This window comes from Coffea arabica, chromosome 1c (assembly GCF_036785885.1).
Source record: "Coffea arabica cultivar ET-39 chromosome 1c, Coffea Arabica ET-39 HiFi, whole genome shotgun sequence".
NCBI lineage: Eukaryota > Viridiplantae > Streptophyta > Magnoliopsida > Gentianales > Rubiaceae > Coffea > Coffea arabica.
Window position 1 is genome coordinate 45,377,339 of NC_092310.1, and position 55,357 is coordinate 45,432,695.

Genomic DNA, 55,357 nt, shown 5'->3' on the forward strand with positions numbered 1-55,357 from the left:
TAAGCCAATATGACACACAACTCAGAAAACAGCAAGTAAAATGGGTCACAAATTTTGAAAGATGGAGAAAATTTTCCATGAATCTTGTGAAAATGACAAGACAATATATGGTTTATTTATTAGAAGGAGAAACGTGGAAGTGGTCCTCTTAACATCAGTGCTCTTTTATATGCTTATTTCCTGTTTGAATTTATTCGCTCTGATTGACCCAAGTACTATCCCAGTTGTTGCATTAAACAACTTACTTGGCTACGAAATTTTACACACACAAATTGTGAATTTTTCTTTTTCATTTCCAACTTTTTTCCGGATTTATGAAAAGCATCTCTTCTTTTTTTTCCCCCTCACAAGCATTATCCCTTTCTGATAATCTTTTTTTTTTGTGGTGTTAACTTGTGCAAATGAACTAAAATAATCCTTAATAAATATGTTTAAAGTTCTTTTTTTTTTTTTTTTGGATAAAGATGTCACCTCTTGTACGAAATGCCAAGATTTGGAAAATTATGAGTTTCAGTCCAAATTATAAAGGAGATAACAATTTACTGACAACCAAGCGCGGCCTAGTTGATAAAACGTTTCACCTATAACTTACATATCACAGGTTTAAGCCATAAAAGGGATAAGTGAGGAATAACTCTTGATCCTCTTTAAAGAAAAAAAAAAAAGGTAACAATTTACGTTCTTAATCCTTATATGGTTAACCAGCAAAGTATTTTTCATATACTAATTTAGTACACAATAGGCAATGAAGGGCCAATATCATCACATATCCTGGATTACAGCAAAATTGAATTTTGTGGCCTATTGAGAAAAGTAAAATATCATTTTGCATTTTATAACCTAGTAATCTCCACATTTCTCGACTTAAAGCCATCGTCCAAGAATTATATTAATAGCACAATAAAATTTCATCAATCTCGTGAAACATAACATTTTCCACCTGCTTTAATTTGATGGAAACATAAGGGACTTAAAACTACAATAAAGCTAAGGAAGTTTATCAATTATGCATTTTTAGAATAGATGTCGTTTTCTACTATAAATAGTACTATGCTAAATATTCTGCAAAGAATTAAATGAATAAGGAATAAGTTATTTTACACCGCCAGTGTAAGGACTCCTATTTACTAACAGATACGAATGCTTCACCGATAATTTTTATTCAAAAGGGTCAAAAAATAATTACTTCTTTCATTAATATATTGGGAAAAAAACCCTTTATACAAGGGGGAAAAAAACAGAAATTAAATATATTGGGAAAAAAATATCTTTCCAAATCCATTGGACCCCAGTAGTTTGCAAACGCAAGCCATGAGGCACACGCGATAACAAGGGGCATCAAAACGAAGTTGAAGCTGCAGATCTTGTTGACAGATACGTGCAGAATTACGCTGTCCACAAACTACAAATTGCCAGTTGGCTCCCTCATGTCCCTATTGTTTTTTTCCGGGCAATTATTGTATAACCTAATCTATCCTACACTAAAGGGGAGAGGAAGGAGGTTCAGAAATAATTCGAAAGGGATTGAACCATCATCGGATTAGACGAGTGTACCTGCCTAAATTTTTTGAAACAAACCACTTTTTTAGCCTTATTGGCTAGGTGGTGGCCACCAACCCAAAGGATGGTGGTTTCCTCGTATCCCTATTGTAGTGGTGACTATATTGATGATCTTAAGGTCAATAGTAAATCTTATTAAATTAATAAAAATTGTCAAAACAAATATCTAAAGGAAAGAAACATTTCCTAGGGTTTTCAAAAGATTCAAATCTTTCTGATTGACTCCTTTCAAAGAGTTGACAATACAGAACCTTTGTTCTATTCCTTTTTTTTTTTTTCCTTCTTTAATTTTCTTGATGGACAAGTGAAGGAATACCGGAATTTGCATCTAATTAAAATTAGTTGGCCTGTTTGCCTTTATCATGTACTCTTTGCAAATCAGATGTAGTAATAATCTCCACCTCTTTCAGGTGGTTTTTTTTTTTATTAAAATAAAAAGGAATAAAGTATTAAAAAAGAAGAATTTGAATACAAAGTTGAGAACCCATCACTAAAATCACCAATTAAGTCTTGAGTCTTAATATTAATAATATACTTGTGATTTTTTTTTAATATCCCATTCTTGATAATAACTGATTGTATCTGTTAAGTGTTTCTACTGAGTTTTTTTTTTCTTTTTCTGGCCATCACTAAAATACAGAATTTAGGTAAAAACTTTAAGTGAAAACTTTAAGGTAAGATTAATTTCATATGCAGTTTTCTGGTACTGTTTTTATCAACAAAAGGGTATTAGCTTATGCCAAATTCTCACAACTACTGTAAAATCAACCCCTTCCAAAAAAAATTAATAATAAATCCCACCTTTTCCCTGTTAGAAAAAAAAAGTCACGAGTTGATAGGAGTGTAAAGAATTCGTTGTAGCTTAAATTCTCACCAATAATGTCATTCCTTCCAAAAAAAAAAATACCATTAATAAGTCTTGAAAATTGATATATAGGAGTATAAAAAAATCATCAGTTTTAGAGCTAAAGATTTTCTCAAGAATTTGGCATCCATTTCGTGTGGTGTTGTCCAACTTCCTACCTAGCTTGCTATTTTAAACCTCTCGTGCTTCAGGAAAACGACTTAATTGATGAAGACATTAGATTTTTATAAACGACCTTTTACAATAAATATGCAGTCATGTCTTAGACTTGATGACCAAATTTTTGACAGTGAAATTTTCTCACCTGTTCATCAAAGCATTTAAACATCTTTGTACGCAGTCTACTGAGATTTCAAGTGCAGAAAAGTCATATTAACACTACTGAAAGCAACTTCTTGGCTGTGGTTTGTTAGAATTAGTTAGTGTTGTGGTGATATATATATATATGAAAGTTGTGGAAGATGAAGGGACATATAAGCAAGTTTCACATGCATTTGTCTATTGTTGACTATTGAAAAATGGTGGAAAATTTTAGGTAGGAAACTCTAAAACTTCGCATTCATTTGTCTTATGTTTACTATGTAATAGTTTATGTGTAATAGTCAAAAGATGGGTACTTGTATTATCAAAAAAAAAAAAAAAAAAAGATGGGTACTTGTGTCCTCAAAACCCGAAATGGCCTCGTTTTGATTGTTATTTTTAGGAATTTTTGCAAGAAACAGTATTATAAGAATTTGACATATTTAAGATAAAAAAATGATTGAAAAACATATTCATGAAAAATGTAAAAAATGTTCTGCAAAAAATCACAATCCAAACAATCTATTAATTAATATTTGCTTCCATTAAATAATTGTTGCATCCCAGTACAATTCCAAGTTTCTAATGTGGTAAAGAGGGGGGACACACAATGATACGTTCAGCTCAATAGGAGAAAAATTTTTCACAATTTTTTTTAACTTTTGACATTTGAAAATCGTATGTGGTAGAAAAGTCTCGGGTTAATTCCACTTTGTCCCCCCAAACTTTGGACGATTACCCACTTTAGTTCCTAAACTTCAAAATGGGACACTTAAGTTTCTAAACTTATAAATACCTCCCACTTAAGTCCCTAAACTTATAAAATGGGACACTTAAATCTCTAAACCCTTATAAAATGGGACACTTCGACCACCAATGGCTTTCAGGATTTGTTAACAATTTTCCTTAAGTGGGAGGTATTTATAAGTTTAGGAACTTAAGTGTCCCATTTTGAAGTTTAGGAACTGAAGTGGGTAATCGTCTAAAGTTTGGGGGAACAAAGTGGTATTAACCCAAAAGTCTCATCCCAACAACTTGCATGATTTTAATCTTTTTTGACTAGTTCATTCTGGTCCAGTTTTTTCTTTTTCATTTTTCTTGTCTTTTTCTCCCTTTGGATTCAGCGGTATATTCATAAATAGTATCAAACCTTCAGTAACATAAAAAAAAGGACAAATCTGGTGCACAGAATTGAAAGTTCTTGGATTGAACCAATAGCAAGAAACAAAATTGCAGAATCACTAAATAACAAAAGTTCTTTGTATTCTGTGCCCTTAAAATACCAAAAAAGGATGGTTTCCACATCATATTTTTGTAAATTTGTTGAAATTTTTTTGGTAAAAAAATAGTTTAATACAAGTGATAAAAATTAATTTTAATATTTTATGAAACTACCATGAACCTGCTTTTTTTTTTAAGTATCTCATTATGAGCACAAAAATGCAAAATCACTAAATAATAAACGTTCTTTCTGTTCTGTGCCCTTAAAATACAAAAAAAAAAAAAATGATGGATTCCCTGATATATTTTCAAAAATTTATAAAAATATTTGTCAAAAAAATTGCACAATTCATGTGATGAAAAATAATTTTAATATTTTATGAAACTACCATGAACCTCCTCTTTTTTTTTTTTTTCCAAGTATTTCATTGTGAACACAAAATACAAACGAATCAATTGTAAATACCAAGCAAAAGAAAAAACTCAAAAGCCACATTTCACCTGCCAACTTCCCACAAAATGTGTCAGAGTCGAATCCTTCTCTTCCAAAATTGGTCCCACACAGCACACCCTCAGCTGTCACACACACATACACACACTCACACACTGGACTATTTCGCACGTTGCCTAAAAATTAAAAACAATAAAAAAAAATTCATTCATTCAAATTCCACTTACACAAACAAACCCCATTGGTTTTTGTGTGGGCATTGGCTAGCTGTCCCTCTCTAAAGTGGGCCCATCCTACGTAGTCGTCCGACACGTGTCTATTTCCCTGCTTTGACAGCTCATAACCGATTCACAGATTCCTCTTTCCTATTTTACCCCGCCTCGTCTCATCAGCTTTGGTCCTCGCGCTTTTTGAGACACGATTCTCCGCGTAAATCGTAACCTTCTTCTCTCTCTGAGTTTTCACCCACGTCAGCAGTAACGTGAGGGACCACGTCATCTGATGCCTCGTTAGGAAGGAATGGGCCCCACTTTTGTCCTCTCTATAAGCTTAATTTATTTGTTGGTTGTTAATTAGGTTATTAATTAAGGCCAAGATTTGGGTTGATCCGATCATTAAAAACACAATGGTCCACATTTTGCCACACCATTTGATAAAGTGGTGTGGTACAATTTGGATTATTGAATCTTTAAAAATTGGGTCTAATCACATCATTTGATGAAATGATGTGACATAATCTGGACCATTAATTCTTTGAAGATAGGATATATTCAAGTGCGAACTATTAATTAATGGGTTTTTCTAATGGATAGTATTCGTTAACACACCTAAATTTTATCTAACCTACTATGTATATATATATATATAAATACTAAAAATTACTTTGCTTCTTTACATTTACATACTTTTTCCTAATTAATTTCTTGTGTTTATATATTTTTCCTAATTAATTGATCTTTTTAAAAATTCGATGGTTGAATTACATCTTAATGGGTGCTTGCATCTGTTAGATAGACCCATCACCATTGAGGATTAGGCTTTAGGTTGTAGGATTTAGAATTATGGTTAAAAAACTTGTATAGTGTCCACATTCTCATCTTTTACAAAGGTCTAATAAAACTATACACAATTTGACTTCTGTTTGTGAGTTGACGTAGGTAAAGGTTGTGTGGCAAATCTGAAAACTTGATTAATTTATTTAAAGTGGAAGGACCCATTTATGGTACTTTAAACTTCTAATAAGATTTATAATTAAGGAAGACTCAGACAAACACTCCTTCATCTTAAATTTACATAGAATACAAATTTTTATTAGGAGTAGGAGTAGGAGTAATCTTTTCTACGCTATGAGTATATACATTGAAGGATATAGATGTATGTCACAATATTTAATTTAATTTTGAACACCAAACTTTATATATATGATATGTATTTAGACCTGTTAATGTATATCAACGTGTATAAAAGATTTACCCTTTTCAATAAAATGACACAAGTTTAAAGGTGGGAAAATCTCAATTTGTTTAGGCATGCTTATCCAAAACATGTTTTTAAAGAATTCCAATCATAATTTTTAATTCTTTTTTTTTTCACAAAAAACATTTTATTCACAAAGGTGCTACAGTAAAATATTTTTATAATAGCCTAGCAAAATAATCATCCAATAGCTCGCCAATTCTCCCAAAAAAAAAAAAAAATCATCCAATGAAGCTTGACTTATGATAAGGGGGTGAGAGTTGGCTATAAATTTTTGTCTACCATTTTCAATTACTTTCTATATGTAGTTGATTTTGGAAAAACAAAGACTTGAATTAATTAATACTACTAAAATGATAAGTTTTATGTTGCAAAATGATTACAAAAATTTCAATAATATCAAAATGCTACATCCAATTGCATCTTTTAATCTAGTGCATTGTCATTAAACTTGATAGACTTAAAATGAAAACTTAATCTAGATAGTGAAATTGAAAGAGTCTAATTAATGTAGATAATAGGCTAATCCATGTGTAAAGATCATGCTTACACTCCACGACATTTGAGTGATATCTTAATTAAGTTTAATAATTAATAATAAAGATTGTGAATACTTTTGAATCTTGCAAACTAACTCAAGTTGGTTTTCTTTTTCCTTTGTTTTTTATTCCTTTCTTTTCAATATTAGTAACACAACAAGAAACTAACTCCTTGACATTTGAGTGATATCTACTACTCCAATAAGAAACAATAATCTTTTTGTGAGAGATTTGGTCAAATTTTAGACGAAGCCTTCATTTGAAATATTGGACAAGTTTTAGCAAAAAATGATGCAGTCTTTAAAGTTGAGCTTTTGACTAGTTAATAATGGAGAATGCAGAAACTTGAAATGATCTTTGCATTAAGATGTGAGTAATAACAAGTCTTATTGTGCTTCAACTAACTTTGAAATATTAAAATCTAACTCAAATTGGTTTTCTTTTTCTTTTCTAATTCCTTCCTTTTAATTATTAGTAACTAACACATTTTCTGAGCTTATACTAAACAATCTTTTCCTTGGAGATTTGGTCAAATTACAAGAACTTTTAAATGTTGGACAATTTCCTAGCAAAATTCATGCAGTAGGATTGGACCATTGAGTAATCAAGCTCAAAATTGGAGAGACTGAAGAACTTTGAAATGATGATATTTATTTGCAGTGACATCTTTCCAAAACAGCTATCACAATAAATTTTAGCAGTCCACAAAACCCAACTTTCTCTCTAGTTGCCAATTGTTGAAAAACTACGCTAGAAGAAGCTTTTATATTGAAATGTTCAATGGATAGTTGACTCTTGTTCCAAAGAAAATAAACCAATATGACAGCATTTGACTTTGTGTTATTAGTCCAACTTTCTCTTGGACAAATGTTTCTTTAAGGATAGAAAAAATAGAAAGGCAATTTTAAAAGAGTACTTTTCAATTGATGCCTAGATGTCAAAAGTATGCCCTACTCGTCTTTGAATGGAAGAATTCCAATTCATCAAAAGTTCTCTAGAAATTTTAACATGTTGGTTTATAAATAATACCCAGACAGGACTTCATCAAATAACATATAGTCAACGTAACGAGAATACACTACTTTTCCCTTTTTTTTCCTTTTGCTCTTTAATCAAAAACAAGAATACATTTATTAAGAAATATTGAAAAGGTCAGCCAACAGAATAGTCTTTTGCCTAAAGTAAAAGGTTGTTGAATTACATAGAAATTTCTACGTTGACTTAAAAATAAAGACGGTGAGTAGTAGGCGAAGAAATTATTTTTTAGGTTGACAAAAAAGTTTTATACGCAATATCAAGTCAATGATAGCACAGACTCAATCTTTACTTAATTTGCCAAAATTGCCACTTCTTGTCTTAAAACTTCTCTTTTTATATGGCATTTAGAAAGATAAATTGTTTATTATCTCCTTAATACTTACATCTAAGAATAACTACAAGTTGGATTTTTTTTTTTAAACCATTTGAATAATTCTACTACTTTTATTTTCCCCTTATTTTGAGGAGGCATATTAATTTGCTTTTCCTATGGACACAATAGACCACCTCATTGTTATTCTTTCCTGGGCTAAGAAATGAACAAAGTAGAAATTTTTTTTTTAGTATTTTAAATAATGACAAAGATTTATTGGCACAATATGGTAACTAAACTTCTTATATCGCTCTTGAAAACTTCTATCTTTTTTTTTTTTTTTTTCCAATTAATCGATATACAGGCATCTGGCATTCCAAAGGCCGTCAAAGTAGATTTGGGCCGATGGAGTCCACTATACAACTCGTCTATGCTAATTCATCTATTTGGGCGGGCTCATCCCCATGGTCCATACAACAATCAAAAAGCTAAGGCCTGCAATTTAAAGAAATCCGTAAACAGCGTCATGCTGAAGAGGCCTGACCTCCGTAGTCGTATACTTCTGCAAGTGAAAGACCGATTCGGTCGATTAGGAAAATCCGTCAGGCGACAATAGAGTGCTGATTCCATCCTTAAACCTTCTCCTTTTACTTTGATTTGGAATCTCTCTTGGACCACAGAAGAATTGTATATTTTTGTTGTGTGAAGATAATAGTTATAATTGAAATCACGTTCAGAATGGATTTAATCTTTAAGCACTATTTGAAAAGTCTGATATTGGTGCTTAAAATTTTAAATGATGCCATTTTTGCATTGAAAAGCGGGAAAGCTTCCCTAAATGTTCTCTTTTTTGTTTCCTTTTAATAAGCTTCCCAAACCCAAAATGCCATTTTGCTATACTACTTGCATTGTTTTGAAACTCGGGTTGGATTGGTCGGTTGGCTCAGTTTGATTATTCGGACCGTGAACCAGCCATTACTACGATTTGTTTCATATTTTGGATTGATAGGATTTAAGAACCGATGTGAACTATTCGAATCAGAATGAACTGTTGAATCGGCAGCTTCTTTTTTTACTACTAAACTGAAAAAAAATAAAAAAAATAAAAGAATAGGTTCACCTTGACCCTAAAGACTAATTACTAAGTGTCACATCCATTCATTTTCTTTTCACCTTTTGCCTCTTATCTAGTTTCCGTCTCTACTTTCTAATTCTTGACTTCCTCTATGCTCCAAGTTTTTTTTTTTATAACTAAGTTGCAATCTTTAATTCCAAAAGACATGGCTTAAAGTTTAAATTCACAATGTCTAATTCCCAAATACATGAATTTTATTTAATTTCAGAATATTGTGCTACTTTTGGGTAGGATTTAAGATTATTTTTTGGTAGATACAATTAACATAAAATTTATTTGTTTGAACTTATAATTTAAAATAAAAAAATTTATTTGTGAAAGTCCAAGTTCTTATATATTAAACTTTTTATCAGATAAAGCCTTAAATTGATCCATTGAATGTCTTATTCTATGCACATATATTTATATAATTTATTTTTTTAAAAATTCATTAAACCGGGATTTGGGAACTATGACCTAAACACCTCCTTGGTTACGATTTTAATGATATGGAGTCAAATGGTATATTACTAAACCTACACAAGGAATAATTGCTCTGATATGACGAGACAATGTTCTATTTCTACTAAGAGCAAATTCTCGGAGCTATACCCATAACGTAAGTTGCATTAACCACAATGCTCGCGCACGGTGATCCTTGCCCTTGGAGGTAACTAGTCAAGTAAAGATCATGATCTTCCGTCACCTGACCCAAATAGGCATAGACATAGGCATTTTGCATTTTGAAATGGAATAGTATTAAGAACCAAAATTGGATGAATTTATAAGAAACTGAGGTGAAACCAGGCCTGTAAGGGACATGACATTTATGGCATTATTGCATGCATCTACTATGAAACAGCGTTATGGTGTCTTCTAATTACTATATGACATGTTTTATATGAGTTACTGCTTGTTTGCCCCGTGAACAATATGGATTATACTCAAAAATGGTTTTGCGTGCTCCTTCTCATCTTTACTGTGGTGTTAGACTTTAGTGCAGTTACACTTGGAAATGGCAAGATAGAAAAGAGAGGTCGGGTAGTGATGCTAGTGGACATAGAGGTGGTGAAGGGTTTGTTGGAAGAGATTGACGAGGTGGTGTAGGTGGAGGTAGTGGAGGAGTTGTGGGTGGCTTAAATAAAGGTGGAGGGTTAGAAGCAGGTGTTGGTGTTGGAGGAGGGTTTGGTGGAAGGGGAGGTGGTGGTAGCAAAGAAGGGTTAAGTCATGGCAGTGGATTTGGAGCCGGTGGAGGACTTGGTGGCAGTGGAGGAGGAGGAGGTGGTGGCCTTAGAGGTGGCTTGGGTCATGGAAATGGACTTGGAGCTGGTGGACATGTAGGGGAAACTGGTGGAGGTGAAGGGAGAAGAAGTGATGATGGAGGAGGAGAAGGCGTTAGTGGTGGCTTTGGGCGTGGACAAGGATTTGGAGTAGGAGGGATTAGGAGATGGCATTGGAGGAGGAAGAGGTGGAGGTGGTGGCAGAAGTCTTGTAGGAGGTTTTGGGTATGGTGGTGGATTTGGTGCAGGAGTAGGAGGTGGATTTGGAGGTGGTATAGGTGGCAGTTTAGATGGTGGAATTGGTGTGGGAATTGGAGTTGGAATTGGAGTTGGTGTAGGAATTGGCACTGGTTCTGGCAAGGGTGTTGGTGTTGGAGGTGGTATAGGCGGAGGCAGCGGAATTGGTGTGGGAATTAGAGTTGGAGTAGGAGTTGATGCTGGCAAGGGTATTGGCGTTGGTAGTGGAGGAGAAGTAGGAGGCGGTATAGGCAGTGGAGGAGGTGGTGGTGGCCATGGAGGTGGAATTGGTGCTGGCAAGGGTGTTGGTGTTGGTAGTGGTTTTGGTAGCGGCGGAGGAGGTGGCGAACGGTAAAATTCTGTTGCTCCATGTAAACAGATACATAAAACAATCGACACCTCATCTAAGCAGATACATAAACAATTTGAATGTTGCTTTTGCGTTCTTATTTTGGTGTTACTCACATATGTTGCAAAAAGACTTCTATAAATTGATTACGTACTGGTGATTACTTTGTATTACCTCTACGTTTAAGCCAATGCAATCCCATTTCTTCTGCACCAAAAAAAAAAAAAAATCCTTGCCATATCTACCTTCATCCGGTTCAATTCCTTGTTGTGCAAAACAAAATCGTTAGTTGAAAGTTAGAATGGTATGCATATTCTTTGTCAATGAAACAATAGAATATGCAGAATTGAAATGCAATTAGAGAGTCAAATGTGTCATCAACTACCAATTTCTAGTATTCGGACTCACCTCAAATTGGAATGTTCTTTCTTCAATGTATGTTATGACATCCATCCTAACAGCCTCTGCTCTTTTACCTATCCAACAATGACAACAGCTTCCTTGAAAGAAACTTTTGTTTGGTGTTATCAACTAATTTGACATCTATATTAGCTTTACATCCTCAATATTGAAAGGTACATGTACAAGGGCTTCTTCACCCACTAAACTGGTAGCAAGGTGTAAAATCTCCCAGTCATCCAACTACGATTGCCAGTAGAATTAAACATACGCTTGATTGTGCAGCACTTCCTCATCAGAAATGGATGTCACAGATTGATCATCAAATCGTAGCCACTTTCCATTGAGAAGGCGGGCATCTGCAGTATAGTGGCCCTTCGAAGGGTCCATACCATGATGAGTTATAGTTGCCACAAGTTCATATCTTCTACCCTGTACCAAAAACATATAAACCACAATCTAATTAAAGAAATACCCATAGGAATTATATATAAACATGTCTGTATGACCCATCGCAATTACTTATATTACTAAATTTCAGCAACTCTTTCGGCAGATTTTTACATCAACTTTATTCTGAGGTCTGAATCATTTCTTCATGATTTTAAAAGAAACCGAGTTGCAATAACGACTGAACTGTATCGTTTATTTCCGTAGTTCTGTTAAAGAGGTCATTCAAGGGTCTGCAAAATGGAAACCTCAATTTAGCAACCAATGCGTGCCTCCCCAGGTCCTAGAGATTCGACGAGAGCAGTATAGGGTACAGCTGCATGAATGTAATTAATTATTTGGATACAAGTGGGGATGTGAGTACAGAGTAATTTGTCTAGTTCAACATTTTTTCTAAAAATGTTTACCATCCAAATAAAGTATCCAACCATTGGAGAAAGACACGCATATGAAAGGTAATACGAATAGCTTTATGCTTCACAATACAACAATGTTAAGCTAAAAGATGTCCTATTCAGGTTTATGGCGGAGATATTTGTGCTATATGCCATTCCTGATACTCATTCCTCGTCTCAAGTGCCGAAATTGGCACTCGCTGCAGTCTATAACTAAGCAGCAACATAAGATATGACAGGGAATGGATCAAGCTAGACTAAGCCCAAAACAGCAAAAAGCTTTTCTCATTCACTGGAGGTTCATTATGTAAGAGACTCTTTAACTCCACAGAAATGGGTAAAAGCTCTATGTTACAGGGAATCATAGAGCACTTCCATGTCATGAGGCAATGAAAAGCACCTTTTCAAGATGCCTTTATATATATAAGGGGGTAAAAGAGTTACATGACGTCAAACAAAAAGGCAAGAAAATCTTTTCAAGAATAATACAGGATATCCACAGAAATGTGAATAAGAACCGCCAAAAAGCCACGAGATGTAACTTGAAAAAAAATTCAGCAAAAGCCACAGTGGTAATAATGCTTCACTACAAAATAATGGAGCAAATAGAAAGTGTACCTTAGAAGTAGAGACAAGCAATTCACGCCCAAGAACAAGCTCCAATGGGAAGTGTATAGGCTTATGCAATTTTGTACTTTTCCGGCCCTCGTAGCTGAATCGCATCAAGTGCAATACCATTATCTTTGAGAGCCCCAGAATTTTAACTGATTTGTTAGCATTAACCACCTCGGCCTGAGACTAATCATGTATCCTCATACAATTAGTACATACTTAAGGATAGTTATCTCCATTCTTTTAGTTGTTTTTTATTTTTAAAAAAATTATAACTACCACTAGAAACCGACTTCTAACAAATGGAAGACATGAAAGACCAGGCAGAAACTATAAGAAGAACAAGCTCTTATATTTTAAAGAAAAAGAGAGGAAAAACTCTTAACTTCATTATTAAACCTAACCAGGCACACCATGGTGTCAAAATACTAGAATCAGTAAAATAAACAGATAAGACAACAGAATGCATCACAATAGATGAGACAAGCATCTGATACAAACAATTTGCTTGCGGCCATAGTGGAAAAGGGGCATCTGTCTAAAGCCAGGGATACAAGGAACAACAACGTTCACATGCAGTACCATACAGATGGGTAGGGGGCACGTATGGACTGTGTTGTTGGTGCAACTGTGCAAGCCAGTATCCGGCACATCTAAGCCCAGAAATGAAGCATCATGTCTATAAATTCCTTTGATATCTGTTCTTCAACCAGCTTTGCTGCCTTCCACTAGACTTTTGGTTCACTTTGTAGTTTTGGTACCACGATATAAGATCAGTATGTGCTGCAACCCATCCATCAATGTGGATGCCAGCAATGACATTGACCTGATCCACTCGCATCAGCCCAGAATCAATGTCAATCAACCCTATCTACCCAAGTTCTTTCTCCATGGTCACCAAGCTCCTCGATCCCCCCCCCCAAAAAAACCTCACTTTTGTGTTCTCTTAATATTTTCCTGCTATTTGTTTTCTTGTAATATGAATCTCTTCCTCTATTCCTCTTTATCCTTTTGTTATCTTTCAGGATGACTCTCTCTTCATTCTACTTGCATTATATTCTCTATCTTGGTTTACTTCTACTCCACAATTTCCCTTCAATTAGTTGTCAATCATCAACTTATCCTGCTCTTCCTTTCATTCTCTCCATTTCTTACTTTCTCAAAGCCTTTCATATTCTTAGCGCCCAGTTGACACAAGTTCATTTCTCTTATTATAACTTATTGGAAAAAGCTCCCAGATTGATTAACTGGGCTTTATTAGCAATTACCTGCTTAAGCCTGTTTTATTTACATCCAGTTACAATTCTCTCAGAAGGAGCCCCGTGACCCTGTATTGCTAGAAATGGATGTGCATCCCGCATCAAGTTGCATCATCTAACAGGCCTGTTTTCATTTGCCGGTGTTACTAAACTTTAAAGTTGCTACTAGTCCTTGTATTTCTAACTGAATGCAGTAAAAGCCTATTAGAACTACAATTTCAAAACAATCACCAATTTCAGACTAGCTTAAACTAAACAACTGACACAAGAACTCCTTGTTTCCTTTTCATTTAGGGTTTTCACCCCACAAACGTTATTCTGGATAGGGATGCAAACAGCGCATAAGAAGAAATATAGCTTCCAGGTTTTAAGTATGAAACAAAATGAGTACTAAAGCCAAATAACTTTCAGTGGACAGAAGTTTCAAACTATTCCTTCATTCTACTAAAACCATGCATATCATGTTTATCATTACACATGGCCAAAGAGACACACCATGATTTAGCATCCCAATCCTATTACTCTGAAGTCCAAATTGTCTAATGTTGATGATGATGCAACCACATTAATATCTTTTTTTTATCCACGGCAAAAGGAAATAAAGCTAAAACCGTAGAAGGTCTAGACCCAATAAATTTCAAGAATTTACCTTTCCAACTGCAGAGGTTCGATAACCTTCAAGGGTCTCTAGAGCAGAAAACAATTTTAGTGCATCTTGTATGGTACAGACAGGATCTGGACAGATATTAAGGTGGAGTAAAAGAAATGGTTGAATAGTAGCTGATGCCTTACTACCTACAAAACCGAGGAGACAAGAATATTATACACGCCAATCTGATAAGCATAAATGTGAAATCCACACAAATAAAAATGCACCAGTGAATATTATGCTGAAGTTAGAAAAGGCATCAACAATTTAAACATTTTTAAGTTAAAAAGTTGGAAATTCAGCGATAATGAGGAATGTACCACAGGGCTTATCATAAAAATTTGTATGAAAAAGACACCCATCATACAAATTCATAAACCGTTTTTCATTTTTTTAGAACATCTTAAGGCGCAAAAAAGGATCCCAACTAACTTATTCTCTTTTAAAACACCCAATCACATAAAAAAGCTTGAAATTCAAATTTACATAGATGGGCATTATCCAAAAAATCTTTACAGACAGTAGGATTCAATCAAGTACGATGGTGAATCCAAAAACACAAAGCAAGAATACTCTAGTTCAGGTACATATTACATAAAGTAGGCTTGGCAAACAAAGATGTCCATTAAACAACATCAGCCACACCCTTTTCAAGCACAGAGGGCTAGATACAAAGTAAATCATGCAGGATTAAGTTCGGGAAATCTGTCTTGCTCAGGCAGGTGGAAGAACTAAGGTTATTTGCGAGTTACTGACTGTTTTAGAACTTTGAATAATATCCTTGAATGGTAAGAAAGAAGAAAAGAATCCAATTGAGATAAGGACTCACCTACAACTGAGATGCAAAATTTTGAAAATGAAGTCCACTGCTACCTGTCTATTTCCAGTGGATATTCTTTTAAACTCGAACGGAAAAAATTAAAGCAAAAATGTTTAAACTCCAAATGCAAAGAGCGCTGAACATGTTTGGATTGTAAATTATTTGAGATAATTTTGTGAAAAAGTACTGTAGCACTTTTTTGATATGATGTATGTAAGATAAAAAGGTGATTGGAAAATGTATTGATGATGCAAGCAAATCAGTGTGTGTAAATAAGGTGTAAATAAAGTAAAATAGAATATTTTTAAAAAAATTTTGACCCCTAAAGTTACTAAGATTATGGTCCAATTTCATTTACTAATCTGATTTTTTTTATACAAAAATCGATCAAAGTTATAGTTCTATTTTCAACTACAGCAAGAAATGAGCAGATATAATATTCAGATTTAAAGTTGTTTTTTAAGGGTAAAAGCAGACAAATCTGACAATGATTACAGAGAGGAGATAATGGGAAATATCTACCAGAAACAGGTTTTTGTCATCAACGATCACAAATTGCTAACCCCAATCTGCCCATGAAGGGATAAAATAAAGAACTTCTCAGTCCCTCATTAGGGATTGGGAACAACATATTTTGTTGCACACAAACATAAAATAATAGTACTAACCATAATAATAAATAATCACTCCAAAAGACCTAGACAATTACATAGATAACATAAAACGCAAAGACCACTTAGCTGGTTGAGGACCATTACCATAATCCCTTTAGTTTTCACTATAACAAAAAAGTATAGTGTGGGCATACCATTCTCAACTTCCATTATCCCTCTTCAGCTGAGCACATCCCACAAACCTGTTTTCTCAGTCCACGAAATTTCCGGACTAAAACTTGCTATAACCATAAGATTTCTGAGCATGTAAAAGCTGGCTTGTCTAGATCAGTATTCCTATTCTTACTTTAACATTGACACGCTCTAATTAAGGATGGCAATCAGATCCTTTGAGCAGTGGAAGAATTCTTCACTCTAATCAAGAAGCCAATGATAATCAAATCCTTTTCAGCAGAAAAGAACTTTTCGCAAAATGATCTCAGAAGAGTATCTATGAGTAGAAAAGAAAGTCACAAGGAATAGGAAACAATAAAGTATCAAGGGAAGTATATTTTTGCATCATGAAGGCTGAAAGAAAAGAAGTCAATCCCCTTGTGATAGTATGAACATAACCAACCTCTTGCCTTCACAACACTTTGAAGTTGACCTCCAAAAATAGCGCTTAATTTTGATGGAACAAAGCTCTGTGTTCTTGTAATTGCAGTTTTGTTCTTTCGACCAACTGTCTCCCAGTGATCATCATCATTATCCTCCTCAACAGATGATACCAAAGAAGTGTTTAAACCATCTCCATTTGAAACTAGTCCATCAAGTTTTAGTAATTCATCATGCATCTGATGCATGACAAAACTAAGAAACTCTTGAGCATCTTCTTGCCTGACAATCCGGAAAGGACAAAACATCAGATTTTATATACACTGAGAACAGGATTGCCATAAAAATCATGTACCCGTGCAAGTGGCAAAATGGATAAATGGTTGATAAATGGTTTTTCTTTAATGGATAGTGGATAAAATTAATCCAATCCAATTATAACCATTTAGTAAATGGATATAAATGGATAGGGTCTAAATTGATAATGGAAAACCATAATCCATCCATTAAACCAGTTAGTAGAGTAGACTAGTACTGTAGTTTTTTTTTTTTGGGTGTGCATACAGATTCTTGTTGTCTGTATTCCGTAGTCCATATTTTGTTGTTCTTGCAAGTTTTTTGGTTCCTGGATGATGTTTCACAATTTTAGTTCATTCCCACACCTCTTTACTGCTTATCCTATTCTTATTAATTAAATTAGGAATTCATCCAAATTGATTACAATGATTGGTTAGAATGTAATCCAATAAATCTAATACAAAATAATGTGATAAGAAAGTTTTGATTCATAGTGCTTAAAGATTATCTCAAGCCGCTACCCAAAAAAAAAGAATGATTTTTTTCCATTTCCATAATCTGTAAAAGATTGGCAATAAAAATTTCATTCTATAGTCAGGATAGGAATTGGAACAAACTATCTTACTAGAAAATTTGAGTGAAAATGAAAAAGATTAAAAAAGAAGAAAAAGGGAAGCAACTGGTTAAGGTTCAAATCCCAAGAATCAATTTTGTGTTTAAATCCCTTTCTTCCTTCCTACTTCTTAAGTTTCACCCTTTTCCTACTAAAAAAAAAAAAAAGCAACTTGAGTTCAAACATTTGATAATGATGAATTTAGTACTTGGAATAGATTTAGGCCCTATTTGGGGTTGCGGTGCTTTTGGTAAACATACACTTTTAGGTGCTAAAAGTACTATCAAGACGTTTGGTGAACATCATCCCATAAAATTAGGAGTGGTGCTTTTGGTGTTAAAAGCACTTTTAGCAAAAGTTTAAATTTGGTGCTTTTAGAGTAGCTTTTGTGATTTAAAAAATAAACATTAAATTTAATCATTTTATCCTATATTATGAACTAAATAAAGAGATAAATACATTTAAAATTTTTAAATTACATATTACCCAATACAATAAGTACTTATTAAACTATGTCTCCAAATAATATATTTAAAAGCACTTGAGCACTTAATAAGTACTTTTATTAAAAATTCTATTGGGAAAGCAATTTTTAATGCAACTCCAAACAGGTCCTTAGTAGAAGACAAAGAACATTTGATTATTAACCAACTAAAGGGAAAAATCTACAATATATATATATATATATATATATATATATATATATATATATATATATATATATATGCAAAGGGAAAAATCTACAATACTGAAGGAAGTACAAGACAATAACAAAAAAGATTCTTCTCAAATTTAAATAACTCGTAGAGGCCAGTTATCAACATTTTGACTATTTGTTTCTAGCTCCACTTCTTTCTTGTGAATTATACAAGTGTTCGGTGATGATGTTCTGTAGTTTTGTGGACCCACAACGATGACGTTATTTGGAAGGAAGAAGTTGTGAGTCATGGGTTTGCGTGCAATCCGTTTGTAGAGTTGGCGGTGGGTGTGACACGAGTTTTCTGTCCGTCTTCCTATTGCATTCTATTTTCTAAATTGAATTATATGGATCAAGTGAATAATCCATGCAAATCCATCTATTTAATTGGTCTAAAATGGTTATCCATTTAAAGTGATCATCCTTTTTTCAGTCATCCAAATCCATTTAAACTTGGTTTATATGGATGGATAAATGGATTTGAATCCATTTTGCCACCTCTAATCCGCACCACAGTGATGTCCTCAAGCATAATTCACATGTGATTCATGACTATAATCATTATCTTTCTCAGGTCTCATTTCCTAATTGTGTTCTCGTTATTCACATCTTTTCCTTCAAATACAAATACAGCTAAGTCTTAGCTAAGGCAAAACCCATTCACAATTAGCATTCACAAACAAATTCCTGCCAGAAAAAGGAAAAGAGCTGCAGTTACAACAACTAAAGCTCAAGCCTGTTAATGCTAAAGAAATTACAGAACAATGAGCCAAAATAGAAAATTCGCACAGAGTGTCGATTCATAGTGACACTACAAATGTTTGTATTTGCCCAGAAAAGTAACTTGTTAGCACTTTTGAAAATTTTCCATATCTAAACAAAAACTGCCATTATTTCTTTCAAAAGTAAGAAACCAAAAAATTAATACATCAAAACATCAATGTTACATGTATGCTAGAGTACAAAGAAAAAAACTATAAAAATATCTCATGTTCATATAATAAAATCTTGAAACCCATGTATAATATGTGTATTCCTCTAAAAAACTTCAATAGTTTTCCTGGTCATAATGTTATAGCTAGTTTTTCACCAAAAAAAAAAAAGAAAGCTGTTTCTAAAATGTCAAAGCTAATTGACCAATTTATTGATGGCAAGTCACAAACTAAAATGAATAAGCATCATGTATAACACATAATGATCAAAGGTTCAGTCTTTTTACAGACGAACTAGGATTACAAGGTTGATATCCTTTAGCTGTTACTAATAGACTGAACTCAGACTATTAGTGAAATATTTCCCTTCACATTGTGACTAAGTAAAAGAACTGACATGATTCTAGCAACCAGAGCAAGACAGAAGAGCCAAAAAGGAGGATCTTCTGGAAAAAAGATAAAACCAAGATCATAAAAACGAGCATTTTAAACAGGAAGAGACCAAATAGAATATGTCCACAAGCCTTGGTCGGCCTGAAAGACAATTAGGAATGTCTGGAGTGAACGCTTTTAAGATGGACTCAAACATGAGAGGGCGAAAAGGCTGACCAGCTTCCAAACCCCCCAACTCTCTTCTTGTGCTTGAATTAAGAGGTATGTCAAAGTCAGAGATAAACTCAACAAATGCACGTAATGCCGGGTAACCAATCTAAGATGGATGGAAAACAAGATGGTGGAAATAAAAGTATTACGCTCAGCGTGTTAAATTCGCTATTCACGATCTTACAGATTATCGCAAAACAAAATCACATTGAGTTTGCATTGTTACCTCAGGTATATCACGACATCTTAGCTCCTGCAATAGTTGAACAAATGGAGAACATGACAGAAGTGCCTGGAGAGTTGCATTCAAGAAGCATAGATTCCCCAGATTGATTAATCCTCGAGGTAGCAATTGCCTAGCAGCTACAGCAGGTCCATTTGAAACCCCGTTAACATTACCCTTGGAACCCGGTTGATCATCCCCTCCTGATACTGAAGAGGTAGACAACTGAGTTGCATTCCCCTGGACATGCTGCTTCAAATTTGAATGGTTAGACAAATTTGATATACTTTCAGAACTAAAAGCTTCCTCTCCTTGACTCGGTTTCGAGTATCCATCACTAATGTATTGGTCAGAATTTACTTTGGAGGTGTTTCCATTTGCTTCCACATTTATGGGACCTAACCTTGTAGGATTTTCCACAATGCAAAGAGGCTTTTCATCATTTTGTTTAGAAACTAACTTCACTGAGGGTAATTCCTTAGAGTAATCAGGCTCTGTCAGCTAAGTGTTAAAAATGCCAACAGATCGTAAAGTTGCAGCATCCAAAGAACCAAATGTAATTTCTATAGTATTTTTTGCAGGCTGTTTTTGCAAGGATTTGATCTCCTCTTCAGTGAATGATCCAAAATTAAACACCTGATCATACAAACAAGAAATATGGATAAGCAAACAAAGGGAAACTGCAGAATATAATACACTTAATCTTCCTTACATTGTTGGTGAAATCTGCAATTAAAACGGCAGGATACTCAGGCAAACTAAGGCATTCCTAAGCTACCCATGGCTCCGGTACAGAAGCAAAAGCATGATGTTCAATCATGTATTTTGATAAACAAATATCTAGCCATCGTGTATAGCCTGTATCAAGGAACTCAAAATAAACACGCAAATTGTTCAAAACTAACAAGCTCATTCCCTTCAAAGCTTCAACATCAATACCATTGCAAAAGGCTGAAGCAAGTAAGATTTCTAATAACAACCCAGGGTTGCTATAATAGAGTGTCAATGGACAGCAGGGTGGAAAATGCTCTCTCAAAATTCAGTTCATTAGTTTCCATTACTTCTTCAATGAAAAGGACAGCGTCATTTGCTGATACTAAAAAACAAACTGAAACTAACCACCAAATATACACTTTGTTACTACGTAAATGCTGACTTCCAGAAAACCTACACTATTGTAGAGATTTAGCATTTCAACTATTGAGCAACTAAGCTAGAGCTCTTTCCAAGAAATGGCACATAGAAAAGAAAATCACATAAGAATTCCATAGAAAAACTTGACACTTCAAGTAGCTTTACTTTTGATGGTACTAAACAACTCAGACAAATCTTACTCTGTTTCCTTAAGAAAGTACTACTGCATTAAGCAGGAACCTTAAAATTAAATAATTGTGATTCCAATTTACCATAAAAAAAGTGATACTGTAGTTGATTCCAATCACAAATTCTCCAACTCATAGGAAACTATCAATCAACACAACAATGTTTGTAATTAACCAAAGCGAGTTGCAATAGCCATCAATGGATAATTTTATTATGCCAAAAGTTTCAAGATTTCTTTTTTGCTTACAAGTTTCAAGATTTGGTTTTTGCTTACAACCCATCACTTTCAGCATTTTCATTTTGTCATACAGTCTACAACAAAATAATTACATCTTCCAAACAGCAGCAGATCATCCAAATAAAAAAACACATGTAAAACAAGCATCTCCCAATATCACGATGGCTTAAGACTCGTCACTTCTTGCAGGTTCTTCAATTTTCCTCCCATTATTTTTCAACGTACAAACCAAAATTTTCCCAATCCATATTGAGCATTATAATTAGCACAAAGTAAAAAGGCTAGCAACTTTAATACCTTCCCTTAATTATTGATAAATCGCTCGAACCACAATTCTAGCAAAAACTAAACTCCAACGAAATAATTCCTCATTATTTAACTCCATTCAAATAATCCCCTAAAAAAAATCAAAACTTTCAACTGAAAATGCCAAAATTGAGGTAAACAAATAGCCAACAGTGCCAAAATTTCTTAATTGCTCAACCATTTCTCCCATTTTCTACTATATCCACGTCAACATAAACTAGAAATCAAGCTTTACCCACACAACCAACAACATAAAAGCAAAATAAATAAAAAAAATAAAAGAGAGAAAAGATCAATGAACTTGGCGATCAGTCATATTGGCAATGTGAGCAGGTCAAGAAGCTCAGACAAAAGTCACAGCTTGACCCATTAAGCTTGAATCGGAGCTGTTTCGGAGAAGACAGTAAGACGAAGTCTAGGGTTTGTTCTCGGACAAGAAGACAGTGCCAGACGTCATCGTTTCTAGGAGACATGAAAAGCTTATAATTAGCGAGAAAGGGCTCACATACGTATAAATGTACATGAATACAGAGAGAGATAGAGAGAGAGAGAGAGCTGGTGTGTGAGTGTGTGTTTCTGAGAGAGAGAGAGAGAGAGAGAGAGAGAGTTTTAGGGTTGTGGGTTTCTGCAAAAATTGAGAAAAGAGGGTCGGAAAGGAATGGGAAAATGTTAAAGGGTAGATAGAGAGAGATGGTGTGTTTACTGTAGTTGGTGATACACTTTTTTTTTTTTTTTAGGTGGAACGCACAAAGTTAAGGAGGGTGAAAGAAAAATGGATTTGAGGCTTTTTTTCACATCAATTGTATGCATCAATTGTTACCATTTGAAAAGAAATGAATGGTGAAGATTTTCGGAAAATTTCAAAAGTGTGGAATTATGAATGTAATTGTTGATGAATATGTGAGTTGAGAAATTAGGAAATTCATAATAAGCTGTCGCATCATACACGAGACAAGTTCGTCTCTTTGATCATATTAATTTTTGTGCTTTGTTATTATTGCTTATAGATTAAATTATTTGATGTGTTTATTTGAATGTTTGCACTTGTTATGCTAATAGTAGTTTTTTTTTTATATATTTTCTAGTGTAACTAAAGGACCTTTGAAGCATTGGATACGCAAAAAAGGAGGTGAATGATGGAGGAAAAAGTGTAGCAATCTTGTCTTTGTTAATAGGGCTCATTTTAAATTTTCTATTCATGTAAGCAGACAAAAATACTTGACTTTTCATTTAGGTACAACTTGATAAAGAGGTGTTGAAAATATGGGGAAGAGTGGAAGTAATTGTGTGTAAATATATGGTTGTAAAATGAAGGTGGTACAATCATGATAATGAGAGTAGAAATGACAAATTTCAATTATAGAAAGGGATCTTTAGAAACTTTATTCACATTTTGTGCTATTTAATAGGAAGCACAATTATTTTATGTAAAGTAGTAGAAATCCAAAACTCATTTGTCTCTATGAATTCTATTCCACTTTCCATTTTCATTGTTAATTGTTTCAAAGAATAATGTTTAAGTTATGCCAAATATCTAATTACTCTTTGAATGATCTGCACATTTGAGATTGGCTTCATTCATTCCCAAGCCTAATTAATGGACTACTAGGAGGGATTCACCGTGTAATGCACAGTAGATAAATGCCCAATTATACTCATTTAGTTTACAAATTATTATAAATGTGAATGACAAACAAAATATTCAAAGTTGTGTTCTTAAAAAGTATATAATTAGTTTAAAATTATTAAAAATATAAAGTTCAGAAGATGAAAATTATAATACAATACCTTTAAAAGATACAATAGAGCATGAGAAAGACATGATAAGGACATATACTATTGACCATTGACCCAACATACAAATTATATTTTGGTATCCTCAATATTTACAAATGAAATCTCATACTTAAAAGCAACTATATTAACATATTTGCATTACTCGATATAATTCCAAACTCATTCTTCAAATATTCTTATCTTTTGAGTTTTGAGGAAAGCAACCTCAAAACTTCTATACACTTTTGCTGCCAGAGCAATTTTACAACATTATGGGATAAGGCCAATCAAAAGGAAAAAAAAAATCCTGCAAGAAGCACCAAAGATATATATCATAAAGGAACCTTTTTATTTATTTATTTATTTTGGTACATTGGAAGAGATCATAACCTCTTAAATAGAAACAAAATAATGATATGCAACTCCTAACACATCCATTTCTAACAAATCTCGCATCTCTCGAGAACTTATAACCTGGATGGATCAAATGCTACATTTGGCCATCCAATGTACACATTGATTGCGCTCCCCCCAAATATGGCTCAGCTAGCGGTCCCAACTTCTTTGCTTCAACTCTCAAATGTGAATATAACCACAATTTACAAAAATCACAAAAAAACATACAACCACAATTTATCCCCTCTGTCCACTCCGACTAAAGGTACTATAACTACAATTTTCTTCTTCTACAAGAAACATAAATTAATAAAGCTAATACAAAACAGTAGCAATTAAAAAGCTGTAAATATAGCAAGTAGGACAAATATGCTAGGGACCAGCATCGCTTTCTTGGACTCGGGATCTGTTGAAACTAAAACAAATATAGCAAAGGCCATCCTCATTTCATCAGATTCTATAACAACCAATTTAACAAATTTCACATTTTCTTTTCTGCTTTGCTCCAAATGTTTACTTTGCAACCCCACAAACACAAAATCATTTTTTTTCTATTTTTTTCACTTGAGGAAAAAGGCTTAGAGAAAACAGCAGATTGAAAAATAACAGATAGAAACATTAAGTAAACAAATAAACAGAGTAAAGAAAATACAGGGAAAAAAGTAGTTAAGCAAAGCAAACAAAAGCAAGAATTACAAGAGATGAGGGAAAACCACGAAAGAGAATGAAAGCAAAGTTTCAATTTTTGGACTTGCAATATCACAAAAGATAAACAGATTAGATAGCCCAAAAATATCTTTGAGAGGAAAAAATCATAAAAGAACTTTCTCAAATTTGTTAAATGCATTTTGGAAAAAAAATTAAGATTCCAATATGGCAAAAATCCCAAAAAAATTAGGCACAAGATGGAAACAGAATGCTCAATTTGTATTTTTTAAAATGATAACCAAATAGAATACACGTTATTAAAGGGAAAAATTTTATAGAACCTGATGCTGGAAGAAATTTTCAATTTTTTGCACCTACAACATATGTATACAAATTAATACACAAAAATTAGACTACTAAACCCCACAAAAAAACCAAAAGGCTAGAGAAGTACTGAGAAAGAAGAAGAAATTACAATGCAAAAAAATCATGCGTCGCACACAACATCCGTTCACAGCCATTTTACATGACTCAATTAGGTTGAAAATCCATGTTTTTCTTTTAATCTGCTTATTTTTCTTGTCATCTTCTACTTTTGATCAGGAGAAAGATTTGAAAAAACCAACAATAAAAAAAAGCATAGCAAACTTTACCATAATAGCTATATTATTAACCTTTCACATCATCGTTTTGCTATTTTAACTTCGTTATCTTTTGTTCTAACCCCTAAGTAACTTTTTATTATTGATTTTTTTTCTTCAACAACTGTGATAGCAAAAGCTAACCAAACTTCTCAATCAAGTGTTAGAACATGCTTGAACATAATCACAAGCATGGAAGTGGAAGATAAAGACAACTAAATCACTTAGCTTTCCCCTTAATGCTTTGCTAATTCTCTCTCTTTAGTTAGAAAATTACACAAAGAACTTGCATGCATAACCAATAATAAAACAAAATGTTTCCATAGTTTACGATCAATGCCAAAGTAATGCAATAGTTTCATTAGAAATGATTTGACCTTTTTGTATTTGACAAAAATTTAAAGACTATGATTCTTTGTGAGCCTTAGCCCATGTTATTCTTAAGCACATTTATTTTGTTATCGCTATGTCACCTTAAGCTGAATCACAATTTTCATTCTCAAGGTGAATTGTGAAAAATCTTTTGTCAATTAAAAGAAAGTCACCACCAGAAAAATAACAATACCTAACCATCTAAAATGCAAATGAGTGAAACTCTTTTATTACTAGAAGTACTAAAAGCATATTTAAGAAAATAATAGAAGACAAAACGCTTAAATCCAAACAACACTTCTGCCTTATAGAAAGGGAAAATTCCACCATTCATTTCACAAGCACAAAATGAGATTTATCATTAATTTTTTGAAGTCAAGCATATCCCATGAAATTATCATCAAAGTCAAGCCCCTCTAGGCTATAAACAATTCCAATCAACAACTTACATATTGAAAGGTAAACCTATTAAGGACAAAAAATCTCACTTCTAGTTTTTAAAAAGGAGTTAAAGATTAAAAAAATAAAGCAAGATTTGCCCCAGTGGAATAAACCACTGATTATTAGCAAGCATCATATGCAAAGCATTATTTATTGTCTTCATTCAAATGAATTCATTGAAATTAACAGATATGCAACTTGGTAAACTAAAATCGAACACCCAAGTATTAGCAAATACATGAATGTCAATGGTTTTAATAATCTATGCACAAGTTGAGACTTGAAAATTTAGAAGAGTAGAGTCCTATTTCATATCACTTAGACCATATTTAACATAATACCAAAAGCATATAATTAAATACAAATTCCTGATAATACATTGTTGCAATGGACAAACAAAACACATACATGTTGTAAAAGGCCCCCAATTTCTTGATAACTATTAAAGAACAAAAAGTATGACAGAAAGTACCTTAACTAACTGCCGAATGTTAGATAACAAATCATAATGTTTCGCAGCTTAGTATAGAGAACCTGACAATGCATACTGAATTAGGTAAATTGGAAAAAAGAGCAAAAACTATTTCTTGATAACTATTAAAGAACAAAAAGTATGATGGAAAGTACCTTAACTAACTGCCGAATGTTAGATAACAAATCATAATGTTCCGAAGCTTAGTATAGAGAACCTGACAATGCATATTGAATTAGGTAAATTAGAAAAAAAAGATAAAAAAAAGGTAAAATCATCTATTGAATGTATGTGATAAATGAGGTGGAAAGAAAAAGCCACCTTAAAATGCAATAATACATATTAGTGTATAACACAAATATTTGTTAGGGACATTCAACAAAATAAAGATCAGTTAAAAAAAGGATTAAACTTGGTTGTCCAGACTCCTCGAGCCCATGGTCAAAAGCGAGAAATTCAGGAGAGAACTTTAGCAAAAATATTTCTTTGGAGGAAAATCACATATACCGGGCAACCAAACCATGGAAAATAAAGGCCTAAACAAAAGAACAGGAGAAATACACCCACTTTATCACCTCATGTGCACTGATGTTAGAGGTGGAAAAAAGGAAGCCTACCATAACCTCTGTGCAGATGAATTAGTAAGCGTTACTGGCCAAATGATGATACAGAGAATACTATAAAATAGAGGAAACTACCTTCAGAAATTTTAGAGGCTTTATCACATAACAATCTCCACTTTTTTTTTTTTAAAACTACAATAGAAGAAGAGATAACATAAGCATATATAGCTCTCCTTTTTTATTAGCAAGTGAAGACCATGAGAAGAGGAAGAGGAAATTCATAGATAGAGGAACAAAGCCTTTCGGTTGAAAGTCAAGAAAGTGGGTTAGAGTGGACAATTTTTTTTCCCAATTTTAGCTACTATATAACAAATTAATGGTTTTAGCATTCTATCAAACATTTGATAAATAAAATATGATTGTATCATTACAGTACTTTAGAACAAAAAAGGGGGAAAAAACAAGAAGAAAAAAAAAGCAACCCTACGTGCAAAAAAACACAAAAGGGACAGACCCATGAAATACACAAATGAGTCCCAACATCTAGTGAGGATTTATAAATTTTCAATATAAAAGGCTCAAGAAAACATGTTAGAAAACTAAACTTTCCAAGACACAACTAAGAGGATAAACACTTCATGATAACCAAAATTGAAACTTACATCTAATAGGTCATAAAAACAAATAAATAAATGAAAAAAAAATCCAAAGCAATCTCTTTTGTAGAGAAAAAAAATAAAGAAAAGCAGAGTATAAACTGTAATCACATATAAGCGAATAGAAGAAGGCTTGCTCAAAATATTCACCAATATTATGCAAAACAGGCTGAGAATAATGTTGATCCATACTACCACATTATTAGTTTTTTAAGAGAAGCAAAGAAAATTCCAAATTTTGGACCTGCAACATCACAAAAATATACAAATTATATAATCAAACATGGGCAAAAAACTTTTTAAATCCACCAGAAAGAACTTACTCAAATTTGTTAAATGCATAAAAGATGGAAATAAGGCAAGAGTAAGGGGAGGATACAGCAAAAATAAGTCTTTTTTTTTTATAGAAAATAACCATATAGAACTTACCTTTAAAAAAAGGGGAAAAACTTAGAAAAAAGCATGAGAATGGCAGAGGTAATCTGCAAATTTCGTAACTGCGACATCAAAACATCACAAAAAGAGAAAAAAAGGAAATTAAAAATGAAAGGGAAAAAAACACAAAAACCTAGAGAAGCTTTGGAAAAAGAAGGAAAAAGAGATTTTGAACTGAAGCAAAAAAACCCAACCAGATCTTTGGTTTTGTTGTTGTCGATAAGAGAAAACGAAGGATAAGAGAGGAAAAAGGATTTCAAAAGAGGGGAAAAACTTACAAAATAGCATGACGACGATGGAGAAAATCTCCAAATTTCATACTTGCAACATCACAATATCACAAAAGAAAAAAAAAATTAGACATCTAAACTCGCAAAAAAGGGGAAAAGAAAAACATTAGAGAAGCTCTGGAAAGAGGGAGGAAGAGATTTTGAAGTAAAAAATACCCACCATATCTTTGGTTTTTGCTATTGTCGATCGGAAAATGGAAGGATAAGAGAGGGAAAATGACATCCTTAGTGATAAAGAACAGGAACAACAAGAGATGAAGAGGGCTTTCTAGGTGAGAGAGACGGACATTGAAAGAAGGAGAGGAGGAAAGGTATTCTTCTGAGTTTTGATGTCTCTCTTTCTCGAGCCCAGCGCCTCACCAAATTCGAAAGCAACAAATTAATGGTAGAAGATAAATAAGTCACGTGCACACCACCAGAGAATCTAGGCAAATCTTTTCCCTCTTTGTCTATTTAGTTGATGTTATAATAATAATAAAAACAACTAAACAACCACCAGAGAATAATCGTTATTCTCCAGTGAATAACGATTGGCCACATCAGCGACACAACCACTCCAAGCAAACAAAGAAACAAAACAATCGGCAAACATCCAATTCACACGAGGGAATTCACACGGATGGACGACCATCAATTGGCCAATGGCAACGCGCCACATCAGCAATTGGAACTCAATTGGAAACAACAACATTCGCGCATAGACTAGATATGTTAATAAGAGTGTAAATCAAGAGGTTTGGGTCTTCGTTTGGTCGTCATTCGCCACCATAGCATGATGCATATATATTCGGTGAGAATTATAGTTTTGGTCCCAAATATTTGTGAGTATTTATAATCTCTAAAATTTAGATAAAAATAAATATAGGTCCAAATATTTCAATTTCTAAGTACATTTAGTCCTAATAATTGATTTTTCATTGATTACTACTAGAATTAGGTTCATATGATGACAACAAATTTTTTGCAAAAATTTTAAAAATATTGCTAGTCATCATCTGTAATAGAAAGTGACTAGTTACCCACATGTCCATCATGTGATTACTTAGTGTTTAACCCAAAATATTTTTTTGCCAATCAATTTTTTTTATGTCTATGTTAAAGAGTAATTACTCACGTGATTGGCATGCGAGTAATTAGTCCTCTTTTACTACAAATTATAGCTAATTATATACTTTCATGTATTTTAATTTTTGTCTAAAATTTGTTTTATGATAACAAAATCAATTAATGTACTTAAAAATTAAAACATTTAAGACTATATTTGCTTCTATCTAAACATTAAGGACTAGAAGTACTTATCCTTCAAATATTTGAGATCAAAATTGCAATTCTCTTTATAGATGTTTCAAAAAAAAAAAAGAATATGCATATATATAAGCAAGGTTTTTAATCAATTGATTAATTATACTATATGGCCAGCTAATTCACAAACAAGGGGCATATTCAATTGACAAAGAAATGATACATTTAAGTGATAGTAACTGAGACCCGAAATCTAAAATTTGACATGTGAATTTGTTAAATTGTTAAGTACTAAAATCCGAATATTTGAATGCATTTTGCATTAAGTTATGGTTTTGCTTAGATAATTCAGATCCACTTAATTAATTAAAATATTCTATTTTTTGTTATCAAATATGTTTAAACATATTAAAATTTGAATCCAACAAATTTAAGTGCTGAATTGGCTTACCAAACAAGGCCTAAATGATTTTTCTCTCTCTTAACAATCAATTTTTTTATTTTCTCTATCCTAACAATTTTTATCAATTTTATTGAATTAGTTTATTTTAATCATATAAAGTAACTAAAACCATATAGTTTTAACCATATAAAAATCCTTTACAGAATTGAGTAATGAATATTTAGTAAATTTAATTGTTTAGCCATTTTTACCGAAAAAAATTACTAATTTTCCAAGATAATGTCTCTCTAGAAGAAATAAATCATGCAAATTTGGCAGGACAGTTTACCATTTTAACTTAAATAATTTTGTTTGATGTAGACGAAAATATAAAAAGGCCATTGTGACTATTTTATTGAATAATTGTTTGCGGTAATGCACAAGTTTAAATCTAGTCACTCTAGAATAGAGGTGTCAAACTAGGTGATTTGGGCGAGTTCGGATTGGATAAAATGGGTAATGGGTATAAGTGAGTCAACTCATTTATATCCATTTAACTAGATGGATATAAATTGGTAAGTTAAAAAATGAATTGGATAACCCAATTACCCATTTATAACCTATTTATTTTAACTGTTTGTAAATTCATTTAAATTCATTTTTGCAAACTAAGTTATCAATTTATACCATTCTTTGCACCCATCATTAGCTTTAAATATTTATCAATTTTTTCCCATCCGTACTGCATGTCGCAAATTTACATATTATTTAATAATTAAACAATATGAATATAAAAATTTGAACTAAGCACTATAAAATTTAACATAAAAACTTAATCCAAAAATTTTGAACCTCTAGCATTTTTTCATGTGTAAATTTAAAATTTCATTTTGGAAAAGTAAGAAAAGAGGCAAAAACTTGTCATAAATTGGTAATGCTGAAAAATGAGCAAGTTAACAAATTAAGAGAAAATAAAATGATAAGATAAAACCAGCAAATAATAATAATAATAATGAAACAAAAGTAGTTAACATCATGACAAAATAAAAAATTTGAAAAAAAAATGGGTGGGGGAAGACAATTCGAAATGGGTTAATTGGGTTTGATGGGTTACCCAATAATATCCATTTAATAAATGGGTGTTATTAGGTAACTCATTTATACCCATATACAAAAATTTAAGATACCCATACCTCTCTATTCATAGGCGGATATGGGTAAATTTAGTTAAATGGATTTGTTTGACAGCTATACTCTAGAAGATGAGTTAATGTAATACTTAATTCCATACCGCATGGCAACTATTTATGCTTTGGTTTCCACATTGTTAAATAAAATCCTCCTTCTTCCATATAACTCTCTATTTAGTAGACTTAATTCATCATTATTGTATGAAAATGATCTCTTTTTTAATTTAGAATCCAAATGTTTTCATTTTCCATTATCTAAGAGCCCATTCAAATATATGGATTGTAAATTTTTGGTTAGTAAACTCTTTTAATTTCAAGTAATCCACTCAAAAGTAAAAAGATCATATTCTTTTCCATCCATCGTGGAATCTTAACAATTATTTATAGTGTATATCTATTAACCGTGTATAGAAATTAATTGGGAAGAATGCCCAACCCCTTCCTTTGTGGATTACTTTTCAATATGCTAATAGTATATACATTATCAACTATGAATAAATGACAATTAATCTTAGTTTAAATTTAAAATCTAAATTTTATACGTATCATACATTCAACTCTGATAGTCTATATTATCAATTCATATACATCTTTCCCTTCTTTTTCCCATTTTCTCCTCTTCCTCCCACTCTTCTCAGAGCTTAGTCATTTCTTTCCCCTACTCTACTTGTCATATACCATGGTGACCAGAAATTATGATCTTATTTAAGTTATGTTAAAATTATACTAGTTTCTAATTCATATAATTGATTTGACAATGGTTCCCAAGATCAATCCTTGTTAACGAAATATGAATATCCCTCAACATTTCCCGATTAATTTTAGTTTACTCAATTGACACCATTAAACCGATTCGTGGAATATTTTAGGGCTCAAGTTAAATATTTCTTTTCATTTTGTTAGTTTAATTAGAAATACGTGAACTTCAGGGGCAATCTTTTATTTTAACCCGAGGCTGACATATCAAATTTATAGGGGGTTGTTTTGCAATTTTTTCACTCACATCCACTTGGCCACTGAGGAATCCATAGTTTCTTCTTCATGCAACAACTCCTACTTCTCTTAGTCGTCTCATCTTCTTAGCCTCCTCCTCTCAGTTAATCGATTAGGAAAAGATAGTGTATCCTATGTTTTCAGAACCGGACCGGATATCGACTCGGCCGAGGTCAGGGGTCAGGGGTCAATGGGTTCGACCGGGGGTCGATAGGGGTCGAACCGGATGACGTCATAAATAAAAATTATTTAAAAATTAAAATATTATATGTAAAATACCTAATAACATATTAATATTAATAAAGATATATTCATATATATTTGATGTTTCAAATATATTTAACAAGAAAATACAAAGAAATTAGAACAGCCAAATAGCAATTTATATTATTTAATGAGTATTAACAAGTTTAGAATTAAAATTATGGATTTAATTAAAAAATAATACCAAATTTTAAGATAATATTTATAAAGTATGAAATATTTGAGATATATTAGTAATTTTTAATAACCTAGGATCAAAATATAATATTAAAAATATTTTGACCTTCAAACAAAAAAAGAATCTACATACCTGCATGGAGAGGGGGCAACAAGAAGATATGGATGTTGTATGAACACGTGCGAGCGAGTTGTGGCCGGGATGTAGCAGCACTGCAGCAGTAATCAACTGTGCATGCATGTCCCATTACAAAAATGGTTGCGTTTTGGGATTTTGGGCTGGGCACATGGAGCCAAGGAGATGCGGGTCCCTCTCTTTCCTTTCCTTGCGTGAGATTTGAGATGCATGGTGGAACCCGATTCTTATTTTTCCCGGTCAAACCGGGTCAAACCCGGGTTTTGACCTGGTTTGACTGAACTTTTAATTTCCCGGTTTTTAAAGTTAGCTCGGACCGGACAATTGGCCGGTTCCCGGTTTGACCGGTCGGAGGCCGGTCCGGTCCGAGTTTGAAAACAGAGAGTGTATCAATCTAGTGATTCTCAAAGATAGGAAATTCTTCTGGTTATCTTGCAAATTGGCTGAATGACTTGAAGCTAGGCTTCTTTTGGGCTTATGGAGTTTCGCTTTTGGTTTGCTTTGGGAGTTCTTAGACAGTCATTTAGCATCCCTTTGCATTAAAGAAAATTTCCTTTAGCTCTTATTTTGGGCATCTGGAGAGATGAGATGTATAGAAGCAAATGAAAAAAAGAAAAAAAAGAAAGAAACATAACAAGAAGGTGGACAAAGGCTATCATGGAATTAAGGAGGAGCGAGACCTTCTATTTGAGGTGAGGATTTTCGCAGTAATTTGGCATCTTATTTGATATTAGCATGATTTCAATTGTTTATAACATGAGTCTTCATTTAGAATCACAAATTTATGAAGTTAATTTGCAGCATGAAATTTGTGTAGAAGAGTTGGGAGATAAAAATCCCGTAGCTGCAGACTTTTATACAGCTTTTAGTAACTTTCAGCACATATAAATGTTTCGTCCAAGGTCCTTTTTGTATATAAAAGTCAGAACTGATTGCCGTTTGTTGACTCTGAAGTTAGAGTCATGTGGTTTTCTGTACATGCAAAATTTTTATCCTAGTCCTTTTTCCGCAGAATTTAGTGGAACTCTAAATTTAGTCAGAAATCGGCTCTAATAGTGATATATGAATTTTCATCGATTTTTGTATAGGTTTTGACCAGAATTTAAGATTGGTACCCATAACATTTCTATCTTTTTTATTCTAGTTTCCTTTGGTGTAAATATCGTAGCCATATAGGTTATGCAGCTCAAGTTATCGTGAGTTAAAATGTAGTGCCTAACCAGCCTGAGATAGTCTGTACGAAAAGTTGCACTAAATTTAGATGATAGTTTTAAGTGAGTTATGATTTGAATTTTAAGATGATTATTTCATGGGAGTTCTAGTATTATGAACCTAGTTTCTAGAGTTGCAAGAATCATAGTTATACGATTGGTATATCTCAGTGAGTGATCATCTCGAACAATTGGCAGATTTGGAGTTCAATAGTAATATGTCAACGGTGATTCTATAGATTTATGGTCGATTTTGGGAGGTTTATGTTAAGAATATGGGAATATTTGCTCATGAAAGTCTTAGTACGGAGAGTGAGGTTTCTAATAGTAAGATGATCAAAATTGTTTGATTTGTATATCTCTAGATATGAGAAGTTTCGTTGACACTGTCAAATCTGGATGTCAATTATCCATGCGCAATGTTGGAAAATCACCTATATCTTGGAGTAGAAATATCAGAATTTAAGTCTTGTTTTTTGCATATCAAAGTAGATTCATAGGGCATAAATTTCATATAAAAATCTTGGTCTAGCTAGATCCTTATATATATTCAATCCAGTTGACCTTTAAAGATGACTGAAAATCAGTCCTGGAAATTAGCATTCATGAGATTATAATGCTTCGAATTTTGTTGCCAATTTTGAATAGGTTATGATTTGATTATGGACTGACTTCTTTTTAGAACTTTGACTCCAATTTTCATTCCTTTATAGGTTAGACGAGTTACGAATCTCAATTATGGTTGTTTGAAGCTGATTTTTTGCCCCTTCTAGAACTTATGATGCAAATAGTAGTTGACAACGAGGATAATTAAGGGCTAGTTGTGCTTTGAATCATCCAATGGTCCCTTCTCAAGAATTATTGTACTCTGAATCTAGTTTATGAATACTTAAGAATTAAGGATCAAAATCTAGTTTTCAAAAGAAGATTGACATAGGAAAATTTTGGTAATATTAACCTTAAATGAAGAAAAGAATTTCTATTTAGTCTCGAATTGCTCATTTGGCTTCCTAAAAGAAAATTTTTTTAGTTGATAAGAGAACTCACAATCGTTACTTGAGAGTACATACTAGGTAAACCCCACCCCATGCAATAACCTGCCAAACAAGGAAGAATTCTGTCGGTAACTAGTAAAATTCTTGTGGATATAGAAATGGACTGTGATCGATTGAGTCTAATAATAGGGTAATGTATTTGAAGATAAGGTTGAAATAACTCTTTACATATTGGTAGATGATAGCAATGAAGGTGCTAAAAGCGAACGGAAATTGACTGTAGATGATGAAGAACTATACTAAGTTCTTACTATTCTATACTTTACTCGAAGTTATAAAGGACCAAGAGACACATTCATTTCCCAGCCTGCTGTAACAATTGGGGTTCTTGTAGAAGAGAGAAACACCTATCCAAAGAAAGTAGTCTTTGTCCTGAAAAGGGACAAAATTGAACATATGGAAAGCCAAGAATGAAAATTCAAATGATGTGTTAGGATTCAAGCGCAAAATAAACAACTATTGAGATATCAAGTAGACAACAATTTAATGACAAACAAGCCACAAGTATGAAAGATAAACGACACACACTATTTAATGTGATTCGACTCCACCATTGAATCTACGTCCACGGAGAGAAATTCGTTCTTTATTATTAGAGAAAAATTTTATACAAGAATACAACTTGAATCTAATCCCAACCCTTGTATACTATCTTTCATCTTCCAAAAACGCTCTCTCACCATCCACGTATAAGGCTATATGTCGCCTCTTGTATGCTTTTGTATGTCTTTTGTATAGTATGTCAACTCAACTATTTATAGAGAACATTATTTGGCTAAAAAATCAAATAATAATAAGAAGCCAATTCTAATTCCTAGACTTGTAGAGAATAGAAAGTAACTTCTAATTCTAAACAAATTAGAAAATTTTTTGACTACTACTTCAAGTAACTATAATCAATTAGAAAACTAATTGTTTCCACACAAAACAAGAAACCTATTTAAAAGAAATTAAACCAATTTCCTAACATGATAGATGCATAAAGGGAAGAAATTATGAGTTTCATGCAAGATTTAAACCATAAGCAACACGAGATGACCAAATTAGTCAACAATTTACAAGAGCAATACAAGAAGTAGAAATGAGTCAAGGTTTAATCTTAATCTTTGAAATGAATTTTCGGTACCATGGTTTCCATGGAGAATTAGTCACCTTCCAGAAAAAAATGATTTTGAGACTTATACCTAAGAGGACAAGTGGAATTTCTACTAAAAGCATGGAGAGTTCTTAGCAGAATGTTATATTGAAGAAGACAGGAAGATAAAACAACTAAAGGAAAAAAATAGTCTTGTTGTAAGAAAGGAGCAAAATTAGAAAGATTAGGCGTTTTCTATGCTCATCGTCCTCTTCAGTGTGTGCAACATTTTGCTAAGAACTCATTATAAAGTAATTCACACAGTCCTTCCAAAGTCTAGGCTCAAAATTATATATTTTCCTCCAAGACAACTAACTCCTCTTGGCAACTATGGCATTCAAAAATCATTTTCAAAGGCCAGGTCGTGATTCATTTCTATTTCTTGTATTGCTTTGGTCAAAAGAAACTAAAAGATTGTAGTTAGGACAAAACGATACATTGTTATTAATTTACACCTTGAATATATGTATGTGAAAAATTTACGGTGAAAAGTGTTCAAAACTAAAATGTTTAAGGTGCAAAGTGTCTAAACTTAAAGTTTATGGTGTAAAATGGGAAGGTAATACAAGTTCAGAACTGCAAAATAGAGCTAGTCTTACAATAAATTATCATACTCTACAATATAACTTATTATGGTAAATGGATGAGTATATGTATGTAATTTATTAAGATGAATTTTTTTTGCACTATCAGTGTGTATACTTGTAGGTTTAGAAGCATATCACATATGTAAAATTTAGTGTTTAAATTTAAATTAAGATAATGTAACATGTGTCTAGATCCGTTAGTGTATTTACTAACAGTGTAGAAAAAATTAGTCCAATTTATTATGGTAACTCAAGTTATTATTGTATGTATATGTACGTACAAATATATATATACACATATATACATACATCCATATTTGTGAGGGCACACACATATTTCATTTAAATTTATTTATTTATTGGGGTTGAATGGAATCTTGTGTGACTTCGAATTGTTATATTTGGAACTTTTTGTAATACATCGTAAATTGAGTATAGAGGTTTAGGGAAATAATTGATAATGTTAAGGATTATGCCATGTTTTAAAGAAAACAAATAAATGAAAAAAAAAAGAGAAGGACAAAACAAAGTCGTGGACTTATTCTAGCCCAGTCCCAAAAATAAGTTGGAGGTGGCAGAACCAATTCAACTGGTACTAATACACACTACAAGGAAAGATGGTTTTTTGTGACTTGTAATATTGTGGGGATCATAAATACAAAATTTTTTATGACACCACTAAGCATGTCACATAAGAAGGGATAAAACAACGTCGTTTGTCAACCTTTTGTAACCAGCACCCATTCAGGTCATAAAAAATCCAGCTTTATCTATTTTTTTTGTAAATAAAAAAAAAATCTAACAATAGAAATAAAGTTTCAAATTATCACTTACCAAAATTTTCATTTGTAAAAAACTAATGAATTTCAAAATGAAAACAACGGATGATTGGTTTTCAAATGACAAGTAATGAACAATCAATTATTACTTTGCCCCATAACGTCTTTGCCCTTTGGGATACAGTTTTAATTATTACTTTGCCACACAGGATTGCCATTTCAAAAGACCAAAAAATAGAAAAAAAGTATTGAACTCTTTATTTCCGAAGCATTTCTTCTCCACTCTCTCAATTTCTTGTTCTTAGTTTTGCCTTTCCTTTTCCCTCCGCATCAATCTCGATATCAACTTCTTTCAATTTTTCTCTTCTTTCCTCTTAACATTTTCCAATTTTCCTCCATATCAAGCTCTGAGAGTTTTCCAATTTCACTTTTGAGTTCAGCTGAAATCATTGCAGTGGGCGCTTGAGAATTTTGTTTGATCTGAGAATTTTTCAGAATTTGGATAAGGACCGAGATTCTTCAGGTTTTTAAACTCATTTTTTATTAATCTTTTTTTGTTTGTTTTGCTTTTTTTTTTTCCAAGAATTTTAGACTGTTTTTCTTTACTTTTTATCACATTCTAAATTTGTAAAATAGGAATTTGTTATTTCCTCACAATTCATGTTATTTTTGGATTTTTTAGTTCGATGTTCTTGTTTGTTTATTTTCCTAATAAGTTGATGAAATTAGATTTTTTTTCAACAAAACTGATGCTATGAAATTAGGTCTTCGATGCATGTACAAGAAATTAGATTTAGTAGAAATTCGGTCTTGCATCATGTGTATGAAATTAGGCTGCCAATGAAATCATGAGATCGTATTAGTTATTTTTTAATTATTATTTTTTTAATAGTGAGTGCAGGTTTATTTGCATAAACTTGATAAGCTATCTCTATTGACTACTCTACAATTTTATACTTCTGATTTCTGTTGGATGGATATCTTAAAGTCGGATTGATCAATTTGAGTGATTTCTCTAAGTTTAGTTATTAAGAACATTTGAATACTACTTTTTGAACAAGTGTATTTGTGTAATGAATGCTAAACTAATGAGAGCTCAGGGGGCATCTTACTGTCTCCTTTATGGAAGTCTATATTGTGAAGCAATTATGTGCATTTTAGAATTCTTGAGATTTGGCTAATAGTCAAAAGAGATTGACATTTCAAATGATGTTTTGTATGAAATTCATTTGATTTTATAGTCTAATTTCAGGGTCTATATTGTTGTGACGTATGCTTGTTGTCCTTTAGGATAGATTTGCTTTGCTTAGTATGCTTTTGTGACTAATATAAAGGGACTATATGTTTGATGGAACCTGGGTCAAATATGAATGCATCATTGGGGAAATTTGTTTGCTATATATGTGTGTGTTTTTAAGTGTTACTAAATGACTGCTGGGCATTTATTTTGTATCACTTTGTTTAGAATTGAATGTTTCAATTAAGTGAAATTGTTGTTATTAATACTAGGGGCTTTACTTTATTTTGTGAGCTTGCTTTATAAATTCCTTGATTTTCTGTCTTTCCATCAAGAATGCTAAATTCATTCTCTTTCAATTAATTTGTTTACAATAGTTTTGGCAGTTTCTATGGACAAAAGTTAGATCGACATAGGAGATATTCACTCAAAAGAGTATGTCACTGGATTTGAGAAATTTTTGAAATTTGCTAAAAAAAAACGTGACAGATTATAACTCAACTATATGTTGTCCATGCATTAAGTATAAAAATAGATACTTCAAAGGCATAAGTGATGTGAAGTTCCATTGTCATCTTTGGGGATTTCAAAAGATTTATAAGATTTGGGTATATCATGGGAAACATATGTATCTCTACATGAAACTCAAAACCATGAATCTATGTCTCATTTTGACTCGAATAATGAAATGGTTGTGATGCTTGAGGAGGGAATAGGCATGCATATTGATAGAGAATTTTTAAATCAAACCTTAAGAGACGATATCGGACCTAACAATGATACGACAAAGTTTCTTGAATTGTTAGAAGATGCTGAAAAAAAATTGTATCCAGGCTATGAAGAATTTACAAAACTCTCTTTCATCACACATTTGATGCAATTGAAGGTTGAATCTAATTGGACCAACAAGTCATTTACATTACTTAGGTTGCTCGAGAGAGCCCTTCCAAAGCCGTCTAACTTACCAAATTCATATCAGAAGGCTAATAAGTTAACTAAAGACTTGGGTTTCACTTGTAAGACATATGATGCATGCCCTAACAATTGTCTATTGTTCAAGGGAGAAGATGTAATGAAAGAAAGATTTGACATATGCGAAACCTCTAAATATAAGGAAGGTAGTAAAGAGATAGTTGCAAAACGAATGAGACACTTTACATTAAAACCAAGACTTCAAAAACTTTTCATGTCTTTAAAAACTGCTTCATTGATGAAATGGCACATAGAGGGATGTAGGGATGATGGGGTCTATATACATTAGGCTGATTCTCAAGTTTGAAAAAAATTTGATGAACAAAACTATCTTTTGCTGCTGATCCTAAGAATGTTAGACTTGAGCTAACTGCTGATGGCTTCAATCTATATGGTAGAATGAATTTGAGATATAGCATATGGTCCGTGATGCTTATAATCTATAATTTACCCCCTTGGTTATGCATGAATCAACCATTTTTCCTATTATCTGTGCTTATTGAGAGTCCCAAAAGACCTAGAAACAAGATCGATGTTTATTTGCAGCCGTTGATTGAGGAATTAAAAGAATTGTTTGATGTTGGTATACAAACATATGATGCATCTACTGAATTTTTTTTTTTGTTAAAAGCTGCTCTTTTATGGACAATAAGAAATTTTTCAATTTATTCAATGTTGTCGGGTTGGAGTACATGGAGTGAGAAGGCATGTCCTCGTTGTGCAGAGGACACTAAGTCTTGTCATTTGAAGCATTAGAAAAAATATTATTTTATAGGCCATCGCCAATTCTTGCATAAGAGTGATAGAACGCAAAAGGATAAAGTATCTTTTGATGGAAATATGGAATGGGGAGGATCTCCAAAATTGTTACCTGGAGCAGATATTTTGCAGTAGTTAGATGGAGTACTTATTGAGTACAAAAAGGAAGATGTTAAAAGAAGACAAATAGGAAACTTTAATAAAAATAAATACTGCTTCTGGAAGAAAAAAAGTATTTTCTTTGAGCTGCCATATTGGGCAATAATTTGGTACCTCACAACTTTAATGTCAGGCACATCGAAGGTAATTTTTTTGACAATCTGGTCAATACAATTATAGCTCTCGAAAATACTAAGGATAATTTGAACTCTTGAAAAGATTTTAGAGAACTTGAAATTAGAAAACCATTGCATCCCATTGAGCAAGGTTCTATTTCTATCTTGTCACTTGCTTTTTTTTACATTAAGCAAGACAGACAAAGGCATCTTCTGTAAAGCCTTGAAAGATATGAAGTTGCCGAGTAGATGTAGATCACATATCTCAAGACATGTTCATGATCGGAAAATATCTGGTCTTAAAACACATGATTATCACATGCTGATGCAGCAATTCCTTCCTATAGCAATACATAGGCTACTGCCGAAAAATGTGATAAAAGTATTGATTGAACTTTCGAACTTCTTTAGGCAATTATGCTCAAAATTGAACAACAAATCTGAGTTGAAAAAAATTCGAGATATAATTGCAGTTACATTATGCCATATGGAAAAGATATTTCCTCCATCATTTTTTGATATAATAAAACACTTGCCCATCCATTTAGTTGATGAAGCCTTGTTAGCTGGAGCAGTTCAATTCCGATGGATGTATCCCATTGAAAGGTCAGTTCAACTCTAAAGATTTTATGGTATTCATGTTATTTAAATTTCATTATTTGTAATTTTTATATTAATTCATTGTATTGAATATAGGTATCTTTCAACACTTAAAACGATATGTCCATAATCGAGATCGGCCGGAGGGGTCAATTGTTAGAAGATACTTAACAGAAGAGTGCCTCAATTTTTGTTCAAGATACTTGAAAAATATTAAAATTCAAGAGAATGGAGTACCCACAAATGATGATACTAATGCTCACATAGGTTGCCCTTTGTTTGGGGAAAAAGTCTCCCTTGATCAGGTTATTTGGATTCAAGCGCATCGATACATTCTTGGGAACTTAGATGCTGTAGAACCATACCGAACGTAAGTTATTTGGTTTATTTTTCTAATCATTCATCCAGTTGTCTCTTGGTATTCTGATTAGTTATTTTTTTGGTATTGTATATCAGTATCCATAAGTCAACTCTAGCAACAAATTATCCTTATACCAGGCTAAACCAACTTCAGCAGCTTCATAATGATACATTTCATGAATGGTTTAAGAAATACGTAAGTTCAGAGTTTTTTTTGACTTTCTCATTAGTATATAAACCTTTTTACTTGTTAGAATGCGACATTTTTGTGAATTTTTTCTGATTGAAAATTTGTGCCAAACATCTGCTGAATCTGTACCAGATGAAATCAAAATTTTCGCGGCTGGTCCTAATCAATGAGTGAGATCTTACAAAACTTATGTTGTCAATGGCTTTCGATTTAGGACCAAGGCCTATGAGTCAAACAAAATGACACAAAATAGTGGAGTTATGTGTAAAGCAAGTAATATGAGTTGTGCCAGTGTGAAGGATAAGAATTCTCGTCTAGGAGAAGTCACATATTATGGAGTTTTAATTGATATTTTTAGAATTTACTACACAATGAACATGGAGTATGTGTTATTTAAGTGTGATTGGGTTGACAATGTAAGAGGTTGTAAGAAAGATGAATTCAATTTCACTTTGGTGAATTTCGATTATGTGATGTATCAGAACAACTCATTAGCTGATGAGCCATTTATCTTGTCAACTCAAGTTGAACAAGTTTGGTATGTGGCTGATCCGTTAGAATCTAGTTGGAAGGATGTAATGAAAACATCAAAAGCAGGCAATTATGATGTTTACTCAAGAGATCCTAGCATTGAGCAAATATTTTCTCAAGAATTAGATGATCTTCCTTTGGGTGATAATGGAGGTAGTACCTGAATAAGAAAAGAAGTAGAAGCGACTATTGTCGGGGATGAAATTGCACTTGTGGAGAATGTTCAGATTCAAGACTTTGAAAAAAATTCACAAAATTGATTCAGCTTTAGTAATTGCTTAATATAATAGTTCTTGGTGAGACATAGAAGGATATCAATGTTGTGGTAGGTGTAGAGTTTGTAATCTAAAATTCATCAAGAACATTTATTTTTGCTAGTTTATGGGTTACATCATATTTGCAGTCTTTTTTTTTTTTTTTTGTTTTATGCTTGTATATTGAAAATAACAAACAACTCTATATTTAATACTTATGTTAATCTTGCTATATGAAAATCTTATTTTATTCTTGTATCAGTGATTTACCTTCATTTTTGGATTGAACAGGATAAATTAAAGTGCTGAAATTTCTTATACTTGGGGGGTCATCCCGATTCATATCTAATTGCCTAAGAGAGTTTTGTATTGATAAGTTTACCTTTACTCATCAACTTAATATTTATATACTTGTAGAATTCCAACACTAGTGTTGCTTAATGTTGATCTTCAATCTAAGCTGGATGTTGTTGTCCATATGAAGTTCACAAACTATTTCTAATGTTTCTTTTCTGATGTACAATGATAAAAGCATAAGATTTTCTTTTATGCAGGTGTCATTTGTACTAAAGTACTAGTGTGTTTATTACCTAATTAACTTGAATAATTTCAACTTGTAAACTATTCAAAATTCAGTTCCCTGTCATTGCGCACAAAGTTTTTATTTCAATGAAAATCTGAAGATATCAATTCAAATTTATCAATTCAAATCTTGCTAGATGCTTCTTGTGTGATTATTTTCCTTTGTTTCAAGTACAACTAGGATTTAAGAAAGATGTAAAAGAAGAGTGCAAAGGTTTGAATTCAATTATTGTTTTTGATCAATAAGATTTGATCCACTACTCTTGTTCTGGTTAATTTCTTTGAACATACAAAATTTCTTATACCATGTTCAAGATGATATAGCACTGCATATTCTGGTCTATGTCAAATTTGCAATCAATCACGAGGTCTTTTTTGTTTGTCCAGGATTTGGATATGATACTGCTGCAGTTGTCAATATTCTTGCCCATCGAGATGCAACACAATGTTCTCTAATTCAACATGAGTATAGAAGCATGAGTATATGACTATGTTCTTTTCATCAAGCTATCATAGGTGGTAAAAAAAGAGCAAAAAGCATCACTATGGTTGATGTGATATATAATCAGAGAAGTGCACCTTTCTCTAAAGCTTCTATGTCTCAACCTATTCAGCATCATGTGATTAGATCTCAGTCTCAGTCGAAGATGCTTACACCTCAAGTTCTCACTATCTTATTAATACGCAAAAATAACCAAAAAAAAAAAAATCAAACTTGCAGCTGTTAGAAGGTTATCATTTTAATCAAATTTAGGGCCTGTTTGGAATCTGAGTTTTTTAGGAGTTTGTCTAAAACTTTACTGTAGTGCACTATAAAAGTTTTTGAAAAAATTTTGTAGAAGTTTTTGTAAGGTGAAAAACTTTTTTTTTTTTCTCTTTCCCTTTCTTTTTCTTTTTCTTTTTCTTTCTTTCTTTTTTCTTTTCTTTCCTTTCTTTTTCTTCTTCTTTTTCTTCTTCTTCTTCTTCCCCGTTACCTCCGCCACCCCCAGCATCCTGCCAGCAACCGCCACCCCTCTCCTCCCTTTCCCCTTCTCCTTCCCTCTCCCCGCCGCCCCCCTCCCCTCTGCCACCCCCAGCAGCATTGCCCCTCTGCCTCGCCTTCCCCCTCCCCCTGCCACCCCCATCTGCCCCTTCCCCCCTCCCCCACATTGCCCCTTTGCCCCGCCTTCCCCCTCCCCCCGCATTGCCCATCTGCCCCGCCTTCCCCCTCTCCCTGCCACCCCCTCTGTCCCTTTCCCCTCCCCCCGCATTGCCCCTCTGCCCCGCCTTCCCCCTCCCCCTGCCACCCCCTCTGCCCCTTCCCCCTCCCCCCTCTGCCCCGCCACCCCCGCCTCCCCTGTCCCCTTCCCGCTTCTCACCATCCTTCTTTTTTTTTTTCACAGAGAGGTGGGGGAGGAATGGCGCCGGACGTAGAGAGAAAAAAAAAAGACAAGAGAGGATGATGGCAGGGGAGGAAGAGGGGGAGAGGGAAAAAAAGGGGAAAAAAAAGAAAATCAGCATCGACACCGGAAATTGGCGCGGGAACCGGCGACGGAGCCGGCAATGGAGGTGGTGGTGGGGGATGAAGAAGAAGAAAAGGGGAAGGGAATTTTTTTTTTTGTGTTTTAGATATTTTAAGTGTATAGGTTAAAAATTTTGATAAGTTTTTGGGGGTTCCTGTGGCACAAGTTGTTAAAAAATTAGTATAATAAAAACTTGGTAAAAAACAGGGCTTCCAAACAAGCCCTTAGTTATTTAGGAGTACTTGAATAGGATATAGACCTGTCATCCTTTAAAAATAATTCATCTAATATTGTATGTAATCAATTACATATGTACAAGTGCAAAGGAAAGGTATTGAAGCTTAGATTATCTTTAGCTTTCTTTCTTTCTCTCAATTCATCTGTCACTTTTCACATTTTCCCCCTTCAATCTCCTAAGCTCAACCGGAAAGTTCAAAAACTTGTGAATGTGAAATGTATTTGTAAGAGTTGAATTGGTTCCGTCACTTCCAGCTTAGTCTTGGGAACCAAAGCTTAACGTGTCCAATGCTACAATAAGTCCCCCGACTTTATTTTGTCCTTTTTTTTTCATTTATTTGTTTTCTTTAAAGCATATAGCCTAAACCCTAACATTATCAATGATATTCCTAAACTCTAAACTCAGTTACCAAAAGTCCCAAAAATAACAACTCAATTAGTCACAAAAGATTGCATTCAGCACCAATAATTAAATAAATAAAATTCAATGAATTATATGGGTGATCTCACAATATCTATTTGTGTGTATACCCTTAGGAAGCAGGGGAGTGATGGTTGGGAGAGCTTTTGTAACATGGAACTAAGGATGAGGGTGAATTGTCTTGCCTCAAACTTGCCCAGTTTTCATTCATGAGTGAAGCAAGTGACAAACTACCTTTGTCCCTCATTCTTATCATCTTCCTCATCAAAAAATATTTTTCACATATAAATACATCATCTCAACTTCTTAATGCCAAATACAACACTCAATATACAGAGTAAGAGCGTGGGTAAATTACATATAATCCCTCTGTGATTTCATCTATTGCCATATAATTCCCCTAACATTTCGAAATTTTTACTTCACTCTCTTATGATTTTATATAAAGTAAAAACTTGACGGAAAATAACCTATGTAATATTTTTAGCTGAAATACTAACAATGCCTTTACTTAAATGTTAAATTAATCGTTGGTTTAACCACATTATATAAAAGTATAGGGAGATTATGCGGATAAATGCAAAAATTACTGTTACGCCTCCATTTTTCAAAATAAAAAGAGAAAGGAATATTTAAAAATGTGTTTTTAATTTTAAAAAATAAAGAAAAAAGGACCTAAAATAGGACCTATAAAATACGACGATTTGGTCCCAAAAGGATTTTCAAAAAAAAAAATAGAAATTGCCACTTGGTATCGAGTTTATGTGTATTAAGTCATCCAAAATATATTTTAAAATAAAAACATATAAAATCTTTTTAGATGACTCTAGGTATTTGAAAACAAGAGAAAAAAGTTCGGAAGTCACATTTGAAAAAAGAGAATGCAAAGATTTTGATTTAAGATACCCTTTTAACCTAACCAATAACTAGTTGCGAGGTTTAGTCGAAAATTTTTCTAATCTAATATATACAATTTATCACATTTTGCATGCTTTTCTATGGATGCAAACTTAAACCTAAAGGATATCGGAATGATCGAAATGTCTCTTCAAATTTTGATTGGTACCAATCATATTAATTGCGACGTCCAAGAGTGATTTTTTGAAGAGATCACAAAAACTGCAAAGGATGAGACTCAAAAAAGGAAATTATAATATATGGATAAATGTACATGACTTAAAAGAGGGGAATGCAATATAATGGCTATGAGAGACTAAAATTCCTGATTCAATTTTCCTTCTTATAGAGGGGTAATAGCGTGCTAAGATTAAAAAATCATACTTGTGTATTTTCCATATTTGAAGAGTGACTCTCTTAATTTAGTCAACTAAATAGACTAACTTACTTCTAATTTTTTAGAATAAGATATAATTCTAAATGATATGGTTTGAACATGTAGAAGATAAGGGAATAACAGTAAGGAAAAATATCATGCAAATGAAACTAACTTAAAATAGAAAAAAATGCATGAGATGCAATAAATATCACACAATATATGACTCTAGAGCTAAAACGGTCTAAAAGATTTAGCATTGAACTAATCCATTTCTACAGATCCTCATTAGCATTGGACTAGTAAAAAATCAAAAAAAAAATCTACAACTAACATTGGATTAGTGTGGTGATGTCATGCATTTATTATAAATAAATAAAGCATATAAAGTATAATTAAAACAAATTAGCACATAAAACATATGGAGCACATAACACATAAATATAATATCTATATGCAAAAATCCTAATAAAAGCGAATAAAACACATAAGCACACAAACATGCAAGTACATAAAAACTAACTATTACATTGGGGGTCATAATTACAATTTAGAAAGGAATTTTTTTTTGGAAATAATAACCTATCTATTACATTTATCTAACTAATTATAATTTTAGCAAAAATAAAATCTATCTATTACATGGCCTAACTAAATACATTTCTTAAACACCTATCTATTACAATTTGACATTTAAATACCTCTCAAATAATTATTAAAAATTAAATAAAATAAATGAAGACTTGAAATGAATACAATGAGTAATTAAAAGAAAAAAATACTCAAAATATGCGATCACACATTAAAAAAAACACATAGGAGCATATAAAAGAATTTAAAAGAGCAAATTATCCATTTGGCCCTTTAATTTTTAGTTTAAGTAAAATTAAGCCCCTTAACTATTTTTGGTCAACTGTTAGCCCTCAAACTTGTAAAATTGGGCACCCGTGACCTTTTTGGTCAGTTTATCCGATTTTGCAACCAAAAAGTCAATTCACATGAATGGCAGTATGCTTTAAAAAAGGCATTTTTGTCTACATATTCTAAGCAAAAGGGAAACAGCTCCTCCTTCTTCCCTCACTTTTCCTAACCCGTCCAAACAAGTCGAACCTAACTGCATTTTTCTTACCCTGTTTCATCTTCCCTTGAGGATCTTTGTGGAGGGAGAAGAGAAAGAGAGAATTAGCACTGTCGGATTCAATAATAGTTAGGTATCATCGACATTGAAACAACAATGGAGTGGCAAATTAGATCGAAAAATACATACTTTGATCCGGTCCTCGCTTATATGGTATGTAACTTTGTTGGAATCTTTAAATGTGAAATAGCTAGCATATTCAGTGGTTCGATGGGTTTAGGTAAAATTTTGGTGGTGGGGGTTACTGAAAGTAACGTGGTAGTGGTCCTAGATGTGGGGGTATGGTGGTGGGCACCTAATTTTGTTGTTTAGTTGTTCAATAAGTGTAGGAATTTACGAATAATCAGCATTTGATTAAAAGTTAAAACTTTTTTATTATTTAACTTGGATTTGGGTATTACATTAGGGTAACTTTTTCAAAAAGCATGTGAAGCAGAAATTGAAATTTAATTAATTATAGTTGAATTTTGAATAGTATATTTATTTGCACTTCTTGTAAGCCCAACTTGTATTGAAACAAAAAATTCATATTGGTATGTAGCTCCAGAATCTGAAATATTTAGCATAAGGTTACACCACGGGGGAAGAATTGGGAAAATTATGTCAGCTATGAGAATGGAGAAGTGGACTATGTAGATATGTGTGATGTTGAGTGTATGTCAATCCATGAGTTGAATAAAATGGTTGAAAAAGTTCGTCATCGTAATGCAGCCATTTTGTACTATTACATTGAACCAATTGCAAACATGGGGACTGATTTGAGAGAATTATCCATTGATACTCATGTTAGGACATTCTGTGATTGGACATATAAATTCAAGGTGATGGAAGTGTATTGTCACCATCTAACAGTAATAAAAATTGAAGAACTGAAAAATAATCTAATAATAGAGTCACCAAATAAGGGAAAAAAAATGAAATTGTCATAGAGGAATTAGATGAGGAAGAATGCATAACTAGATATGTAGATACTCAGAAAAGTACTAGAAGGGATTGTATGGTTGGGGCAGTTGGGGGTGAAAAAAGAGCAAAAAGCAATCATGCAGCTACTAATGTTGGGATAGCAGAGGGTGAAAATGAAACAGACTATAGTAATGCAACATCTAATTGTGGGGCTAATGAATCAATAGGTATAGAAAACATTAAAAATGAATCAGAATCAGAATCAGAATCAAAGGAAGAAAATGATAGATTTAGTGGTGCCAATGGCTATGGTGGTGAAGAGGAAATGCTGGACATTTTGTTTTCGAATGCTGATGGCAGTGGTGAAACTTTACAGCAACAACAAAGAGGTGACACCACAATTGACCCGATGCAGTGTTCAGAACAGGAGAATGTTTTAGACATGCAAACAGAAATTGACCTGGAAACACAACAGCAATGTAGGAGAAAGAAACAAGTTAGGAGAAGGAGAACTAGACCAGTAAACCAATCTAACCAGGGACTAGAGGATACAGATTCACTCCAACAAAATTACATCCCTGATCACCTAAGTAGTGATAATGGCTTATCAGATGATGAATTCAAATGGAGATACAAGGACTCTGTCCTAGAGAAATTTCTCAAAGATTTCAAATTCGAGATTGGGATAAAGTTTAAGTCAAGAGCACAATTCAAATCTGTTGTGACTGAGTATGAGATTAGGATGGGTAAACCTGTTTGGACCTGTAAAAATGAACTCACCAGGGTGAGAGCCAAGTGTAGAGAGCCATGTAAATGGTTTGTATTTGCTTCAATAGAGAATGCTCGAGAGCACAAAGGACTTGGTAGTAAAGACTATGCATGATGTCTATGAAACGTGCAACCATGCATGAAAAAATAAGAATATTACTGTCAAGTGGCAGTTTAACAAGTATGTAGAGAGGATAAGATTAAACAACAATCTACCAACGAGAGAGTTAAGGCAAACAGTCCACGAAAACTACTAGGCAGAAATATCTAAGTATGTTGCAGCTAAGACGAAGTCACTAGCTATTGAGAAGATTAAGGGGTCAGTTGAGTCACAATACAAGAAAATATGGCAATATCGTGAAAAGATTAAAAGGACTCATCCTGGCAGTACAATGGAGGTTATGTTCACTCCATTTAGAGAATTTGGATGTAATCCAAGGTTCATGAGGATGTACTGCTGCCTTGACCCACTGAAGAAAGGCTTTAAAGATGGATGCAGACCTATTTTGTATTTGAATGGATGTCATATTAAAAGTAGATATCCAGGCCAACTATTGACAGCTATTGCAGTAGACCCTAACAATGGCTATTGGCCAGTTGCATGGGTAGCTGTTGAAAAGGAGGCTACGGAGAAATGGAGATGGTTCTTAACCCTCTTGAGTGGCGACCTGAAAATACAAAATGAGGGACATTACACTTTCATGTCTGACCAACAGAAGGTAAAAGTATAATTAAGCTCCATAACTTTTAGTTTAGGTAAAATTAAGTCCCCTTAACTATCTTGTATAGGCAGCTTTTAGCTCTCAAACTTCTAAACTATTATGACATTTCTTGGATATCTAACTTACACCTATTTTGATATTTTGTGTAGGGATTGGATAGAGCACTTGCAGAGGTATTACCGAATTCTAAACATAGATACTGTGTTCAACACATGTATAGAAATTTCAAGAAAAAACATCCAGAATTAGGTTTGAAGGATAGATTGTGGAGTATAGCAAGTTACACAACAGTTGAACATTTTAACAAATCCATGGATGAGCTTGAAGAATATGACAAAGAAGCACATGCATAGGTGAAAAAAGGACCACATCCTAGACATTGGTGTAAGGCCTTTTTTTCCAAATATACACAGTATGATATGCTGGTTAATAACTTGTGTGAATCATTTAATGGCCATATTTTAGAGGTTAGGGACTAGCCTATTATTTCTATGATGGAGGCCATTAGAGAATACCTAATGGAAAGGATCCAAAAAAGAAGGGCAGCAATGAAAAAATACAATTTAAATGGTGGACCACTCATTAGAGAAATTGTGGAAGAAATGGTCAAACGTGCAGCACAATGAAAAATAATATGGAATTCAAAAGCAGGTTATCAGACAAAAGGGCCACGGGAAGCCCAATTTACTGTTGACCTTGAGAAAAATGAGTACACATGCAATTTGTGTGCCTTGAGTGTCATTCCATGTTCCTATGCAATTGCTGTTGTACATAGAGTTAATAAGGATCCCTACAAAATATTGGCTAACTGCTATCATAGGGAACTATTTTTTACCATCTATGATAATGTGTTACAGCCTATTAATGAAGACATTCAATGGCCACAGTCAAATATGCTGGAGTTGGATCCACCAACAAGTGTTACTCAACCTGGTAGGCTAAAGAAAGCTAGAAAGAGAGATGTTACAGAAGGAAAACATCATGGTAAAAGGTTGCGAAGAAGGGTTGTAATCCATTGTAGAAAGTGTGGAGGGATTGGATATAATGCTGCGACTTGCAAGAATCCTCCTAAGTAATCTAGTGTACAATAACCTTTTTAACAACCAGCACCTACTGAACAATCATGTAATCAGTAGCAGCAGGAAGCTCCAACCAAAAGACAACGTGTGAGTTTGGATTTCATTATAACTTCATTTTCTTTATGACTTTTTTTTGTGATTTGAAATGCTTTCTTTAATATGTAGGTAAGCAACAATCAGGGACAAAGAAATCAGCAAAAAACTTAGCAACAGCCAACACATCAACCTCAATCCCAGCAATCCACCGCAAGGCTACCAGTTCATATGTACAAGAGAAGTACATCAAAAGGGCCATTGACAGATACAGACAAAGGTTTTATTAATATCAACTATGCTTACTTGGGTAAAAATTCACCTTTCAATGTTGGAAACTGGCACGGAAGAGGTGGAGGAAGAGGAAGAGACAGGGGAAGGGGAAGAGGAAAGAGAAGATCTGCTGGATCTTTCACAAGTTCTTGAAATGTTGCACTATCTTTTGTCACCGGGTCTGACAAAAAGAAAGACCTACAAATGTTTTTGTGATGATTTTTTTAACTGTAAATGGATGTAACTAGAATGTCCAGACTATAAATGAGAAGATCTGCTGTTGGAAACTGGTAGGGAAAAGGTGGAGGAAGAGGAAGAGGAAGAGGCAGGGAAAAGGGAAGAGGAAAGGGAAGATCTGCTGGATCTGGAACAAGTTCTTGAAATATTGCACCATCTTTTGTCACCAGCCTTGACAAAAAGGAAGACCTGCAAATATTTTTGTGATGATTTTATTGACTGTGAATGGATGTAACTAGAATGTTTAGACGATAAATGAATTTTTTTGAATAGTTTTTTGTGAGGAATCAAAACATATGCCTGTGCTTGGCATCTAGCAATATGGACAAAGGTCATTGCTTTTTGTGCATTTGTCTGTTTCCTATGAAAGTGATTATTCTATGTATTTACAAGCAAAGATTATTATAATTTCTTTTTGCTAATTATATTCTAATGTTATGCAGTTGTTATCTTATATTTATATGGTTTGGTATAGCAATTTTTGTTGACTAATACAATCAAATATATCCAACAAAGCCCATGACATGGGAATTGGGATAAATAATTCTCATTACATTACTTGTCGAAAATTACAGTTAGCATTGACTGGGTTCAATCACACTTTTACACTAATCCAACATACAACAGAGACTTGTAAAGTTAAAGAATACAATACACTTCTCCTTAACCCTCTGCACCATACATCATACATCCATTTGCTCCATCCATTTTCCTCAAAACTAGCAGTACCGATAGCTATATATCACAGTTACACACTGCCCTTTATGTATCACCTTCAATTTGCATAATCCCATTGCATTTATCCCCAATTTGCAGCATCTCAGGAGAGATTCCACCTCTTTTTTTCTTTGTAAGCATTATTATAATAGCAACCAACCAACTTACTATAAGAACCTTTACAAGGAACTTATTCAACCATTTCTGCCACCGTAGCTGCTCCTTTGTTTCTCTTAATTTTGCTTTCAACTTGGCAGCTTTTGCCTCGAATCTTGCTGCTGCAGTTTCAAATTCCTCTTTTTGCTTTTCTGTTGCATTGATCCTCCTTAGAAGGCCTGGTATCAACTCAATAGAACGACAACATATCTCGTCATCAATATAATTCCAATACCCACAGTCACCAACTTCTTCTGAGCAAACGGCATACCTTCTCCCTGGATTTCTATCAGTCTAAGAAGTAATCATCTTCGTGACTTTACCGCAAGGACAAATAGGAAGCAGAGGATTGTGATATTTGCACATTTTTTTCTTCCCTTCACTTGACTTTACCTTCTTCCCTTTTTCTTGTTTCATGGCAAACTTCTTTCTCTTCCCTTTGCAATTTGTTTGTTGAACAAGTTAGCGGTTGGGTTAGGTTAGAAAATGGGAAGAATGAGGAATTGTTCCCTTTTTGCTTAGAATATGCGGACACAAATGCCCTTCTTCAAAGCATATTGCCATTCGTGTGAATTGGTTTTCCAGTTGCAAAATCGGATAAATTGGTCAAAAGAGTCACGGGTGTCCAATTTTACAAGTTTGAGGGCTAAAAGTTGACCAAAAATAGTTAAGGTGCTTAATTTTACCTAAACTAAAAGTTAAAGGGCCAAATGGATAATTTGCTAAATTTAAAATAATAATAGATGATACCTCCCTTGAAGTAATGACTAAATGAGCTAGAGTTTATCCTATCTATACTCCAAAAATCAATAAAACGGTCAAGACACCAATTTAATTAACAAAACAAATGTTAACATATAGTAATTCACTTTATAAACATAAAAATTCCTAAAATTTACTAATTAAATGAAGCATGATCGACAATTAAAGGAGGTAAACAATTGTTATTAAGAAATCAAAATCATTGAGGATTCAATTGCAAAAATTGAAAGGTTTTTAGGGCTAATTATAATATTTACAAAGATTAGGGACCAAAAGCAAAGAAAAATAAGTTTCAGACCAAAATAAAATTAAATTAAGGACCTAATTAAAAGAAATCCAAAGTTTTAGAGCTAAAACAAAATTATTCAAAAGATCAGGGATTGAATTGCAAATTTCATTTCTGACTTTGCAAGAAAACAATACCGAGCCTTTTATTTTTGTTTTGGGCTAGAAACCTCTTCGGCCCAAGCTAAAAATAGTCCATTGTCACAAAAAACGAACCAGCCCATTTGTTTTATTAGACAAAATAAAAAAACTATGGGCTTGAGCACTGAAGCCCACATACAAAACCATACCAAAACAAATTCTTAGCCCATTGAACCAAATCGTTTATATTAATTTCTTAAATTATCTAATTAAACTAAACCTAATTAAATTATTCAAGCCTCAACTATATTTGGAAAACCTAGAATTAATTTATCAATCAACATGAAAAAACATGTGAAAAGAAAAGAAAATAAAATTAAAATTTTAAAGGGAGCAGTTCATTCATTTTTCACAACTTTTTGGGTCTTAATGTAATTATGCAAAAATTAGGGGGTTAAATTGTAATTTTTTTAATTTCAAACAGGGCCAGGTCGATTCATGACCATCTGAGCTTTCATTTATGCACATGTTAAAAGAAAACATGCACACTTACGGAGGAATCATTCTAGTTAACAAAATAAAATCACATGTTTTGTCATAAGAAGGACACGACCCTATAACCAACCCTACAACCTGTATCTTTAAAGATTCCAAACCCACATCACAAAAATCAGGAAAATGGACTTCGATTTTATAAACTGCAAAATTGCAAGAAGAAGAAAGACATTCTCAATTCATGGTTCTAAATCAATTTCATAGTTCCTGATGTTTTCCTACTTCAACCGATATGCGTCAGATGAGTAAAGGGACCAGTACCAAGCCAACATAATCACAAAATCAGCACAACAAAGGAATGGTCATGATCATCAAACATCGACAGCAGCAAAAAACTTAAAGCTCATGTCTAATCGGCTTGAATCTTCATAAAAATTGTGTTAAATCAACACGAGAAGAAACCATAGCTACCTGAGAATGCTTGTGCATTCAACCGAGCTGAGATACCCCAAGAAAATACGTGTCGATTCCTGAAACGAAGCAAATAGAGCTTCGTCGCAGAGATCTTAGCGTTGATGAACCCGCTATTTTGGGTCTTGATTTGAAAGATCTGGAACGTTTTTTCTAAATTTTTTCAAAACAAAAGTTGTTCTACTGCCTCTAGAGATAGTGCAGAGACAGAGATATCGTTTAAAGAGTTAAAATCAAAATTTGAATTTGACAAGAAACAGGGCAGGTTCGCCAGCTCCGTTACTTTTCTGCAGAAAAATGTTTTGAAGACCCAAATTCGGGCCTCGATTTGAGGGATTTATAGTGATTATCTGGGAAACATTTTAACACGAAAGTTCCTCCTCTCTATCCCTTGAAGGTGCTGAAAAAATAATTACTCCAAAAAGATCAGTAAAGA

At 33.2% G+C, this 55,357-nt stretch overlaps 1 protein-coding gene and 2 long non-coding RNA genes across 4 annotated transcripts; 1 reads left to right on the forward strand and 2 right to left on the reverse strand.

The window, feature by feature from the left end:
• Positions 1-11,138: 11,138 nt before the first annotated feature.
• On the reverse strand, positions 11,139-21,504 carry LOC113740400 (ubiquitin carboxyl-terminal hydrolase 24-like). Its single transcript, XM_072046583.1, has 8 exons — positions 21,471-21,504; positions 20,679-20,851; positions 19,904-20,401; positions 19,599-19,783; positions 16,558-16,817; positions 14,508-14,653; positions 12,606-12,785; positions 11,139-11,574 (listed from the first exon to the last, which is right to left on the reverse strand). The coding sequence occupies exons 1-8, from the start codon at positions 21,502-21,504 to the stop codon at positions 11,404-11,406; spliced, it is 1,647 nt and encodes a 548-aa protein (XP_071902684.1). The 3' UTR covers positions 11,139-11,403.
• A 2,367-nt stretch (positions 21,505-23,871) lies between these two features.
• On the reverse strand, positions 23,872-28,485 carry LOC140023829 (uncharacterized). Its single transcript, XR_011827844.1, has 2 exons — positions 26,669-28,485; positions 23,872-26,575 (listed from the first exon to the last, which is right to left on the reverse strand). It is a non-coding gene; the product is annotated as an uncharacterized lncRNA (long non-coding RNA).
• A 9,167-nt stretch (positions 28,486-37,652) lies between these two features.
• LOC140023930 (uncharacterized) lies at positions 37,653-43,958 on the forward strand. 2 transcript variants are annotated; one of them, XR_011827999.1, is made up of 3 exons: positions 37,653-41,457; positions 41,548-41,821; positions 43,756-43,958. It is a non-coding gene; the product is annotated as an uncharacterized lncRNA (long non-coding RNA). The 2 variants fall into 2 exon arrangements; XR_011827946.1 differs by lacking the exon at positions 43,756-43,958 and adding an exon at positions 41,908-42,520.
• The last annotated feature ends 11,399 nt before the right edge of the window (positions 43,959-55,357 follow it).

Coding starts and splice junctions, on each gene's coding strand:
- LOC113740400 (XM_072046583.1), bottom strand. CDS start 21,504: ATGGGTTGTAAGCAAAAACCAAATCTTGAAACTT. Junction 14,654..16,557: donor AAGTGTTGTGAAGGCAAGAG/GTTGGTTATGTT, acceptor TCGGTTTTGTAG/GTAGTAAGGCATCAGCTACT. Junction 11,575..12,605: donor TGCTTGTCTCTACTTCTAAG/GTACACTTTCTA, acceptor TTTTTGGTACAG/GGTAGAAGATATGAACTTGT.